This window comes from Xenopus tropicalis, chromosome 6, assembly GCF_000004195.4.
Source record: "Xenopus tropicalis strain Nigerian chromosome 6, UCB_Xtro_10.0, whole genome shotgun sequence".
Lineage (NCBI taxonomy): Eukaryota > Metazoa > Chordata > Amphibia > Anura > Pipidae > Xenopus > Xenopus tropicalis.
In genome coordinates, this window is record NC_030682.2 from 86834645 (window position 1) to 86906733 (window position 72089).

The following is a 72089-nucleotide window of genomic DNA, read 5'->3' on the forward strand; positions in this document are numbered from 1 at the left end:
ACAATTTGTGCATCTTATTATTACATAGGCTCTGGATATTTTGGTGATTCCAATTGTGGCTTTTAGTGACTTTTTCTTGCTAAACTGTATAATGACATTGGCGTGTTTCCAAGTGTTTTGTTAATGTGCTACTTCTGTAGCACATTAACCATTGTAAACAGTCTAGTGTATTTGCACAAACATTTAGCCATACCCACTTTCAAGATGCAAACCACATTCGCAGAGGTGTCAAGGGGCTCAGTGTAAAAACAATGATTATAGTTCAATCTTTTTGTCACTGTAATACCTGCATTTGACTGCACTGGATCATTTAAATGAGTACTTTACCTTTAATATGTTATAGAATATCCTATTTCTAGCCATTGATCTTCATTATTTATTTTGTATAGATTTTGAATGATTTGCCTTTCTCTTCTAAATCTTTCCAGCTTTCAAATGGAAGTCACTGACCCCGGCAGCCAGGAGGCTCAAGGAGGCTACAATTTTATTATAATTTTTTTTCTTTTAATCCCTTATTTTTTTTATTCGGGCCCCCTTCTATTCATATTGTAGTCTCTTATTCAAACCACTGCCTGGTTGCTAAGGAAAACAAGACCATAGCAACCAGGTAGCTGCTGCAATTACAAACTGCTGAACAAAAAACTCAACTGAAAAACCAGCGTTTATAAAAAATGAAAACAAATTGCAAATTGTTTCAGAATAGCACTCTCTATACATCATACTAAAAGTTAATTAAAAGGTGAACAACCCCATTAAAGGCCTATAGTGCTGAATTGTCTGCTGTAAGTAAAGACTTATTTTTCTCTTTATCCCATCTGTAGGGTGGGGCCCAATAGGCTACTTTTCCCTAAGGTAGTGCTCAAACTTAGGTGGGTCTAATTTGGTGGACCTGCAGCTTATTCACAACTTGAACTTAAAATACAGTATAAAGAACTCCATGACTGATGTTTATATAATTGAAAGGTATAAAAGAGGAAAACACCCCTGCTAAGTGTTTATCTTTGAATATCTTATTGATATTCTGTCTCTGTAATTTCCAGATATTGGGTATGTAATTCAGGTTTAAGTGTCAAAGGAATAGAGTAATAACTTAGTTGGGGCTTAGAGGGATTAGGAGTAACAGTTATTAAAATCATCTCCAAACCATTTATAGGTTGTAAGAAAAATATATTCTGTTAAATCAGGACATTTTGGCCAATTTTTTATATAACCCAGATGTGTTTCAACATGCCTAGATTAAAGGAACTTGGGAATTCCCCACAATAATGAGTGTATGTGCTCCTGTTGTGTAAGAATTTGAATTTTTATATTAGGGATGCACCAAATACAGGATTCTGTTTGGGATACATCTGAATCTTTTATATTCAGGATTTGGTTGAACCCCAAAATTGTAGATTTGGTGCACCCTGAGTGTAGATAATGATGCTAAACTGAAAGCAGAAGCAAAATCACATGGTGTGCAAGCTAAAACTCTGTACCTGGTCTTTGGACCTGAGGAGTGCCCAGGAACCTGAAGATTGCAATACTACAATTTAAACAGAGTATGCACATATTATGGATTTTAGCAACATTAAAGCAGTGTCGGACTGGGATGCCAGGGGCTCACCAGAAAACCTTAGACTGTGGGCCCACTATTTTTCATCCACTTCTCACTCAACCTCTATATTTTTCTATTTTTTTTTCTTTACGTTCTATAATCTATTCTTCTTTATATTTAGTCAATTTGTTCCCATAGAGAAATAGGAAATGACCATGAATTAGGCCAAATAGTTAGAAGAAGTAGGGCTCACTGACACCAGGGCCCACAGGGAGTTTTCCTGGTATCCTAGTGGGCCAGTCCAACACTGCATTGAAGGAAAAAGTGGCTTCAAACTAAAGGAGGATCCCATCTTCACTTGAGCCCAAAGGTCTCCAGTTAAAAGAATGTAGTAGAAGGGATAAGTAGTAATGAGTCAAGATGAGGAGGGTGTTAAGGAACTTGATTAATGATACAATAATTTTATCAAAAGTAAGCAGGGGGTTGAAGGGAACAATCCAATTGTATAATGCTGATGTTTCAAATTGTGTATACAAACATGAGATTCCTTGTTGCTACATTAAATTATGATTTTAAAGGAGACCTATAAAAATTATGAATGTACCAGTGAATTATACTCCTCTAGATATGGAAGGATTGTGCTTTAAAAAGATGTGTTTCAGACTGATTTATTGAGAAATTCCACCCAAACCCCACTAGTCCCGCCCATCTGTTCCACTTCCTGCTGGCTGAATTCTCTGGGACCATTAGGACACGCTCACCCCTCACTTCAAACACAGACAGAGAACTGATAGGATCTATAGGGAGCTCCAATAAAGGGGCCATTTTTACAGGTAGGATTGATTTTTAGCCCAAAGTGAAACCAGCACCATATATTATTCATAATTGCCTACATGATTAGGGGTTTTTCCATGTATCCAATATGTCAATAGTATCCAAATGTTTATAGGAGCACAAGTAATACAGAATGTATATACAATAAATGCAGTTCACTCAGTAGTTATAAAACAAATATTCACACATTCCATATGAAAATAAAACTATGTTTTACATATGAATGTTAGATTTATTTTCATTGTAGATCTGGAACAGATAGACATTTGTATGTTTTATTTTTGAGGAATAGGCTATCTCTTAATCTAAAGTTTTTCTTACAATTTCTAAGTTCTTCTATTTCAACATGATTTTCTTTCGTTTTCTCAAGGAAGTCTTGTTTGCCAATAAATTGGTTTCTGGCACTACATTTAGTATGATTACATTTCCTAGAATAAGGAACAAATCAAGTTTAGCTGGACTGAAATTTCCACATACTGCAAGACATCTTGACCTATATTGTTTCGTGAAACGTTCGCGAAAATTCGCTGCTCAGGAATTTTTTTGGTTGCATGTCAAATCGGGCGCGGTCGCGTCAAAAAAAGTGCGGGCAATAAAAATATAGATGTGGGCAACAAAAAAAATGTGGGTGACAAAAAAATTGTGCGATTTTATGGCGAAGCCAAACAGGACAGATTCCCTCATCACTACTTGTGAGCAGTGGGGCCAATTTGTTTGAATTGTGAGTTCACAACTTGATAAATATTCTTTTAAAACCACACAGGAATGAATAGAAAGCAGTCAGGTAAGCTTTAATTTCACATTTATAAATTTGCTCCATTGTGCTTAGTGTTAAGAAACAAAACTTGGGTTTATATTCCCACAGTCAGAATATAATATATATAAATATAAAATAGTGGCCATATAAAGACCTGAGGCCCAATTCTTATTCACGGGTCATAGAACTGTAAGGAGAAATCTGGCATCTTATACTACACTGTAGAGGGAACATTATTTCATGCAATGCAGATTCACAACAGCAAATTCTATCTTTCTATGAGCTTGAGAGAAAAAAAATGCAATAATAAGCAGAACAATTTTACTTATGTGTTTTCATTATTCACTTGGGGCAGATTTAAGAGTTCCTGAGCCTTCTTGCTCAAGCGTTCAGATGCAAAAATCACACAAGAGTTCCCAAACTCTTGCGTGGTTTCTTCATTTAAATAGCACACTTTGTGCAAATTGGGGTTTTATTTTGAGCACCTAAAACAAGTCAAGCTTTTTATTTTTTGTAGGGGTAAAGAAAAAAACCTGTTTGCATGGTTTTAGTATCTAAATGCTCGAGTTCGAAAGGCTTTAGCATTCTAGAAGGAGCACCAAAAAATGAGAGTAAAATTAATTAAAATATAATGTCCTGTTGCTCTGCACTGGTACAACTAGTGTTTGCTTTAGGAACACTATTATATTTTATATAAACAAGCTTCTGTGTAGCAACGAGGTCAGCCATTGCTAAGGAGAAAAGGCACAGGTTACATATTAGATAACAGATTAGTTATGTTTTATACAATGGGATTTTACACAGCTCTGTTATCTATTATGTATGCTGTGCTTGAATGGCTGCCCCCATGGCTACAGAGCATCCAATTTATATGTTTATAGAAGCAAACGCATCAGTTTTACCAGTTCAGGGCAACAGTATGTAGGGAAGTGCTAATTTACACTTTCCCCGAACACACAACCCTGTGACTTTAAATCTGGAGCAACCAAAAACATGGCTGCTGACTGTACTGCAAAGGGACAGTTCCTAGTCACAGCCTGGCCCAATCAGCAGGAGGGATTGGTTTCTGACCTTGTGACCCTGCTGAAAGTGGTTTGGAGCCAAAAAGATATGAAAGTGAGGCAGATCTTATTCAGGAAGAGAGGAGAAGGAAAGCATGGACTCTGCACAGTAATACTGGGAGCTGCCTAAGATTTCTCCATCTTTCCTGTGAGTGTTCCTGTGATCTGTACAAGTAGGGAGCTAGGGTTCCACCTGTAGAACAATCTATTCCATATAGGGAACCCCATAATCAGAGCATAGGGAATTAGTTAACCCTTCCCATTCAGCCATTTAGTGAATGGGATTACTGCAGCTGCCTGAGCTATTGTTAGGGTAGTAATCCCTGTAGGATAGTTAGGACTTCAGCCCTGTAGTGAGTGACCAGTGTGTACACTGGATCTGGATGTGGGATTACCCATCAGCCTCCGTGACAACCTGCAGTGAATCTCCATCAGGATCCCAAGAAGCCTTTCTCTAGCCCAGCATCTCAAGCTCAGTGAGGATTAAAGCTGCCAGACTGCTTCCCTGCCTCTGCTCTGCCCCACAGGATCTATTTCCCTTTTACTGCCACCAGGAGTTGGTGAGGTTTTACAGTTACACACCCCAGGGTGCTACAATCTGGTGTTGCAACACATAACTCTGCTACCACTAACTACCTTCATACAAGGAGTTAACCTGTGCAGACCCATAGGGGCACATTTACTAATCCACGAATCCGAATGGGAAAAATTCTGATTGGAAACGAACATTTGTGCGACTTTTTCGTAGTTTTTACGATTTTTTCATAGCCGTTACGACTTGAGCGAATTTTTGCAACTTTTTCGTAGCCGTTACGATTTGCTCGTATATTGTCGCGACTTTTTCGTATTGAGCGCTCGTAAATGGCGGCCAAAACTTTCAGACTTTGCATGATTTTGGAAGCCTCCCATAGGACTCAATGGCACTCTGCAGCTCCAACCTGGCCCAAGGAAAGTCACGATACTGAATCTTGAATGAATCCGAAACTTTCGTACTCGGCGCGACGGCTACGAAAAAGTCGCGACAATTCGTGCAAGTCGTAACGCTACGAAAAAGTCGTGCCAATTTACGAAAAATCGCAAAATACCGATCATTGCGAAAAAAATGCATTTGGACGCTTTTCGGACGTTCGTGGATTAGTAAATGTGCCCCATAGTGTGCACACTCAAGGTTCTTAAAGTGACAGGGGACATATCTTACACAAAGGGGAATATTGTCAAATATTATATGTGTTATGTTGAAAATGTTATTCACTGTTTTCATTTCATTGCATCTTGCATATATATTACAATTTATTTCATATCTATCAATTGTGTGGTTTATTTCCATTGCATTTGGTATATTAATCACTGCTTTTGCAGTTCCCAGGGAGTTGTTACCCACTGGTATATGGTTTAGCCCTGGGTGGAGGCACATAAACTTTCCAAACCCCGCAAATCTCCCACTTAGCGGAGGCTTGGGATTTTTCCTGTTTGCGCCCCAGTGTGGCCCTGGATATCAGTGCCAAGAAAGGGTTACAAGTACTTTATATTGTCATTCCTATAAAACACTTTCATTTTTAAATGTTACTGTTCATTTATATCTACCCCTATGTGTGAATGGAATCTTGTTCTTCAAATATCAGTTGTGTGGATACTGTGCAGCCATGAGGAGGCTGTTCATCTTGAGGTTGGTGTACCCCTTCCCACTAGCATACCCGGCAACTTATAGAATAGAAGAGTATATAACAGAGATTACATGTGGCGATCCCAGGTAATCACTCAAAAATGGCTCAGTCTGTAATAATGGGGATCGCTGTATGTAATGTGTTTTACATGTGGCAATTCAAATGGCGTTGAAGAGACAGGTATTATCAGGCACTTCATTGCCTGTGGGAGAAGTGATTTTTTTCTGCGATTATAGAGATTCACTTAAACCAATTGCCTCTTTATGTTGCTGTAAATCACAATTCTTTTCATGAACTCTATGTCCCTGCATAGTGGACATTAGATTCTAGTTACAAAAAAGTTACAGTCCAAAGTTTTTTTTTTCTGTTAGGACTGCTTACAGCATAATTGACATTCCTCACAGTGTTAGTTTCATTTTTTCCTTCCCGTTTTTTTTTACCATTCTGTTACTGCAGGGTCTTATATTATGGAAATGCAAGTATATTGGAACCTGAGATTAGATTTGTTATGGGAGTGGAATGAAGGAGCAGGTTAGTGTAGCCAATGTTACTGTTAGTCTAAAACTAAATATATGTTGTAATTTTTGAATGAAAATAGCTCAGAAAATCTGCTTGCAAATGCACAGAGCTTGTCCTGCAAAATAGGAGAGGTAGATTTAACATAATTTTACTTAAATGCTGCAGGCAACACACTTTGCAACTAGTGGGATGCTGAACTGCCAGACTTTACAGAATGATTGACTGTATAGTGAAGTTTAGAGGAACAATAACACCAAAACATTAATGTGTTTTAAAGTGATTCAAATATAATAAAGTGTTGCCCTGGACTGGTAAAAATGTGTGTTTGTTTTACAAACACTAGTATAATTTATATAAATAAGCTGTTGTGTAGCCATTCAATCAGTTATTTAATCAATCAGAAAAAGAAGAAAAGGCATAGGTTACTTAGCAGATAGCAGATAAGAGTTGTAGAAAATAATGGGTTTAGGGGTCAAATGCTATGTACTGCCTAATCTCTTCTCATCTGGTTTAGCTTTCTTGGGCTGTACAGTGCCACCTGACACTGCTACTTTGCATATTATAGGAGAAGGAAAGTCTAAATCACTGGGGATGCCAAATGTTAAGGCGGGAGTGGGCATGCGCATAGAGAGAATGAGCCAGCTTTTCGTTTCTAAGTTCGGTTTGCACTCTACTGAGCATGCACCTACCCGAACTGAAACTAAAAGAAGACGGAAGACTCAGAAGAAGATGGCGACATGCATCTTCTGCAGCTATACCCTGGGCCGGTGCAGTTTATAGCAAGCAGGGGCACCAGCCTAGGATATCAGGTAAGCAATCTTAATCAATGCGGGACCTAGCATTTGCCCCCCAGTGATTTCAAGATTTAAACTTTTCTTCTACTTCAGTAAGTCGCCGTACAGGAGACAACCTGGTTTTAACTACTTATCAACTCAGGCATCCATGGTGGAATACTGTGTAGTTTTGCCATATACCTGGACAGCCAGTTTGCATTGTTCAGTGTAGTCATGGTGAATGGATCTAAAATTAATCAAGGAGAAACTGCAACTCTTGTTACTTCCACATTGGCCTTCACTCAGTCCTCAGATAGAAAAGATCCACACATGATCCATCTGCAACTTTTAAAGCCATGTTTTTTTACTTTATTTCCTTGTTGCCCAACCTAAAGAAAAAGGCCTCACAACATTTCTCTAAGCAGTTTGGCCCTGATAACTATCTACTGTTATGCTGATAAGCTAGGCATTTAATATAATATGTGAAAAAATGACAGGTAAGTATAAAAGAAAGTTTTACATAAAAACATTAAGTACACAAGTTTAAAACCACACACCCCCTTAAGCAGGATTTTTTTTTATTTCTTTGCATAACATGATTGGAAATAGCTTTTTTTTATATCCAACAATAGGAGATATTTCACTTGACATGTTGTTTATTAAACTATGTTTTGCCTGTTGATTTATATAGAGTGACTAGACAGTGAGTAAGGTGCCAATTAGGAAGAGATTAGTGCTTGCAGCTATGCGTGTGTTCTGTTTCTATGACTCACGGCTCAGGCTGTTTGTGCAGCGTTTGATGGCAGAGCACCGTGTTATCCAAACACCTTTCACAATAAAAACTTAAGAAAGGCGTTACAGTTATAATAACTTTACATGGCAGCAAAACAGGGGATAAAATTTTAAAGCAAGAAAATTTAGATTCCTTGTGTCAGAGTTTCCGATTGTAGTGAGAAGCACATAGCTTGAAAAAAAACAATAATATCAGTACTGGTTCAATAAGTGTACCAACAAATACTAGAAAGGCATGCAGGGGAATGCATTCAGCTGTGTCACCTTCTGTACCATTTAAAGAGCGTCTTTCATAATTGTGCATATTTGTTAAATATACAGTACAATATATATTTTTTCTGGATACATTGTGGGTGCTAGTAACAATAATCGTATAAAAATGAATATAGCCTATCTCTAAACAATATTTATACGAAAATCTATGTTGCTTATTAACTTATTATGTATAGTTAATGTTTTTGTTACAAAAAAATGATGCAGAATAGAACAGTGAAATTGGAAACACTATAATTTCATACTTGATCCTTAGTTTTTAAAGGAGTTGTGGGAGAAGGATATGGCCTCTAATTAAATTGCCAGTAACAGTTAAACCCGCTGTACAGTTGAATTGTTCTTATCTATTAAGGTAAGACACAGGCAGTAACTGGGTAACATTTGCCACAATTATATAGTGCTCATTATCTCTCAGATGTGGAGGGCACTGGACCACCAACATAAATCATAGGACCCCAAACAACTTATTTAGCAGGGCCCCCAGGGGGCTCCAGTTAGTAGTCCATTCTTTTTTAGACCCCTGGTAGAGGGCCCTGCCAACCATCGAGAAGAAAGCCTACATGAAAAAAAGGTGTAAACTGAATTACTAGTTTTCCAGTTTACTCTTCATTCTGTCTATGGTACACTATGTACTATTAAAGGAATACTGTCATGGGAAAACATGTTTTTTCAAAATACATCAGTTAATAGAGCTTCTCTAGCAGAATCCTGCATTGAGATCTGTTTTTCAAAAACACAAGCAGATTTTTTTATATTTCATTTTGAAATTTCTCATGGGGTTAGCCATATACTAAATTTCCCAAGGTGCCACAACCATGTGACCTGTACTCTAATAAACGTCAGTCACTTTTTACTGCTGAGCTGCAAGTTGGAGTGATATCACTCCCCTCACTTTTCCCACCCCAACAGCCGATCAGTAAACTGTAATTTATAGATAAAAAGTATACCATAAAAATCATGACAGTATCCTTTTAACTTCTCTCTCAGTTTCTCAGCAGGCTATATTTAATTTGTAATATGATATTGATATACAAACTAGATATGGCCCCTGTGTTTATAGTGAGATACTAATCCCTTTCCATAGCATATCAATAAAAACCTATTCATGTGATCATAGGAATTACAGAATAAACCACAGAGACTGTTCTTTTCCAGTTTCTGTGAACAAAGCCACTCCTATTCAAATGTTTCATTAAGTACACTCTGGGCCTTACTGCAAAATAATAATAACAATAACAAACCGATGTAGCTCACTTGTCAGTGTTTATAACAGTTGGTACTACAGTATATACTTAGTATTTTGTTCTAAAATATATCTCATTGCACAAGTAGTACATATTTTTAAACCTGCCAATTTTCTGTAGCAAGGTACAGGTATGGGATCCCTTATGTGGAATCCTTGTCTCCAGACAGCTCTGCATTGCTAGAAGGCCAACTTCCATATAAACAAATAATTCAAATTTTTCAAAATGATTTCCCTTTCTGTAATAATAAAACACTACCTTTTTACCTGATGCATGAATCCTTACTGGTAGAAAACAGTCCTATTGGGTTTATTTAATGTTTTCGTTATTATTTTAGTGGCCTTAAAGGATAACTGTCATGGGACAGTAAAGCTTTTGCAAAAAAAAGTAATTTAAGAATTTTGCTAGAGAAGCTCTATTAACTCATAATAGAGCTTCTAGGGCGCCCAGCCGTCTTGGCCCGGTGCTGAATGGGAAGATAGCAAGACAGCAGCTCCCTGACACTTGTATTGCTAAAAGTGGTAGATATCAGAATAGCACTCAATATTTGTAAATCCAAGTCTGGCTTGGGACTCCTCCAGTTACATGAAGTAGGAGAAACAGCTTATCTGAAAGCAGTGCTGGCTTTTTCAGAAAGAGATGGCTTCCTGCACACCAAATGACAAATCCCTTTAAAGTATGGAATACCAAATGATGGGAAAAACAGGTTCCAAGCATTCTGGATAGTAGATATTATACCTGTACCAGTGTTTATCTTATCTCCAGACAAAGCCACCACAACCACCTTCTTTTTCTGTGTGGTTTCTGTTTGGTAGCTTACTTCGGTGACTCCCACCCTGACATTCAGAATAGAATTACTTGATCAACAAAATAAGCAGGTTCTTATCTATAAGTCTGTTTTTGTGTGCCTTGAAGTAATGACTCCTGCTACTCCCAGTGTATTTCTTTCCCAGAGAACAGTCTATGTAAACTCTGTGCTCTCTTTGTTTGGGGCTCTTTTTTTGTTAAGGCCTCCATACACAGGCCGATAGAAGCTGCCGATATCGGTCCCTTGGACCGACTCGGCAGCTTATCTGCCCGTGTAGGGGCAGAAATGAGCGGACTGGCCGACCGATATCTGGCCTGAAATTGGCCAGATATCGATCGGCCAGGTTAGAAAATCCAGTCGGATCGGGGACCGCATCGGCTCGTTGATGCGGTCCCCGAACCAACTGCCCCATGGGCGCAAATGTAATCCAATTATTTTTGGCGACATCGCCAAGCGAGCGGATCTGCCCGTGTATGGCCAGCTTTAGTTTAGGTTCCATGAAGCTTGTGTCAAATAAACTTCTCTCACTCCAAGTGGTCTCCAGTAACTGAATTTTCCAAACTGGGGTGTGATGGCTAAGTAGTCCTAGCAAAGAATCTTCCACAATTTAATAAAACTGTCACCCTAACATTAATTTAAAACAATTTAGATCAATGGTTCCAACCTGTAAGAACTGTGACCCGCTCCATGCAGGTTTTCCTAAGAGCCCTTGCACCACAGAATTGCTGTAGAAGGCAGCCCTTAAAAATGCAAGTTTCTCTAATTTCTAACTTCTTTGTAATGGCTAAGGATTGAAGAATGGCTAAATTATTCTAAATGTAACAATAGTTTTTCATCTAAAACATTTATTTAGCAAATAGATTTTCAGTAATTATTTTATTCTAAGAATGGTTAAAGCTTGTAATACATTTTCCCACATTAATGAACCACAATGGGTAAAGTTATGGAAATACAATTTTTTGCTTTGTCCTGTCCTGGCTATATAAGTTGTATATTGGCTGTGTGTGTGTTGCTTTCCTTTAATTGCATGTCCATCAGATGGGTGACTGCAAATGTCTCAGGGATGTCACTACAGCAGGGCACAGAGGCATACCTTTGAAAGTATAGTATATACCAGTATAAGGGTCAATTGCGCTATTAAGTGTAATTGGTAAATTTGGTAATATTCAAGATCACTTTAATTTTTTTAGGTTCATTTTACGAGATTTATCAATGCAAAAATCAAAAATTCAAATAAAAACATTTCCACTGAAATCCTGTTGAAATTCTACAGTCAATAAGGGTGTATCTAAAGCATTTAAACAAGTTAATGTTTACAGCCTCATTGAAATGAATGGGACAATGTAATTTTTTTTACCACAGCTAAACACAGACATGTTTAAACCATTTGCATTTCTCCTTAAATAAACAGGTATGGGATCTGTTATCCTGAATGCTCGGGTTCTTCCGGATAAGGGATCTTTTCGTAGTTTGGATCTCCATGCTTTAAGTTAATGACAAAATCATTTAAAACAGTATATAAACCCAACAGGATTGTTTTGCCTCCAGTAAAGATTGATTATACTTTAGTTGGGATCAAGTAAAAGGTGCTGTTTTAATATTACAGAGAAAAAGGAAATTATTTCTAAAAATTAGAATCATTTGTTTAAAATGGAGTCTATGGGAGATGGCCTGTCCTTTTCAAAAACTTGAATGAATAGGCCTCTGTAAATCTGGTGATGATACTGGGACTGAAAAAGTAGATTGGCCCAATCTTATATTTTCCATCTAGTTACACCACTGATGCTACAAATGCATTGCCCATTACAAGGCATCTATTTTAGACTGGCAAAAAAGAAGTAAAGATTTACTCATTTTGACAAATCAAAAGATTGAAGATATTTTCATATTTTCCTAATTTGGCCACCCATTCCAGATTAGGACAATCTGACTATTTAGATCTAAATTGTAGTTTGGTTCCATACATGGCCTGATCAGCATATGCAGGCGTCTGCCCACTTTCACTTGGAATAAATGATTGTAAAGTAATTCAATCTAAAATAATCCAATGCATATTTATAGGTTTGGTGGCCAGTTTGAGTATTAAATAAGCTCATAGTCTGTTAAATGTATTTTAAATAATAATATTAATAACTGATAACCATCTACCTCAGAAAAACATTAACTGAAAAGGGAGTAGAAATGTTATGGTAAATACACTTAAATATACCTAAAATTTAGGCTAAAAACAATAAAACAATAGCTGATTTCTTGTACTGAAATAATGTATTCATAACCAGGAAAATACAGGCTTGAAATCTTGGTACAGGTATAGGACCCATTATCCAGAATGCTCGGGACCAAGGGTATTCCGGATAAGGGGTCTTTCCGTAATTTGGATCTCAATACCTTAAGTCTACTAAAAAATCAAAAAAACATTAATTAACCCCAATAGGATTGTTTTGCATTCAATAAGGATTATTTATATCTTAGTTGGGATCAATTACAAGGAACGGTTTTATTTCTACATAGAAAAAGGAAATCCCTATTAAAATTCTGAATTATTTGCTTATAATGGAGTCTATGGGAGACAGGCTTTCCGTAATTCGGAGCTTTCTGGATAACAAGTTTCCGGATAAGGGGTCCGATACCTGTATACATAGCAAGCTATTAAAATGCTTATAATGGTTTACACTAAGTTGGTTTAATAATGGTTTACAAGATATCACTTCTAAAACTTACCTCAGAGGTTAGGGGTACCCTGATCCCTATGTTTGGACTCAGGATACTAACTATGCAATACTATTTTTCTCTGTACCACTTTGTACTTGTTATAAACTGTGCTTAGCAAACAATACTTCTTCCAAAAATTTTATAGACTTGGAAACTATACTTATATCAATGTTTTGTTTTTTATTATAAAATAATAAAAACTGACCTTAAAAAAAAAAAGAAAATGGTTTACTAAAGTGTTATGTATATATATATAATGCTATTGGACTGCCAAGGAATTTACTTTTAGCTATGAAGAGTTAAGAAATATTGGTCTGGTTCCAGTTTTTTGTACCTAAGCAGAAAACTGACTGACAGATAATTTACAAAGAATTGAGATTGATGTTTCATTTTCTGGTTGGACCAGTATTATTAATGCCATACCTCTGAGTGTCCTTGGGCCACAGTTTTTAATGTGTTTATTAATTATATTAAGGCAGACATTAAATGCAGAATCTCTAATATTTACTGATATATGCGATGCAAAATAATAGAATCAATAGAATAATTTAGACAGGTCGATGTTATAGGTGACAAACAGTGCTAGTGTACCAGTAAGGTTACAGATTTGGAAAGCAGAATAATAATATAATAGGGAAATGTAGAAGCAGCATTCACATAAAAAAATGATTTTATCAGAGAGCAATGGAACTGATGTGCATTGCAAACTGTAAAATTTTATCCAGAAACCTGTTTATTAGAAATGTTTGAATTTTGGGAATCAAATAACTCAGATTTCCTTTTTCTTTATTATAATAAAACAGTACCTTGTACATGATCCCGACAAAGATTCTTAATGGAGGCAAAACAATTTAGGTTTATTAGACTTACAATATGGAGATCCAAATTACAGAAAAAACCCTTATCTGGAAAACCCAGGCCCCAAGTATTCTAGATAACGGGTCCTATACCTGTATCTAACAGGTAATTGTGTGTTATTTGTAAAACCAGTATAAAAAAAAAATCAAAGTTACATTATAAATAAATATTAAACTTTCATTTTAAAGCAAGGACAGAGTTATTGGTATCACTGAGGTTTTTTTGTGCTCCTGGGGCAAACATGTCTAGTAATATATTTTGATTTTCAAAATCTAGAGTGACTACAAATAAGGGTGAAATAAGGGGTGAAAATAAGGTGAAATAAGGGTGAAAGTCTGAAATACAGCAGAATCTCCTTTATGTTCTATGCAGGGAGGAGATATACATATAGAGACACAAAGATCAGTGTTTTTCTGTCATCTCTGTAAGGGAAATGCTTGGATCTTTAGCTGTGCAGGGACAAAATAAACTGTCAGTTATCCTTTGATCTCTGGCTCCTGACTTACTTACACTGTCATCTAGATCTTGATCAAGGTTTCTTTTAGTACTGACATTTTACACTATTTTAGAAAAGCAGATGAAGTATTGTATATAAAATTATGCCTTCCTTATTTCATGCTTCACATTAACATTAAGTTAAATGCTTATTGTTGTGTCCTCACAATACAGGTATAGGACCCGTTATCCAGAATGCTCGGGACCAAGGGTATTCCGGATAAGGGGTCTTTCCGTAATTTGGATCTTCATACCTTAAGTCTACTAAAATAAAACATTAATTAAAAACAATAGGATTGTTTTGCATCCAACAAGGATTAATTATATCTTAGTTAGGATCAAATACAAGGTACTGTTTTATTTTTACAGAGAAAAAGGAATGCAATTTTAAAAATCCTAATTATTTGATTATAATGGAGTCTATGGGAGACAGGCTTTCCGTAATTCGGAGGTTTCTGGATAATGGGTTTCCGGATAAGGGGTCCGATACCTGTACTAAGATGAGCAAAACATTCAAATATAGGCACTCGAGGGCCTGTGCCTAGGGCTGCAACCTTAGGGGGGTGGCCCTCAGGTGGCTATATAATCGATAAATTTAAAAAAATTAAATAAAATAAAAGCCCCCCCCCAGCCACTGTCATACACTAACAAGGAAATCTGGCAGTGAAGCTGGGAGGGGGTGTGACATCATGCATAGCTGTGCACATCACGTCACTTCCACCATCTGGGGGCCGCAGTTAGGTCCAATGCTTAGGGCACCATACCTAAATACTGCGCTGGATGCAAATATTTGTCCTAAAAGACTATCCCTATATGTACTAAAAGGCACTAAGTTTGCCCAGGAGCAGTAACCCACAGCAATCAGTAAGATGTTTGCTTTTAAACAGGTGACCAGTAAATGCTACCTGCTGATTGGTTGCTGTGGGTTACTGCTGCTAGGCAAACTTGTGCCTTTTACTACATAACCCCATACAAATCTATTTAACCAGGACTACTATTTAACATTTACCATCTAACATAGTTCAGGTGAGCCTATCTGCTTCCTTTCAGGTACACCAAACTCCTTGGGATTTGTTAAAACAAAAATGTTAAGCTCCAATTAAAAATTTGAATGCAGTTAAATCTTACAAAGAACTAGTTGGACTACTATTCCCTGTTTACTTTGGGTTATTAAAGAAGGTGTAACTGAGAAACATTGAGACCATTCAGAAAGGTACATTTTTTATTGTTGTTACTGTGACCCAATCTGCAAAGTTTATGTAGGGACCCATAGGGTTAAATGGCCCCTATGGCTTAAAATCCCTACAGGTTCAGTTCCCTTAGTTGCTGGGCAGAAGGGAATGTATCTAAGTGAGTTCATTAACATATGTGTGCTATTGGTTAGCAGGTATGGTGACCACTTTCTGCCTCACTTTGGTATAGTGCTGGGAAAGGAGTGGCACATTCCCAGGGTTGCCAGGTTACCATTTTGTCTGCCAAATTGGGCTACTAATTTAAAGCCCAGGTGGGTTTCCAAAGTACAAGATTTGGGCTATTTTTTGGAGCCATGGGGGGTTTATAGTTTGGAAACTAGCCAAAGTTTTTTCCCCTAGTAGCCCTGATGTGCTTGTCCCACTGCATGTAGTTTGTATCTAACAATCAGCCTACAGCTAGAATTAATATAAAACTACAATACCCAGCATGCAATTGGACAGTATAGACAGAGGCTCCCATTTCTACTCTATTCTGGCTCAACCTGTCTGCTCTACAACCTGCTCCCTGCTTTATACGGTATGAGATTGTACCATTATTTTCTACTGTTTGTTTCTTTCCTTCAGGTATAATTCTCAGAATCTCCTGGGGCTGCTGAGAGTTGTAGTCCAATGTGCCCATGTGTATATCATTCTGAATCTATTTCTGTAGTGAGATACTTCCCAGCTGGACTGGACACAGAGAGCAGGGAAATATCAGTCATCCCAGTAACCGGGGAGGGGGCACAGGGCATGGGTAGTGATTATACGCTATAAAAAGGCATGTTATCCCATATATTCGTTTATTTTTTAGAATTTTTTTTCTGTGCACATATTGGGCTATTTTTGGGCTACTTTCGAAGTGTTTTTTTGCTAGTTTTGGGATCTTTTTAAAACGACTTTGGCCCAGGCCCAGTTGAAGTTGGGGAACAGGGCCCTGTGAATGAGGCATTAGATACCGGCATGTGTTGCTCCCTTTATAGTAAACTGACAGTTCTGAGTTTTGGAGGTATCTCTCCCAGGCCACATTGCCTGTAGTGTAGGGATCCAAGTGAATAGGGAATCAGGATAGAGAATTCCCTGAGGTGATCCAGTAAGGGGTGTGGCAGAGGTGAAGCAAGATTCCTGCCAAGTCTGTCCGCAGGGGAGTGTCTGTATCACACTCTGTATGTGGTGTTGCCTGTACCACAGGCCTCTGAGAAGCTGTATTGTGAGTAACCTCGTGGATGTTCAATAAACAGTTATTATTTTGTTGTTTGCGAGAACCTCTGGCGCTCTCTGGTTTTATTTTTCTTTGTAGCAGCAAGAGAGGTGTAGTTGCACAACACCCTCACCTTAATCTTCCACTTAGCGAAGGCCCATTCTAGGTGAAAGAATACAGTGTAACCCATGGTCTACTGGTACTAGTCCGGGAAGGCAGCTATTGAGCTGAAATACAGGTTACATTTATGTTAATCTTACTACACCCTGCCTTATAAGACTTAGAGATAAATACATATTTAGAGCCACTATTATATATTTTAGTGCTAGGCACAAAAACACAAACCTGCATGGTCAAAAGCATGATACATAAAGCGCATAGTGTAGCACCAAGAGTTCCTATTAATAGGAATGAAGGTGGAGCACATAGAGTCTTAAGTGACCCTAGTACTTTAAACCTGCTTTTAACCTGGAAGGATAAGCAAAAAAAATTTGTGCCTATGAAATTGTATGCAAAAAAAAATATAGCCATGCATTTTCACCCATTTTGTAGCTGGCGCTCTTACGAGCCATTGCAAATTTTCTTCACTTAGGGGCAGGTACAGTTATGCTGAATTTCTATGGAAAAAAACACTGCAAATATGTTATATAACAACAAAAGATGGCTGAGATAATCCACTCATTAATAAATCAATCTATTTAAAAGGAAAGCATTTTATAGCAATACATAATTAAAAAGACTGACTGGGCAGAACAATTTTTAAGAGCTAAAAATAATCATTATTATCTCCGGCACCTTTTTCGCAATCTATCGCTTTGTGTTATCCCCAAAATTACCACAGAGGATTGGTTGTTATGAGAGTCGAGTTTATAATGTATCCACCTAAGTGCCACGTTTCTTTTTATTTAACAAACAAACACCAAACAAAGTTTTTTTTTATTGTATAGCCTGTTTTAATGTTTTTCTTAAGAAGAATTCATTAGGAGTTATTAAAAAATATATCTGTCTGACATATTAAATGTGAGTGCTGGAATATCTGAATAAAATAACATTTGATAATGGCTTGCTTACCACTAATATAACTGTTGCATAATATATTACAAAGGGATATACTTATAATCCCACTTCAAGACAGACGCCGGAGCTGTTCAATACATATCACCCAGTACGTGAGCCTTCAAAGGAAACCTATAATAAGACCCTCCTATTTTGTCATTCATCTGCTTCCTCACTGTACATAACAGCTATCCCACTGAGATCAAGGACTGGGCTTTTCTTCTCAGAGAACATTTAAACAAATGTTATTTCATGAGTGCATTCTATTCCTGAAATTATCCACACAATATAGATGAAAGCAGCAAAACATAGCTTCCTTTTGTGGGCTTATGAAAGTATCAAATTGCAAGGCATTACTACAAGCACAAAAATGACTTGTCCAGGGACTAGGCAGAGGAGTCCAGAAAATTTTGGATGACTTTTGTGTTTTTAGTTGCAGCTTTAGAATAGGTAGAGGCAATGTCACAAAGCAAAGTGGCTCAGATGTCAGACACACTAACAAGGGAATGTGATAAATGCTGCAACAGGAAAAAATATGAACAATTATTTTTTCCCTTGTGCAAGCAATACTTCCCTTGCTTGTATTTAATAGTGAACACCAGTGTACAGTGTATGTAATAAACTAGAAAATATACCTTCAAGAATCCAAGCAAAATGCACTATTAATATTAGTGGAAGAAAGTAACATTTTTCTTGGTATATGCTGTATTTTTGCATTACATTCCTTATTGACAATAATATAATATAGCTGTTAATCTTATCTCCAGAAGTGTGCCTATTAGGACTAATTGATGACCTGTAGATCACTGTATTTCTACACCAAAAAAATGATCGCAATAAAATGGATTAGTCCCCACCCACCTGACATCCAGCAATGGATACAACTAGTCAATACCAGACTCCCCCTTATCAAATTAACATCTCTCGCCAGAGGTTGTCCCAACAAATTTGAGAATGTATGGGAACCCTGGATAGAAGCCCAGCCTGAGGCGAACCCCTCAGTATAGCTCAGGGACTTTAGAACTAATAGAATCCCTTAAAACCACAATAACCCAAGATTACCCAGGTTATGCTGACCGGAAATCCACCAACCTTCATTTATTGTTATGCTCTATTCTTGTGATCATAGCATAGTATGCTTTTCTGTACTGTTGTATGGATGTTCTGTTAAGAAAATAAAATAAAAACCTTTAAAAAAATATATATAATATAGCTGTTGTATGTTTAAAAAAAAAAAAAAATATATATATATATATATATATATATATATATACAGTATAGAGAGAGAGAGAGAGAGAGAGATTTTACATTACTTGAGCACAGATAACCCCCTTCATGATGGACTCCAGCTAACAAAACAGTTACAACAAATGATAACATAAACTTAAGTATCTTTAATTTAACATGGAGCAGGTTCAAGCTCCCTTTTTGGCCTGTTTAGCTCAAGAAATACGAAAACCATAGATTTTTCATGAAAATGTATTAAAACAATAGGTAAAAAGTATGTTTAGTGCAAGCTCTTTTCATTGAACTCATGATAAACAAAGGGAGTACACTGCCACTTTAACTGTTTTGGGGGGCTCATATAATGTTGGGAAAAAATTTAAATAATAAAGAAAAAATTTTTTTTTTTTTTTTCAAATCCAGGTATCTACTTCATTATCATTACTATTTTTTATAAAAGGATAAAATATCACTTTATCTGGGGTATATTTGTGATCCACTGTAAATAGCATGGGGACCCAAAGGTTAAGAATCTCTGGTATAGGGCATAAAATATTATCAAAAACATACACACACAGTAGTGTAGTAATACATAATATTGACAATGGCTACACCCACTTGTTTCTCTTTTCTCTTCTTCTTATCTAGATCAAAACAGATAGCAATTATTTTATTTCCTTATGGATATTGCTGCATTACCTAAGTGCAACATTAAACAAACAGACTTTTAATGTCTCCTCCTTAACCAATCTAGTTGATGCATCTATCCTTGCTAATAATGCAGCTATTATTTCAACATCATAGGCTCTTTCCAGGAGGTTTTGCTTTGACTCTGCCCTTTCCTTCATGCCCCACATTCTTTCTCTTAAAGTTTGCCACCCATACAATATAGTAAGTATTGAGCCCTGCCTCAGCTATTATCCTGCTGTCAAACTTATACACCTTGTTTAAACTTATTTAATCAGACCGTGACATAGTTCTACTTGTGAAACAAATTAAATGCAATTATTAAAGATGCCCCGCTTTGAAAGTGGCAAATCAGTAAGGTACAGCATATTTTTTCATTTTAACACAGGCAACATAATTCAACCAGATCCAGCATCTGTAAACCATAAGATAACATAGAGGCTTAAACTCCAAGCTACACAAATTCTATATAGTCCGGAGTATAATATATCACAGAAAAATAAAACACAAATACGAAATGTGGAATATTCCTTTTGATTGGCCATTTTATATGCACTTCATGCAGACCCAAGTACTTCAGTTTCCTCCCACACTCCAAAAACATACAAGAAATGTAATTGGCTTTTGATAACATTTGTCTTGGGGTGTGTGGCAACCCAGATTTCTGAGAAGATATTAGGGGCTCAGATTACAGTTTTAGCCTATGCTAAAAAGCCTTTGTGTCTCTGGCTGGTTGGTGTAATGATCATTATCATAAGCCACATGCATATTATTGTGTTTATAATACCATTAAAAAAGGTACAAGGCCTAGCAGATCCAGGGCCATGACATTACATCATTAGGAGTGTGACCATAAATAGCACTCTCCATACAAAAGACAACTACCTAAGTTTTTCATATTCTGTAAAGAGATATACCATCCACATGTGCCCTTCCCTGGAGGATCCTTCTTCAGATCTGCCCCTAAACTTTTATCATAACACCGTCTCTTCATGCTATTTATAATTTTGCCATAAAAGTATTTGCCCGATGCTTTAATATTACCTATCTGATTCCCGATGTTCCTCTAGGAGCAGGCCCGGATTTTGGGGAGGCTACAAAGGTCCGGGCCTAAGGCGGCACAAATTTAGGGATGGCATGCCGCCCAAGCTGCTCTCAAATTTTGCTCACAAACGGAGCAATGGGGACCTCTTCAATGGGGGTGGCCTTGGGGCACTCCAATGACAAATCCGGCTCTGTCTTTGAGGGGGCTGCCATATTTGTGCAGCAGGAGTCTGTTAGCATTAGAACATATAACTGAAAGGCTGAGAAGGGACAGTCATGTTGGCAAAACAATCAGGTTTAGGAACTTCAAGTAACAATTACTTATAAAATCAAACGTAGCAGCAAAAAACAAACAACATGAGCTATAGGTAAGTTTTAATATAAATAAATATTTTAAGAGTAGTTTGAGTCTGTAAAGTGTCAGTATCACTTTAAGGTGACACAATTTAGTTCACAGATGCTGCAATATGAATCATTTTGCTTGGGCATGAATATAGAACTTGGAATTCTGATTTGGTTTTGTGTATGATGAAATGAAAAATGTATGCATCCCTAGTCTTTAGCCACTTGTTAACAACATATTAATTAAATAGGTTTCTGAGGAACTGATTCACTATGTTATTTGTTTGCAGATTACCATTTAATTTCTCTAAGTGCGGCCCTTATAATAGAAAAAAACTAGAGTTCAGAAAAGGCCTATACACTACAGTGGGTAAAATATTTATTATGCATTTGTGGAGGGGTTCAGTAAAGTACATGAAAAAGTTTTGGCTGCAATGTACATTCCCTCGCTGAACAAACAAATTGATACCAATTGGTTCACCACAAAGCAGAGCTAGCTCAACCCAGCTCTGACTCTTTCCTCTCTTGGCCTGTTATTGCAGGGATCCCCAACCTTTCTTACTCGGGACAGCAACACAAGCATCATAAAAGGAGGTGCCAAATAAGGGCTAAGATTGGCTATTAGGTAGCCTCTATGCACCCTATCAGCTTACAGGAGGCTTTATTTGGTAGTAAATCTTGTTTTTATTCAACCAAAACTTGCCACCAAGACAGATTTTCAAAAATAACTACCTGGTTTGGGGGCACTGAGAGCATCATCCAAGGGGTTGGGGAGCAACATGTTGCTCACAAGCCACTGGTTGGGGATCCCTGTGTTATTGCACGACCCCCTTTCCTGTGTTTTTCTCCAGAATCATTAAAAAGTGGAATTGGCAAGCCTGTTTATGATACCACAAAAGTCATTTTACCTCCCTGTGAATCACAAAAAACAGATTGTGCTTCTCTAGACAAAGACTTACTACCTAAAAATGTTGCATGCACAGGTGAGTAGTAGGCTTATGTAACATTAATCTTATTTGACTAATATAATGTACTGTATTGGTCATTCAGAAACATTATACTTCCTTTAAACTCCAGTACAAAAAATTAGGATGTACATAGCAACAAGGAATAAGATGTTATGATCAATAATAAAGTATTATGCAATATATTATGTAAATACAAAATTATTGTGGAGGAGGAACTATTATTACTAAAAGTATTGTAAGATTAGTCACTGATTTGTACTCTTATATACGGCTTACTCTGCTTTGACATTATATACATTTTTAAGAAACAACATGTATACCTGGTACAGGGCATTGTGAAGTGTAATTAAATTAAAATAATTAGAATAAGTAAAAGGAATAGATTTTCATTTTATGCAATAAAATCAGAACAAAAAGAGAAAAATCAGATTCACAGGATAGACACAAATCCAAGAACTCTAGCCTGTATCTCAAAAATTGTCTTATTAAACCTGCTGGTATCAGGTGTATTTTTCCCAGCGGTGTAAGTTATTAGAAATTACTGGTAGCCCAGAAAATTCATTTGAAGGGCTTTCCAAAACCTCCCACATATAATGAAATAGATCAGTAAATCATCAAGCAAGAGATGTACAGCACCTTTGTTTTTTTATAACATAAAATATTTAATACTTTTCTTAGCCAATTAAAACTCAAAAAAACTTTCGGAATTCATTTTGTTTGTCTTTTAAAACTACTCTTTACTAACACTGTGGTAAAGTTTTGACATTTCTGTTAGCAGTAAGAGAAAAATTCTGAGATGTGTTTATATTTAAAGGACAATGAAAGGTTAATATAAATTAAAAGTAAGTCTAAAGGCATTCTTTTTAAGTACTTACTGCATATCTAAATTCCCAGATCCCTGCTTGCTTCTCTGAGATATGGTGCTGGCAGCCTACAGCAGTGTGAAGACTCCAGTGACATCACTGAAATCTCTCTCCCCTTCCTGTAGGTGCCAGCGGCAGCCTTCCTATTCTCTGAGCATGTGTGTAACTTGATCCTGTCTCCTGTTCTGAGCTACACATGCCCACCAGCCAATCAGAAGCGGATCTGCCAGAGGGGAGGGGGGGGAGGGAATGAAACACATGTGCAGTATGAAGCAAGGAGGGAAAGGAAGGGAGAATACCTTTTTAGAGATGGCTGCCTGTTCTAGAAAATGTGAAGTAAGTGTGACTGAGTAAATATTTGATTAGGTGAGCCAAAAGTGTGGCGTTTTTACTAAACAATAGGAGGACTATTGGGCAGTATGCTTTTTAAATTTTGACTTGCATTCTCCTTTAAAGGTTTTTGAGTTATATTCCTAACTTGAATGAACTCACATTTTAAAAAAACTTGAATGCTCGCTTATTTATTAATGTGGAAAACTCAGTCAAATAAAAATAGCTCAAATTTTCAAGTTTACAAACTCTAAAAAATACTCGGAAAAACTCTTGAATTGAAAATATGACTAGACTTTGCCTAGGACCACTCCAATTGACTTCATGAACTCACAAGCTTTTAGCTGCCTAATTTTTTTAATTCTAAATTTTTGTGTTTTTGCACTTAAAGGAGAAGGAAAGGCTAAGTTACTTGCGGGTGCCAAAATGTTAGGCACCCCCAAGTGACTTTAATCACTTACCTTGTAAAAGTCCAATATAATAGAAAAGAGTCCAATATAATTAAAGATGTCCATATTGATCAGTATATCCCTTGCTAGGGGTTACAGTTGAACAAAATCCAGGTAATTATAAATCCTAAAGAGATTTGTAGTTAAACAGGATAAAAAAAAATAATACATAAATCACGCAAAATCACAATGATGTAACTTAAGGGAGTTTATAGTTGCACAACAATGATGTTAAATAAGTAATAGTTGCTTAAAAACACTTAAACAAAATCAACTTTACTAAATACAGAAAAAATTTAATTTATCTTTCCCTGAAGTAGTCAACTTTTAGGTAAATCTAAAAAAAAGGATTAAACAGAGATTAGTAGACCACATAATACACATGTAATCATAAAAAAACTCCTGTAGCACCGGGTATATCTCAGACGCCAGGTGTGCTTTTACTTCAGATAAGTAAATTCACTAAGTATAATTGGTCATTTTTTAACAATGTACTAATAAAGCACATTATAAATGTTATTAACATTGGATCAAGAGAATGGCGCACCAACTGTAATATCTAACAAGCACCTGTGCACTGTGTTCTGCACTAAGTGCAGGATCAATAATTAAGAGTTTGGTGCAAATATCAGTGTCAGGTGATGCTATCTAATTTTAAGTCCAAATGATGTGCAATTTAAGTGCTATGCCTAGGGCCAAAAAGCACAGAGGCCAGCAGCAATATAGTAAAGGCTCCACCCATTAATTAAATAAACTGTATTAGCACAAATCTAATGAATATCTTGCTACGTATTTGGCTTACACCAGAAATTGAAGGTCACTGATGGATTAAAGATTGAATAAAATAATTTAGGGGACATAGGCAGGTTGTAAACGCAAGGCACAGTTCTTTATACATCCTACAGGTACAGGTATGGCTGCAATATCAGGTTTGGGAGGTACTTACATACACCCATATACCTTTGATAAAACTACTGTAAATTTAAACAACAACTTGATTTCCTTTACGTGCTAAAGCTGCGGGAGTCATCCCAGACAAAGAATGCATTTCCTCTTTCCTGTTGTTACCACATTTTATATTGTTCAAATAAAAAACAATCTGCCTCGCTGTGTTGGAGACTTATAGAAAACTTATAGATATCACAACTTTTAATTTCAGATTTTGTTGACTTAATATATCTAATATTTAGCTAGCATAGATGAAAAGTGCATGCAGAAATTACAACAACTGTACTTGCTTGTAGCATGAAACCCCCCCTAAACAACATCTATTGAATGGGTGTGGACACTGGCCTGTACAGCTCCCACCATCACACCATGTCTCCTTCAGGGGGGTATATTAGCCAACATGTGAGCCACATGTACTTAGTGGTAACTTTTTGAGAACAGCTTATAGAGTACTTCTCACAACACCTTTTGATGCTCAGTTAAACTGCCCCTGATGCATTCATATATATCTTTATCTCAGTTTAAATTCTGAGTTGTAAGAATTTTATATTACAAAATGTTTACTATGTATTTTCTTTAAAAGAACATAGTACACACCCTGTGTTTTTAGGTTTTTATCTCTTACAGGTTCCTATGAAAGCTGAAGATAATGGCTCAGTAGGATGGATAAATGCCATACAAGCTTATTTACTACTGCCCCGATGCAAGTGCAAAAATACTAAGGGGTGGTTAGTGCCAGTACACAGAGTGGAACATACAGCACTGTCAGGTACAAGGCAACCCTGTGCTATGGCAGGTGGTAAGTACATGTTTCTCCTGGGTTTTGTGTCTCCTGGCAACCCTAGCCTTTATGTTTGAATGAAGTGCAAGCTAGGTTGCTTCCAGGGGATGCCCAAATGATGCCCAATACCCATCCACTCTAAATCCAGCACTTCCAAACAAAGGCAGTACTGGATTTAGAGAAAGGCGTAAATCTTTTCATTCTTTTCTAGGAGCAGATGAGTGGGGCGAAGATCAGAATGCAAAAACAAAAAAAAAGCACCAATTTTTGCACATTACCCCAGGCTTTGTAAATGAGGCATTGTAATAATGGCGTTCACGTACTTAAGGGATTTATGTAAACATGTTTTCTAGGATTTATTATTTAAAGAGTGGACATGGACTTTTTGAAGTTTCTATTTTACATTTAAGGTCCAATATATCAATTATACAAAGTACATATATAATTATATTGGATATATGAAATTAGCTTTGACCTAGAATCAAAACCAAATCTATAAAGTACACTAGAAAAAAAATGTTTATGTATCAGTCTGTGCTACGTGTGCTTGGAAGAAAAGACCATTTTTAGTTTCGAGGCATAGGACAGATTGCACAACTGATTTCCTGAGAACAGCAGGATGATAATTATTCCATGTAATCGTTCTATAAAAATAATAAGCAGTTTAATGAATAATTACAATACCAAACGCAAATATAACTTAATAACAGGGACACCAAAACATTACCTGACATGTTCAGCAAACCCTACTGAAAAGGTTGGAATTATTTAATTGGGGACATTGTCAATATGCTGCTGGTTCTAAAGCCATGAAAAAACTTATAGTAATTCATTCACGGTTACACATCTTTAGTGCCATGTGTAAGGTGTCAGTAGAAAATGAATAATACCTCTCGGTAAGATGTTATGCAAGCAACTTTTTGGTTGAGATTAAGTTATAACTACAATAAACAACACAATTACATTTCAATTAGCTTTTATCATGCACTTTACTAAAGGTGTGTCCCATTCTGCTTCATAAGAGCTTCGGTTTGCTTAAAATAGTTGTTTAAGATTAAGCACAACTAAAAACATTGCTGTGGTGTATAAACACTGTAATAAAGTGTGCTGCTTGGCCTCCATCTCTTGGCAATCTTCTGGCGCTAAGAGAATATAAATCTGGAACCCAAAAAAAGAAGATGGTTAGATACAATGGGTTCCTATGCCTGTGGATCATGACGTTGTGTAACTTGCTCACAAATGCTGGTGTCCAAAGTAGTAACACAAAAAGAATATATGAAATGAGGAGGCTTATACATTGTAATACAAGGGTGATGCTACAACACTGCATATTCAGGGAATTGACAAAGTCCTGGCAAAAACTGGTGGGGGCAATCAACTTGAGGCATTATTAAAAATATAAGTCAAGTGGCTCTATCGTTTAAATACCAGACAATCAAAAGGGCTCAGTGTTAAATGGGATGTGAATTGTTTTGCTTAGTAAATAGAATTTTTGTAATGAGTATATGAAATGTAACCCAGGAATGAAGTCATTAGATAAAAAAAAGCTGCAGCTGTGAAAAGAGAGTGACAATGTTGATGTAAATATTTAAATATCAATTTTGAAGCTCATGAATTGAAAGCTATCAAAGTTGAAACATGAAACATTGCTTTAACTTATAAAATAGTCTTTGCGAGTCATCGAATAGATACAGTTGCGGTGTGGGCACAGCTGCAGCTTAGTATATAATAGAGTGGTTTTGTAATGCAAAATAAATTGGCTTATTTTATTTGTTTTTTTTTATATAAAGATGAAATTCATTTCTGTACTGATCAATTGATGATTTAATTGAATTCATTGTTATTTTGTAGTGGAGACCAATAAGATTTAAAAGAAGTGGGATTCACATAGTTGTAGGGAAAATTAAGGGTTAACGCTGGGAGAGGCAGAAACAAAGCTGTGATGTCAGATCCACCGGTATTTTAAAGTGTGCAATAACGTATATTATGATATGCCTTCAACTACATGTTGAAAGACATGGAACACGGCAGGATTCTGAAATAAAGCTTCTTTTTATCCACAGCCATTAGTGTTTAGAGTGCGCATCCATTCAAGAAAGTGTGTCTGTGACCACCGGGACCCCCTTGCTATGAGTCTGGGACGCTGCACTCCTCATCGTGGTGAGTAGTTATGCTGTAATGAATTATTATATAGATAAAGAGTGAGAAACTCTCTTATAAGGAAGATGTCCCTGATGTACCAGAAGCAGGTAACTCAGTGACTAAGCTTAGCTCATTCAATTGCCAATTCAAATTGTGGCTCTATAACTAATTTGATTAGATCTACTATATATCCTTAATTAAGTTCATTAAAGAACTATGCACAGTTATTCTATCCAAGTCAGCCAATTTCAATCCAGCATTTATGGTCTTTAGTAAATATGCTGATCCATATCAAGCGACTTGGTAGAATATGTATGGGTCACTAGTCTAGACCTAGCTTTTTATGTTATCATTCTGTACCAGGGGCTAATTCCTGCTTCTTTAGTTTCATTTTTGTCATCATAACTGATTTGATTTCAACAAATTGTATTCAATATTGGGTTTTGGGTTCTCAGACAGCAAGTGTCCAGCAATGGTGAAAAAAGTATGTTAGTATATTATTAAAAGCACTAAATAACTATTGTATATCTGATGACTGATCCATACATATTCAGGTAAGAATACAGAAGGCTTATTTGATTTTTTTATTGATTATATGCCTTTGGGACAAAACATGATAGCAGTGGGGAGAACTTTGCCAAAATGACCTTTAAATATTCCTACCAACAAAATCTTACAACCATTTTAAATACATACCTACACAGTATACTGTTCACTAATCCTTAGTAGAAGAGAAGTGAAATCATCTTAAATAGGTTACTTTCACTTCCAAATGATTTTCTATGGATCTGCTCATGGGAAAGTATAAATTAATTTATAAGAAGGCTATGCTTTTCTCATCATTGTTTTATACACCAAAACAAATGTGTATTATTTTGCATCAAAAGGCTAAAATGTGACAATACTAACCACAAAAATGTATTTTTTAATTGTGAAGAGAGATTAACTGAAAAACATGAATGAATTTTTAAACTCAAATACATGTGCTATTAGCAACAGCCTTTTGTGTGGTTCATTTTTCTGTGAGCTGAAGGCTAATATCAACATAAGATTTGGCTTATGTTTACTTAGCAGTTGAAGAGCCACACCCTGTTATTGAAGTCTGGATCAAAGTAATATGGGTTATGCATGAATAGATTTTTTTATACCATCTAAGGAGAAATTTATGTTTAAATAACTACATTTTTTCTGAACCTGTGTTATACAAGTTAATAGAGTAGGTGTACATTCACAAGTGCAGTGAGCAAAGTGCAGTTTTCAGTGCAATTGCCATGTTTTTTTCCACAATGCTGCATTTTACCTAGAATTCCAGTATTATTACGGTCGCAAGGGACAATGTGCTTAATTGTCTGATTCAGCAAAAGTGACACACCTATATGAACATCTTATCACAAATCAGATGCAATTGTGCAGAAGTCAACCTGGCATCATTTCCATTTTTTGACATGCAAGTGACACAAGAAGGGGTAAAAGGAACCCTTGAGATGTCTCCTAGTCAGGAGTTGGTATGAGCTCCAGGTTTCCCCTGAATTAATAGGTGCAGCAGCAATTCATTTTTAACTAGAGGCAGGAAGGAATGAGCGGCACTGATGTCAAACATACGGATCTACAAGAAGCATATTTTGATGCAAGTACCTGGTTTTATGAGCAACTGACTGTAGGGGGATTTCTGTGGACCAGCACTGCATTTGCGGATGTACAGTACATGAGCCCTTATGTTTTTAAAAACCCATGGGTTTTAATGTGCCCTTTATATTATATGCTCTACAGAAAAACATTTGGGGGCTGATTTACTAACCCACGAATCCGACCCGAATTGGAAAAGTTCCGACTTGAAAACGAATATTTTGCGACTTTTTCGTATGTTTTACGTGAAAAATGCGCAACTTTTCGCGTAAGTTTTAACGCTACGCAAAATGCGCAACTTTTTACGCAACTTTCGTAATGGATAGGAAAACTCGCGTTTTTACACAAAAATCGTATTGGATCCGAAAAATTCGTAAAGAATCCGAAAAAATCACAAAACATACGAAAAAATCGCAAAGTACCGATCATTACGAAAAAAACGCAATCGGACTCCATTCGACCCGTTCGTGGGTAAGTAAATCAGCCCGTTGGTATTTATTAATTACAAGATATGAGATCCCTTATCTGGAAACCTGTTATCTAAAAAGCTCTAAATTATTGCCATTTCCCATAGAGCCAAATATAAGCAAATAAATCAAATTGTTACAAAATTTTACATTTTTCCTTTTTCTTTGTAATAATACAGTAGTACCTTGTGCTTGGTGGTAACTAAGCTGCATGCATCCATATTAGTGGCAAAACAAACCTGTTTATTTAATTTTTAAATGGTTTTAACAGACCTAAAGAATGGAGATCCAAATTACAAAAACATTCCAAACCCCAGATCCCAAGCATTCTGGATACTAGATCCTTTACCTGTGTAAGCAGTTTTGTCAGAAGAACCATGCCAGAGTTTCATCCAACCAATTCCAAACTTCTTGTTCAAAATATAATTTATATTATATATGTATATTATACTTATATAGCAGCAACATAATCAACCACCCTTTTAAAAGATTACACATCATTCTCATGTTGAATAGTTACCTTTCTAAGAAGCAGTACATTACATAATTAAGTAATAACAGTACATTAAGTGATACTTAATAGTATGTCGGTATTACTAAAACAGTGACCACGATATGTCTATAGTTTTAATTCTTTAAGGACATGATATAGAGCACCTACTTGCTGAGTAATGCTCATCTGGTTCTGTCTTCAATATAATTAAAAATACCTAATATTTTTTTACAATACTCACACTAGGCTCATAACTTAGTGATGCTAACCAGTTGAACAACTGTGTCCCCTCTAGCCCAGCAGACATAACTGTTTCTCTGCAATCAGGCAGCACTGGTCAGAAAGTGTAAGTAGCTCTGAGCTAGGGATGGCAGTTCTATTTAAATAATTTTGTGGATTTTTGGATTTGTGGATTTTCTTTACTAATAAAATACATGATTGCAATTCAGTTGAAGGGGAAAGCAACCAATGGAATGATCACAACAAAGATAACATTTCAGACAGTGTAATGAGAGATTTTGGAACTGGGTTCATAAAGTCTAAAGCTGGCCTTAAATGGAAAATACATTCATCTGGCCAATTCAGCCAACCATATAGGCTTGATGCAGGCCTTTTCCAAACTTTCCAACTAACATCTAACTGAGCTTTGGTCAGATATCAAAAGTAGGCACAGCAGTTTTGGTCCAATACACAAACCAATAAATTGCCAAACCAGTCAGGAATGGCCAAAGCAGGAGCTAACATTAGCCCATGTATGGCCACTTGCTTACTTTATTTACTTATTTGTATAGAACACTGGCATAGCTTGTAAGGTCAAATAGTTTTCTTGCTCCAAATACTGATAATTAGAAACACTGATAATTTCTCTGACAAGTACTGGTCTCCAGTATTCCATGAATCCCGTTCTACCAGCAACCACCTGTAGCATACCTATGCTCACAACAGATTAGCCCAGAAACTGGAATAGTTTAGGTAACAGCAATAGTCAAAAAAATATATTCATAAAAGCATAAAAGGAGTCCAACTTCAATTATAATATTACATTCTCTTTTTGTTTTAGAGGTGTTCACGCTAAGAAGTGTCATATAGATCCCCAGGATCGACCAGTGTTTAATCATACAGTAAACTCGATTGTCCAGCTTTTTATATGAGGTTTAAATGTAAATTTAATCAGCTATAATGCAGAAGTTTATCACATGCTGCATACAGGTTAGTTCAGTTTAGGAAAATTAGTACAATGTTGTAACGTATACCTAATAATTAAGCAAATGATTTCCAGTGTAAAAACAGGATCAGGCCCAAACTGGTAATCTCCCTGTTTTGGCAGATGCCAGAGGGATTTGTGTACTTGTGTACCTGTCATAATAATTCGGTTCAGAAACCCTAGACTGAACTTGCGTTCTTAAATGCCCCACCTAAACTTTAGTCTGTCTATTACAGAGCTACTGGCTGTGAAACAGAATCAGCTCCCTTCTACCAGTCGTGATGAGACAGGCCAATCCTATAGGGCCACTGTATGTATAGAGCTGTATACATGTGCAATGAGAGTGTCAGTGCTAAAGGACATGTGCTCTCCATATGCTTAAGTGGCTCTATCCGTGACTCTGCTATGAATTGTCAATTGTATTATAGTGATTTTCCCAATATTTGTCAAAATTATGTATTTGAATAAAATGGCTGATTCAGACCTGATTATAGATAATGTATCCATTACTGCTGAAAAGCAGTCTATAGCAACAAATCAATTTGTTCACAATAGCTTCCTAGAAAAGAATCTTGGGCTACTCATGCAGTAGATCTCTGCTATCCAATCAATGGTCCATGAACCAAATGATAAGGTTGTGTGGGATTCTAGGGTCATTGGCCTACAGGGGTCCCCAACCTTTTAAACCCATGAGCCACATTCAAATGGAAAAACTCTTGCAACACAAGCATGATTGGTTATTTGGTAGCCCCTAAGTGGACTGGCAGCCTACAGAAGGCTCTTTTGGCATTAAACTTAGTTTTTATGAAACTTAAACTTGCCACCAAGCCACAAATTCAAAAGTAAGCACCTGCTTTGGGGCCACTGGGAGCAACATTTCAAGCCACTGGTTGGGGATCACTGGCCTACAAGATGTTTAGCAAGGAGTAGCTGAAATAAGAGGTTGCTCAGAGATACCAACTTTAGTGTAAACGCTCCAGGGAAATTAAAATGTGAGTGAATAACATTTATATAAGATCTGTAATAAAGGAAGCACACTGAATGGGAAAGGATCCTCCCCTAGTGTAACACTGGAACAATAAATATAACCTCAGATTGAGTAACCAATTTTAAAGTGGGTGTGGATTGTGAAATCCCAGCACGCTCACTTTTTTATTCCTTCTGTGGAGAAAATATACAGAGAGAAATCAATGTGCTCTTACTTACTAGAATGTGTACCTCACCTGACATAGCCCTGCACAGAAATGTAAAATCTACCACCTTAGTATACTTTCAAATGCTAATATTTCAAAATAAAAAATACCTTGTGTTGTTCAGGAGTGAAAAATACTGAGCTGATTTTGAAGTCAAGTTTCTCCTTCACGTCTCTATTATTATTTGTGATTGCTTATTGTGGACTCAACAATATTTGTTGTATTACTTTTTGTTTTCATGTGGTTATTAGTGATTAAGTTTATCCAGTGTTGCAGTTTTTATCACATTGCTGAGAATCACCTATTCTGTTTTTTTATCTTACCCATGGGTGTGGGGAGTTTTGTTAAAAGTTTGGGTGGTTTGGAGACTTAAAGACCATGTGTAATCAATTCTGAAGGGATATTATTATATATATACTGTATGTGTAGCAATCAGTTGGATATCTTGGTCAAGGTTGAGCTGGTTTAAATTGATAACAGTCCAGTTGTTTATTGTGTTATATAGAAATATACATTCTCAGTCTAATTTATAATTTTTGATTTTGATTTTGCTGTGGCAATGGTGTGTTTTAATCAATATTTTAAAGATTACTACTTATTTTTGGGTGGACATAGACATTTGTATTGCATGAACTTGATAGCATTAAGGTTAAGATACTCCTGCCTCTCCAATACAACCACTACTCCTTAAGGGAATTTAAGCATCACTTAAGACTCTTATCTGGTACTGGCCTTAGTAATTACTTGGTAGAATATTTGCAAATCCAACAAAAAAGAAAATAATAATGAGCAGCATCTCTCCTAGATGGAAGAACAGGCAAGGTAATAAATATTCCAGATATGTGAACTTTTATTTTTGTAACTTATGCTATTCTATTCAGGTACTTTCTTTTTATTCTACCATCCAAGAGAGAGAGAGAGGGCTTAACAATGCATATTACTATCACAGAACATGTAGTTCTTGTATGTCATATGGGGAACTTTACCTAAAAATTTCCTTTCAGTATCTTAAATATGCACCCACCTGTTTCAAAAACTTTCCCCTTTTTCCTTAAATATCTTAAAAGAAATGAAAAGAGTCAAAGATGTAATCCTGCACCACTTAATTGCACTAAATTGCCTATTTCTTTTTAATACACAGCAAAAAAAGCATATGTATAATACAATACATGTCAATGAGATCAATAAGATAAACAATTGCTGGATAAGATGCTGATATTACTTTGTCTCCATGTGTAATCTAAGCAGCACAATATAAGTGCACATATCTTGTATATTTTGTGGCTTTTTATAATCCCATGTTCCATTGATTTAGAAAATCAATTTGATCATATAATATCATTGTCAATTAAATTTCCATATTGGACCCTGAAAAAGACTCTCAATAGATGTTTGAATAAATAGACATTGTGCCAGTAAACGTCATAATCTCTGCCATCCCACTGTTGCCTGAACGGTCTCTGTGACATCACAATGCAAGCTGCCTGCTTCACCCACCAACTGCCAAGCACCATCACAGATCACTCCTGAAGGTGAAGGTGGTAGCAGGAGTTATCTCGCGATGGATAACATTTTTTCTATTCTATATATGAACTTAAATTCTAATGAAACAGCAAATTCTTTTCCAACTGCAAGTATTGACAATGTGTCAGTGGTTGATCCATTATTGGAGATATTGGACCCAAATCCTGATATTCAGGCCTTATTTAATGAATTCAACCAGAGATTCTTTTGGGGAGAGATACCGCAAGTTAAAGTAAAATGGAGCAAGAGAATGACTGCGTATGTATTAAACATTTCATCTTGTTGGAGAACCATACACACTAGACAGACTGCATCACTCATCACAATTCAGATTTCCTAGTTGCTAGCAGAGGATAGTGGGAACTATAGGCATACAGTAAATGGATGGCTAAGCATTGCCTATTACTGCCAAACAAGTATCCTGTAGATCAGAGGTCCCCAACCTTTTTTTTTTTTTTTATCTGTGAGCAACATTTAAATATAAAAAACATTTGCAGAGCAACACAAGCATGACAATTTTTTTACAGGGTGACCAATAAGGGCTTTGATTGGTTTTTTGGTAGCCCCATGTTGACTGGCAGCCCACAGGAGGCTCTGTTTGGCAGAACACATGGTTTTATGCCTCCAAAACTTGTTAGTTAGAAATTCAAAAATAAGCACCTGCTTTGAGGCCACTGGGGGCGAAGGGGTTGTTGAGCAACATGTTGTTCCTGAGCCACTGGTTTGGGATCACTGTTATAGATGCATGCAATCTAAGCTGCATAGGATCTGTTGTTATTTTTGTTGTATTGCTTTTCTATTCAGCGAGTCTGTCTACTAGTCTAGTTGCTAAGCACAGAAACACTGGCAACCATAATTTAGAGCAGTAGTTAATGCAGATAAGCAATCTTCTATTTTTGTTACTTTGTTGTTGTTCTTATAAGGAATTCTCCTTGTTATTGTTCAAGTTGTACTAACCAAGCCATTTCTTGGTTGGAGGTGGCAGTTTGAATTCAAATGTAGGGAGCTGCAGAATAGAAAGTTCACTAATACAAATATAAGATGACAAAATCCTTTGACTAACTGGGCCAAGCCAATTTAACTGATGCTTATGTTATTTGATTGATTAATTTGTGTCTTTTTTTTAATTCACCTACTAAGTACATACAATTAAGGTAAATATTTTATTCTACAGTTCTCTCGGACTTACCTACTATGATCCTTCCAATGGTGAATGTAGAATCATGCTGAGCAAGCCTCTCCTGGACTTACTGTCAAGAAAAGACATAGTGGAAGTAAGAGTTTTGGCTTTTATGTCTCCACCTAACTCTGCTAGACATGGGGGTGAATTGGTTAATACACGTTAAAACTTAACTATAATATTTAACATTTTATTGCTGTCAAATTTTTACTTGTATATTCTGTATAATACTGGGCCTTTAATAAAATTTAATTGAATTATTTTCTACTTTACAGACTCTCCTACATGAAATGATTCATGCCTATTTCTATGTCAATAATCTACAAGATGATGATGATCATGGAACCAGGTTCCGCCTTTATGCGCACTACATTGACAATATGAGTGGAACAAAAATTAAAGTAAGTGCTTCTGTTCTACTAAATCCCCAGAGTATTCTGAGCCAAAGTTTACCTTAAAATTAACTTTTGCCTGATATGAACAGTGATATTCTGAGGCAATTTGTGTTTCATATTTTATTGTTTAATATTTTTATGACATATTTCTATTCAGACCTTTTGCCAGTTGCGTAACAACAAGGCACATCTGCAAAGCCTTCCTGGTCCCTTTCCCCCACTGTCCACTGATTTCAAAGTAAACTGCCCCTTTACATTATTTTTTTAAGAGAATCACCCATAAACTGGCAATTTGATTTGGCTTTTTATATCATTGTATAGATAACCCATGACTTTCATGATGAAATGGAATCACTGAAACGCCACTGGTGGTTATGTGATGGACCCTGTGGGATGCTAAAAAAGCAAGCAATAAACAGGACACCTGATACTAAGGCACACAAGCGTAAATGTGGTGGAAATTTTGTGAAGATTGCAGAACCAGATGATGCACCTGCAAAAAAAAGAAGAAAAGTATAGCTCAAATTATCAACAAAAGAGTGGCGGCAAAGTAACTAAACATTGGTTTAAACTTGCCTTTGAGAAAACCACTTTTACATTTTGAGGAGATGTCTCATTCTTCCTGTTGTGAAGAAACACTAATGGAGGCATGAAACAGCAGCACCCAACCTCCCAGCTGTCCCTGTTTAGAAGATACATTACGGACTCAGGGACTTAATTCAGCAAACTGTGATTGGCTTTCTAAAAAAAAGTCACAGACCCTTTGGGATATGCTGTTGAAGAGATTCAAGAAAAGTCAACCCTTTTGACTTGCTCTTGAATTGGCCCATACACAGGCCAATAAGCTTCCGATTGATATATTGTAATTGTAATCTTGTTTGTTAATAAAATAAAAAGGTATGAAACCAATCATATTAAAGGTGTCAGTGTCATATTTTAAGATATGTTAAACTAACAATAGATGAACCCTTAATAGTAAATGAACCCTTCTAAGGGTTAAAATATTATACATTTATAAAAATCAGGGTAGTTATAGAGGGAACCTTTTATAATATAGGCATGGTTAATAAAAGTTATCATACTGCAGATTTCAATTACAGATTTTATTAAACCCACATTAATTCAATTAATTCAAATAGGTGGCTTGAATGTAAAACTGGAATGACTATGTATGTATTAAATATTTAATCTTATATATGGTGTGGGACCATAGACACTGGACACACTGCATCACTCCTAATTCAGCTTTCCTAGTTACTAGCAGAGGATGCTGGGAACTATAGGCATACAGCAAATGGATAGCTAAGCACTGCCTACTACTGCCATACAAGTATCTTGTAGATCAGAGGTCCCCAACCTTCATTATCTGTGAGCAACATTTAAATATAAAAAAACAGTTGGAGAGTAACAGAAGCATGAAAAAGGGCTCCAATTGGTTATTTAGAGCCCAATGTTGACTGGCAGACTACAGGAGGCTCTGTGAAGTAGTACACGTGGTCAGAAATTCAAAAATAAGCACCTGCTTTGAGGCCCCTGGGAACAACATGTTGCTCCTGAGCCACTGGTAGGGGAATATATATATATATATATATATATATATAGGGCATATACAAAGAAGTAAAGCCAAAAATTAATTTTGAAAAAAAAACAAAAAACATTAGTAAGAACTGTGAGTACTTAAATCAGTTCTATGCCAGACATATTGGTATCTTATAACTCTAAATTTCTCCCTTTATTTGGAAGACAGACCTCTTGCTCAATGGCTGGGTTTCAGAAGCAAATTATCAGCACCATTCTAGCCAAGATATCAAACCACATAAGCAATTTAGTATACTACACACTCACTGGCTGTATATGGTTTGATAGTATTAAATAGTAATAATTGTACAGGTATGGGATCCCTTATCCGGAAACCCATCATCCAGAAAGCTCCGAATTACGGAAAACCCGGCTCCCATAGACTCCATTTTAATAAAATAATTCAGAATTTTAAAACTGATTTTATTTTTCTCTGTAGTAATAAAACAGTACCTTGGACTTGATCCCAACTAAGATATAATTAATCCTTATTGGGTACAAAAGAAGCCCATTGGGTTTAATTAATGGTTTATTGATTTTTTAGTAGACTTAAAGTATGGAGATCCAAATTACGGAAAGACCCCTTATCCAGAATACCATTGGTCCCGAGCATTCTTGATAACGGGTCCTATACCTGTTCAAATATAATCATTGTATAAAAAGGTACAAAACCAAAGTATGTCAAGATATAGCTGCTTCAGAGGACCAGGGTCTGGCACACCTGGATACAATAGAAAACTCTGATGCTATTAAAGATAAACAGCTCTTAAACCCATTAATTTCTGAATGTGACTACTGAAGATTCCCTTGCTTAAGTCATTTTCTGAACCCCTAATAATGTTCATTACTTTATTTTTGCACTGATAACAGCAGTTTTACAGTATCATTTTTGTGACAACCTGATAATTTGGAACATAGTGTATTTAGTAAACACAGATACTAAGATCAGCCTAAAATATTAAATAGATTCTTAAAGGTGTTAATATGATATTATTCCTTTAAAACCGTCACACTATATTTCCATTATCAGGTCTTGTTCAGTGCTCCTTGCAATAAACTATGAGTTTTTGGAGGATGCCTAAATGAAGGGCACAGATACAGAGGGTAAAGATTTTATTCAAACATATAGCTCATAAAACAATTTTGTCCACCTAAAAATGCATGGTATTCAATTATGAGATCTGTTATGAAAGGTTGCATGTTTATTCTTTATATTTATAATATACATGTGTAGACTGGTGCACACCGGGAACCATTTAAAATGTAGCTTTTATTAACATTAATACATTACAGACCAGATATATATACTGTATATACAGGTATAGGATCCATTATCTGATAACCCGTTATCCAGAAAGATGGAAGGCCATCTCCCATAGACTCCATGATAAGCAAACAATTCTAAATTTAAATTTTTTCTAAATTTCCCTTTTTTCTGTAATAATAAAACAGAGTCTTGTATTTGATCCCAACTAAGATACAATTAATCCTTATTGGATGTAGAACACTCCTGTTGGGTTAATTTAAATTTTAAATGTTTTTTTTTTGTAGACGTAAGGTATGGAGATCCAAATTACAGAAAGATCCCTTATCTGGAAAACCCCAGGTCCCAAGCATTCTCAAGGATATGTATATATATATATATTGATACACATAAAAATAAATAAAGGATATAGAATATAGCAATGGTTTTGGACCCAACTGCCCTTTGAAAAGAATTGTGGCTTTTGGTCTGTTACAAAATAAGTTTCCATGCATAATTATGAATGGTGGTTCCTTGCAATATGCCCCTCAGAAAGTGCCAGATTATATCTTGAACCTTTTGGCACAAGCTGGCATTATATTGTGGGTTACCAATTAATATAGCTGAGAGATGTGTGGATTGCCCTCTCATTTCACTTATAAATATTTATATGTTGCTCTAATAATTTTAATTAAGAATGTCCTTATAAAACCACATATCCTCACCATATTATTTGCGATGCTAATTGTACCTTAGAGAACCTGGGTGACAACTTTCTGAGAAGGTAATTTACACACGCCTGCTCTAAATTTAGATATGATAAAATAAATCTCCTACAAAAAATCTATAACAAAAAAGTATATTGTCCCACAAATGTGCACCCCCTTCTTGGACATTCCCTAACACTTTTTAGAGCTATTATGTATACACTATAGTAGTTTTATGAGCAAATTAGTTAGGGGTTGTTCACCTTTAAATTAATATTTAATATGATATAGACATTGATGTTCTGAGGCAGTTTGCAAAGGTTTTTTAATTTTTTTATGGTTTTTCAGTTATTTAGTTTTTTGTTCAGCAGCTCTCCAGTTTGAAATTTCAGCAGCTATCTGGTTGCTAGGGTCTTGTTTACCTTAGCAGTCAGGCAGTGGGTTAAATAAAAAACTGGAATATGAATAGAAGAGGGTCTGAATAGTACGATAAATAATAGAAAGTAACAATATTAATACATTTGTATGCGCAAAGAGCAATAGTTTTTGGCTGTCGGAGTCGGTGACCCCCATTTGAAAGCTGGAAAAATGTAGAAGTGGAAGGCAAATAGTTTGAAAGCTATTAAAAAAAATAATGAATACCAGTTGCAAAGTTGCTAGGAATAGGACATTCTATAACATACTAAAAGTTAACGCAAAGGTGAACCACCCCTTTAAGAAATCTTTAATGTTTTGGATGATAAAAATAGGACATATGATTCAAGAACTTTTCAGTGGGAGATTGTTACATTTTTTTGGAAGCCGTTTCAAACCAGCTCAGTTTAACTTGCCCTTTTGTTCCAAATCAAAACAAAACAATTTTATAAAATCTAGAAGAAATACTGTTGTGAATATAAACTATATAACTAATATAGAGCAGGCAAAATGCTATAACATTAAACCCTGGGAAAAGAGTGGAGGATAAAGTTATAAAGATGCTTATACTAACATTTTAAAATTTTAATGTCTAAGGGGCTGATTTACTAAGACACGAATTCCGACCGAATTGGAAAAATTCCGATTGGAAAACGAACATTTTGCGACTTTTTCGTATTTTTTGCGATTTTTTCGGCGCCTTTACGACTTTTCGGAAATTATTGCGACTTTTTCGTTACCAATACGATTTGCGCGAAAAAACCGCAAAATCGCAAAATACCGGTCATTACGAAAAAAACGCAATCGGACGCATTTGGCCCGTTCGTGGGTTAGTAAATGTGCCCCTAAGGGTTAAGTCGTTTTGTTGTTTTGAGAAAGTGAAACAGATATTTCAGTGAAATACCTTCTGTACAATCATCTGCCATGTTGGTTGTTTTTCAGAATCCAGAACTGAATTTTTCAACCAAACCTCAAGTAGTTTCCTTACCTTTTTTATGGCGGATTGCTAATGTGGTGCCGTTATTTAAAAAGGGATCCCGTTCTCAGCCTGAAAACTATAGGCCTGTTAGTCTGAAATCAGTAGTAGGAAAACTTTTGGAAGGGGTAATAAGGGATAGGGTACTTGAATACATTGCAGTTCACAATACTATTAGTTTGTGCCAGCATGGTTTTATGCGTAACAGATCTTGCCAGACTAATTTAGTCGCCTTTTATGAGGAGGTGAGCAGGAACCTCGATGCTGGAATGGCAGTTGATGTCATCTACTTGGACTTTGCTAAAGCGTTTGATACAGTACCTCACAGAAGGTTAATGATCAAATTAAGGAATATTGGCCTAGAACATAATATTTGTAATTGGATAGAGAACTGGCTGAAGGATAGATTACAAAGAGTGGTTGTAAATGGAACATTTTCTAATTGGACCAGTGTGGTTAGTGGAGTACCGCAGGGGTCAGTCCTTGGGCCTTTGCTTTTTAACTTGTTTATTAATGACCTGGAGGTGGGCATAGACAGTACTGTTTCTATTTTTGCTGATGACACAAAATTGTGCAAAACTATAAGTTCCATGCAGGATGCTGCCGCTTTGCAGAGCGATTTGACAAAATTAGATAACTGGGCAGCAAACTGGAAAATGAGGTTCAATGTTGATAAGTGCAAAGTTATGCACTTTGGTAGAAATAATATAAATGCAAACTATCTACTGAATGGTAGTGTGTTGGGGGTATCCTTAATGGAGAAGGATCTAGGGGTTTTTGTTGATAACAAGTTGTCTAATGCCAGGCAGTGTCATTCTGTGGCTACTAAAGCAAATAAAGTGCTGTCTTGTATAAAAAAGGGCATTGACTCAAGGGATGAGAACATAATTTTGCCCCTTTATAGGTCCCTGGTAAGGCCTCACCTTGAGTATGCAGTGCAGTTTTGGGCTCCAGTTCTTAAGAGGGATATTAATGAGCTGGAGAAAGTGCAGAGACGTGCAACTAAACTGGTAAAGGGGATGGAAGAGTTAAACTATGAGGTGAGACTGTCGAGGTTGAGGTTGTTTTCTCTGGAAAAGAGGCGCTTGCGAGGGGACATGATTACTCTGTACAAGTACATTAGAGGGGATTATAGGCAGATGGGGGATGTTCTTTTTTCCCATAAAAACAATCAACGCACCAGAGGTCACCCCTTTAGATTAGAGGAACGGAGCTTCCAATTGAAGCAGCGTAGGTGGTTTTTCACGGTGAGGGCAGTTAGGTTGTGGAATGCCCTTCCTAGTGATGTGGTAATGGCAGATTCTGTTAATGCCTTTAAGAGGGGCCTGGATGAGTTCTTGATCAATCAGAATATCCAAGGCTATTGTGATACTAATATCTACAGTTAGTACTAGTGGTTGTATTTATAGTTTATGTATGTGAGTGTATAGATTGGTAGGTGTGGGTTAGGTGTGCTGGGTTTACTTGGATGGGTTGAACTTGATGGACACTGGTCTTTTTTCAACCCTATGTAACTAACTATGTAACTATATAGGTAATTATAAAAAATATATAGATAAACTTATACAGATATCTGGTAACCAGTTATCCAGAAAGTTCTTATTAAATTATAACAGGTATAGGTTGTCCCGATATTTCTATTAAGTCTTCATTTATTCTGACAAGTCTTGTAAAGTATCTAGCAAATAGTAAGAGATGTATGGGTGCATATAGTATATCTATAACAATGTCTGCATGTAAAGCCTGGGGCTGGGCTGTTTCTACAGTGGGGAGTTTTTATTTACAGTGTTAACCTGAAACAGGATTTCTATCAGTGCTCATCCTAAAAGATTGTTTTGCTGCACAGACATGTCATAGTAATGCTGTAAATAGTTTGAACGTGTGCTTATGTAACATGCAGAAGTAAAAACACTGTATTAATATTATATAATGCATTTGGTTCAGTAACACTAGAAAAATGTCACAATGTAATCTACTTATATGAGCACAAAGCTAAACGAGGATTTTGAAAACAGTCTCCACCCACACTGCTTGAGTTGTGGGTTTGTTTGTTTTTTTGTTAAAACTGGTCCATGGCTGGGATTCTCCAGTATTTTTTTCTTTTAGTTATCGGGCACACAGCATACCCCAAATGGAAGAACTTGCACTGAGACATGCAGGTCTAATGCCAGCAATGTATAAAAAGGCGCACAGACTGAAGACATAATTTATCCTGGATCTGTAAAGATTGATTTATTCTAACTGCACTAAAGCAGCAAAAGCAAATGCCTGCTTAGTTTCAGTAGTCTAATAGACAGATGTTCATATTCATACAAAGTACCCCATGTATTATTTGTAAGGCAGCAGACAAGGCCGTCACACCATGTGCTTGTCTGGTGTTATTTAAAAGATAATCTGGTGATGGTTGGTTAAAGACAACTTTGCTGCCTATTGTGCAATGCAGTATCATTTAAACTGAAATTGAAAGATGCAGTCAATTTTTGTACAGCAAAATACAAATAGTAGTGTAGCTACAAGAATGACATAATTAATCATGCAACGATATATTTGTGCAGGGCGTGTTTATCTGTGTATTAAAGTGATCCTTATGTTTAATGTCTTAAACAATAATTAACACAACATGCGGAAATACCATTGGCTAATCTAAGTATAATCAATACTGTATATAAGTATTCTTCATAACAGAGAGGGAGCAGAATGATCTGGGAATAAACACAGATTTTGATGGTTACTGGTTTTTGGGATGGGGCTAGGGTATTGATAGGTGAGATGAGTGGCCATTTTCAACCTTGGAGGCGTACAAGTACAAAAGGGGGTGTAGGGGGCCACCCTTTACAAATACAACGATGACCAACACATTGGGCTCTGTCAGATAAAAAGTATGGTACTTAGTGATGAGTGTAACATCAGGAGGAGCAATTAGCCCCCAAAGGGAGGAAACCTATGTGCTTCCCCCACCCACCCTTCATTAGTGATGAGTGAATCTGTCCCATTTGGTTTTGCCAAAAAAATTGTGAAACTGCTGAAAAATTCTCGAAATGTGACCGTGACTTTTTCCTCACTCTGCAAATTTTTGTGGTAGTGTCGCAACAAAATTTGACAAAGGCAAAATGCGGAATTTCACAGCATGGCAAGAATATTTGCTCCTCACTACCCTTCACTAATCCAGCACTGATTATTACAGTCACTGCTGTATTAGTGAAGGGAACCACAGGTTTTTGTGCTCTGAAATAGAGCACAGAGGTTTGTTATCTGTGCAGACCCAAATGTAGTGTGAAAAAAAAAAATCTGCAACTTTTTTGGGTTTACGGTTACAAAAAGCCCAACCCGAAAAGGTTGTGGTTTAGTAAATGCCCCCTTAGGTGTTTGGAACTTAAAGTGATACTGACAAGAAAAAAACATTTTTTAAAATATGAATGTACATGAAAAGTTACCTATAGGTCATGTTTAGCATTTTTCGCTGATAGGGCTGCTTTTGTAAGTAATTGTTACTTGAAGTTCCTAAACCTGACTGTTTTGCCAATCTGATCTGTCTCTTCTCAACCTCTCAGTTATAGCTTCTATAAGGGTGAAGACACACAGAGCTACTAGTAGAAGCTACTTGTCATGGCTACTAAAATAGACAATGCTGATCATTTACTGATAATTGTCTCTACATGTGTTTTAGCAGGGGCAATTCTCAGTATTGTCTATGGCAGGGGATTTTTTGGTGTTTAGTAGCCGTCAAAAAGTAGCTGCTACTAAGTAGCTCTGTGTGTCTTCATCCTAATGCTAACAGACTACTGCTGAACAAATATGGCAGCCCCCTTATTTAGGAACAATGGGGATCAGATGGTAATGTAAAAGCATAAGGTAAATACTTTTATGGCAAAATTCTAAAACTCATAATAAACGCTTGATAAAAGGTCTTATGTGACCTGAAACATTGCTGCTGTTGTTGTTTGCTCCAGAAAACTTTGCAATAAAGGCATTTTAATCTACAAAGACAAGAGGTGCTGTTCCTGTTCTTCTGTACCAGGATATGCCGATGGAAAGTGGCCATTGGGGAACCTGCACTACTTCTAACTTAATCACAAGGCTTGGTGCTGACGACTACTCTCCAAAAAAAAAAATTCTAAAACTCATGCAAAGACAGTGTAATGGTATATTAACAAACAATTTAATTTCAGGTGTCAGTATCTCTTTAAGGAAGGTCCCAAGCAAGTCACCAAGTTACAAATTGCAGTAGTGTGAGTAGATTTTAATCAGGGTTGGATTTTTACTTTAGGATTGATTGTAAGAGTAAACGCCTGGGCTCCTGAATTGTGTAATGTGTGGTAGGTCAGCATCTGGGCATGATAGATAGATAGATGACTCCTTTCTAATTTTAAACAAATGCTTTATTAAGTAAAAGCCCTAACGATCTATTGTTTCAGTCAGAATTATACACAGTATATCTAGACAGAATGTTTTTTTAATATTTACTGCTGCTGAGGTTTAGACTGTGTAGAAACCTACTGCACGCCTTCAGGTTTCAGGGCAGGGCAGCAAAAGCAATAAACAATGAAAGCTTATATTTAATGCCAAGGTTTCTTGATAACACCCAAGTTTTCAAGAATGAACTCCATAAAACTGTTTTCTAAATTACGCCTCTGCTTTCTGGGCCTGCTCTACTCCCTGCGCACTCCTCTTCTCATTGTAAGACTAGTGCACACCTTCCAAGAATGTCATTTTACTTTACGCAATGTGCTGCAGATTAAAGTATGGGTAATATAATAATTGCTTTCCATGCAGGCTTACCACTTGCACAACTATTTGCTGGAATGTTTGGGTAAAACCCCAATCGACCTTTATAAAAGCATTCCTGAAGAATTACATCATTTCATTTAATTAGTCTTATTAATGCTTGCCTTGAATACACAATAATGAATACACTGATGTACCTTTGAATAAAAGCTTTATGAAATAAGAAAAAACAAACTACAATGTTTTTAGAAGAAAATATTACTCCAGCAATTAATTTGTTAGGCTTCTTGAGAATAACCAGTCACACACTTTTTTCACCACTTGCACATTGCCACTTTTATACCCATTTAACCACAATAACTATCTCAAACACATTTAATAAGCTTAATGTACAAATATTAGAGAGTATACTTTGTCAGACTAGGGGGTTATGTAATTTAAGGCAGTATTTTGCCCAGGAACAGTAAACTATAGCAACCCATCAACAGGTAGCATTTACTGGTCACCTGTTGTGCTCGCCCACAGCACCGCCCCTCTCCCTATGCGTTACCCTACTCGAGCGACCATGTGCACGCTCGTTCTAAGGTGCGCAGCGAGCGGGGGAGCGAGTCGAGTGAGCAAGAATAAGGGCGACAACCATGCTATTGGCATAAAGAAGTGTTCTGTGGGAGGACAAGGGCACAGAATAGGGGAGTAGAAGAGGCATGTACCTAGCGCCCCCCAGCATTGTGCCCAAGGCACATGCCTCTTCTGCCTACCCCTAGTTCCGGGGCCCTGCCTCTTGTACAGTGTTAGCACACTGTGTTTCTGGGGCAAACAGCAGAGACCTGCAGTGATACATGTAAGGCAAATCACAGTGTGGAAAGTACAAAAAATATCCCGACCAATTGCAGCTTTCTGCGTGTTAAATCATTGCAGTGAAGTTTATCCAGGACCGGTAACCCATAGCATCAATAAGATGTTAACTTTAAACAGGCAATCAGTAAATGCTACCCACTGATCGGTTGCTATAGGTGATAATAACTGTAGCAAACTTTGCACCTTTAATTACATAACCCTAAAAGTGTGAATACTTAATATGTAACAACAAATAGCGAAACTGGGATTTACAGGAAATGATACATGACCTACTAAAACCAGAGAAAGATCTGCAACAGGGATACAGTCACTAAATACATTAATCTATTTTATTGGATAAAAACAACTGACAATTAAAAACATACAGTATGTATTTTAATTACATTGAAACGACATAACTGCTGATAATAATCATACATAGCACAACATTTTTCCTATAATTCTCTTGATGAGGGTTACCTGTGAAAAAAAGGGGAATTCATAAGTCATACCCTGTATTGTAATTATTCTAAACTGTATCTGATTTAGAGGAAGAGCTTCATTTTACTGATCTCTTTATGCTTGGCTGAGCACCATCTTCTGCATCCTCAGTGACTACAGGAAATAAAGATCATGGGTCACCAGATTAGAGGGCCAGTTACACGATAATTAAAGTCATCTTATTCCATGCCACTTAACAGGGTAACAAGCACATATGCAAGAAGTTGCATTAACAGGTATAAAATATAGGCTAAACCTAAATATTCAGTGGCCTGACTGGGATATCAATCTAAACAGAAGACATTTATGCTGAATAATAGGGTTAATGTATTCAAATAATACAACCCGGCATTAACTAGTCACTTGTCACAAGTCCACAAGTGGCTCTTAAACTGGTTTGGTTACTTTAAAATTTATATTAATGCAACTACAATGTAGGTATGAGAGCTGTTACCTGGAAACATTATGGAGAAATGAAATTTTTTAAGCAAACAATTAATGATCTTGAGGTGGGCATTGCAAGTACTATGTTTATTTTTGCTGATAATACAAAATTATAAGTTCAAGCAGGATTTTGCAGTTTTGTAGAGAGAGTTAACTAAACATGAGAACTGACAAGCAAATTGGTAAATTATGTTCAGTACTGATAAATGCAAGGTTATGGACTAGAAAAATATAATATATAAAAATGATTGTATATATAAAATATAAATATTAGTTATCCACTTAATAGTGGTGTTTTGGGCAGCCTCTTTAACCAAGAAGCATTTGGGGACTTTTGTGGATAACAAGCTGTGAAACTCAACACAGTGGCAAATAAAAGACTGTCTTGCATAATAAGGGCATTAACTTGAGGGATGAAAATATAAATCTGTCTCTTTATACAGTAGATCCCTAGTAAAGCCTCACCTTGGGTATGCAATGCGGTTTTGGGCTGCAGTCCTTCAGAATGATATTAATAGGCTAAAGAGATTGCAGTGACTTGCAACTAAACTGGTTAGAACAATGGTACAATTAGAATATGCAGAAAGACAGTCATGGTTTGGGTTGTTTTCAGGTGCTTTTCTGTGGTTTATGCCGCCCTATCGGATGTCAACCCCCTTGCACCTGATGCATACCTTTCTGAGCGTTGCAGAGGTTCAGTTGGGCCACATCACTAGAGCAGAGAACACAACTGCACTAGCAGAGCTGAAATTCAGATTTAAAAATTGGAATTTTGGCTTTTATTTTCAATTTTTAACTCACCTTATGGCAGCAGCACACCTGGTTGTTTGCTCAGGAAAAAAGGTGCTTCTGAAGGGGCATGATTACTCTAGAGGGGGTTATGGACAGATAGCAGAATAGCTTTTTCAAATAGAACAAAACAAAGAACCAGAGGCCATCCATTTGGACTAGAGGAACAGGACTTTCAGCTGAAGCAGTGTAGGTGGTTCTTCAAGGTGAGGGCAGTGAGGTTGTTGAACGCCCTACCGAGTGATGATGTGATGGCAGATTCTAATAATGCCTTAAAGAGCTTGGAAGACATCTTGGATGAGCATAATATCCAAGGCTATTTTGATCATAAGATCTTCAATTGTATTATGTACAGTAAGTGTATTGGTAGGTCTGTATGTGTATATATGTGTATCTATATGCACTGGAGTCATTTGGAGGGGTTGAACAAATAAATGCACTAAATATTTTTTATTCTTTAATTGATTTTTATTTATAATTAAAAAAAAAAAACAGTACCTTGTACTTGAACATACATATAAAACAAACATATAGGGTTTTTTTAGGTTCATATTTCCTTCTACAAGAAATACTGGCTTCCTATAATCTTTTTTATTTTGTTGCTGGGAATCGTTGCTACATTTCTCTAAGTAGTGCAGTTTTAAAGACTGGGTGGTGACTTGCTTGAACACATTAATCACTTTTTATATTTATATAACACTGTTTGCCTTGTAGCAACAAATCACAATGCAGTGGGTGAATCCGACATATATCAAACGAACACAGCACTGCAAATAATTATTCACAAAATGCAGACAGTGTATAATGGTGTTTATGTTAGATGTCATGCTGTTTTTGAGTGTCTTAAAGAGATAATTTTTAAGGCATCTGAGGGGTATATTTGAAAAAAAAAAAAAAAAGATCTACTCCATAGATATACAGTTTATGAAGAAACCAGCAGTCTTTCCCTCTAAAATGACCCCTAAATTGAAAACTTGCTCATAATCTTCCCCAAAAAACAAACACAAGATTAGGTCTGGCAATATGTTGGCTCCTGCAATTACCAAAATTTACAGTTGCATAGTTAAGTTGGGTTTAAAAAAAAGATCAGATTCAACCCCTTTAAGCGAACCCCAGTGCACATATACAGTATATATAGATATATATTGCCCCGCAAAGTCTGCACTCTCATAAACAGTCCACACTCGCAAATCATGAACGGGTGCTGCACCTAGTTGTATCATATATCCATTCCCAGTGATTGTGCACACACTGGTATCCTTCAATCAGGTTTATTAACGGTTTACTTCATGATTAATAACATCAACGTTTCGGTCCTGGTTTAGGACCTTATTCAAGATGTCAAACCCCAAACTCTGTATACACAATTCTGCTTTATAAAGGAAAAACAATCCCACCCACCTATTACGTATCAATACCCTGATCTCACAACCCCGAGTCACATGTCTCATTAAGGGATCATGGGAATAGAGAATCATACTTGCACATTCAATAATATATACATTTTTACAAAAAATCATTAAGAATTCATTATAAGTGTGATGTTTAATTATGTTTAATGAATTATAATTTTTTTCTTATTTTTTTATTTTAGTTATAGTTGTTGCAGCAATTTTATGTTTCTGTGCAATAAGAAAAAATATCAGGAGGACTAGAGAGCATTCTCAACAAAATATAAAACATAATTAATCAATATTGTAAAACCATAAATATTACATGTACATGGTTAATAAAACATCTATATGATGATATATTATTATCAAATATATTTTGCATTGAATCATTGCCTATTAGAATTGTCATGCTGTATTTCCCAGTTTTCCCATGTTACACAATGTTGTGGAGTGGAGCAGATAGCTTAGCTTAAAATCAAGCTCCATTGCTATGCTGTGATTTAGCACAGGGACAATAAATTCTTCATTGTTTCTGTCAAACCTTCATAAACATATGAATAAAGAAGCTGGACCCGAACTGACCTTACTAAAATTTAGCTGGACTAAGGGTGGGGTAGTGGATGAGGGATATGTGCATCCCTAGGGTAAAGAGGTGTGTTTCAAATTCAATACAGGCATGGGACCTGTTATCCAGAATGCTCAGGACCTGAGTTTTCCATAAAAGGGAAATTAGAAGCAAAGAAACTGGTAGCTATTACATAGAAATTGCTGATTTTACATTCTGAATTTTGCTGCAGTAAAAATAAAATAAATATTTATCATCACAATTTAATGCTATTTTGCATGTAAAACATTGTAAAATAATGAACACAGAGATAATTATACATGGGTTTCTTAGCATTTTATGATAAATGAAAAACCACTTCATGGACATGAGATATTGTTTAAAGTTCAATCTGTCATAACAGATTCACAAATAGAAATCATTGCAATCGTTTTTCATGAAAATCTACAAACAAATACAATTTAAAAATAAAACTAAGGGTGCACTTGGTAACAAGTCATATCGGAAACAATTACGGAAGCATCCCAGTTATATCAGTCAGACAGCATGTGTTCTGTATTGATCATTCCTGTTCCATTCTTTGCTTTACATACTCAGACATCCTCAAATCAAATACAAATGTCCCTGTAATTACTTTCCATCTACTGTATTGATCAGAACAGCAACATTTTGTTTGCAGACTGATGGATAAGGCAAATGTTTACCCCAGTTATCCAGTTAAATACAAGTACTTGGCTGTGTTGTAAAAATTAATTAAATTGCAAAATAAAATATTTGCTCTTTTGGTGTCATCACAGTTTTAATCCTTCATTTTAATAAGTATGGAATTTAATACTGAGATCTTACTGGTAGGGATCAAAGGAAAACCATATCTCTTTTTAGATGGAAACAGCTTGAAATGAGCAATGCATTTGTTCCTGTTTTCCATTTGTAATTAATTCCATTGATTGAGGACACATTAACAGATGTCTATTTATGATGTATTTATTGCAGTGTAACAAGGGGCTCTACAGACACTGAACTTTTCTGTTGTACTTTCCAACCATGCATGCACGGGGGGAACACAAGTCTGAACTGATCATATTTAAGTGAGTCCTTTACTTTAGGAGAAATGTCAATGCTCGGAACTGTAGAGGTAAATACAGTAATGGACATAAATATTGCAAAAATTCAAACAGATAATGATTGGGTCTCTCACCATAGGGTTCATTCACTAAGGTGCGTTAAAACGAGCACTATTTTTAGCATGCATTAAAAAATTTATTGCATCTTATTTTTTGCGTTTTAATGCATGATTCACTAAAAGGATACTTGCGTTAATTTAGACGTGATGCTGTTTGCGTTATCTAAGTCACAAAGCCTTTCTTCGTGCAGTATTTGATGCAACGCGCACTAATTAACGCATTGCACACAAACTATCTCCGCGTGCGAAAAAAAACGCACGCCATATTAGCCATACACGCCATTACTTTCGGAAAACTACTATTCTGAAAATGACCATTTCCCTGCAAACTGGAGGCTCCATCACTCTAGGGCCAACACATACTTGAATAAATAACACTGCAAAGTCCATATTGTGTTGCCAAAAGCTCATGAACTGTACTTTTCTATAATTACCGCCTACCCAAAGTAGGTGTTAATTTTCGCATAGACTAATGCGATATTTAGTGCGTCTAAGTGTTTGTCGCCCCTGGGTCACAATCACTTCAGGGGTCTCAGACAAGAGCAGACTAAGGGGCAGATTTATCTTTAACTAGTTAAAGTTACAGTTTGCCTAGGACAACTTCTACATTGACTTCTACATAACCTTGACAGCTTTTAGATGGCAGTTTCTGAAGTTTTGTACTAGTGTTTTTGTGGTTTTTATGCTTAATAAAAAAAAATGAGTTTTAGAACAGAATAAATGAATGGCAAAAAAAAGAAAAGAAATAAAAACTTTTGTAATTGCCCCCCAGCTGTTGTCCTCAGTACCTCCTCTCCAGTAGCCCAATGACCCGTAGGGAAACGTAGGGAAGCAGGGGCATGACGGAGCCATAGGGCAGACATAGCCACTCCCAGTTGTAGGTGATTGGTGGTTTTGTATGGAAGGTATAAATAGTGGAAACTGTTCCCGCTCCTCATACATTTTAGGCAGCATAGTAAAACGACCACCCTCCCTCCCTATAGAGGTGGAGACAACGAGTGGTGTTGGCGGGGTGATTGAGTTGGGGGAAAACAATGGTTGGGTTAGGAAGGGAGTTGGATAGTTGATTGGGGCTGGCATGCCTGGAACCTCAGGGGTAAGTAAGTGGATCAGGAGGTGAGTTTTGTTGGGCAGGGGGTTCCGGGCTGGAAGGGCAGCTTGCAGTGCCGTTGCGCTGCGCAGTTATTGGCTTGTTACGGTTTATGGTTATTCAAAGTTGGTTGTTTGTTATACAAACATTTGTATTGTGTTCATGAGATGTTTTGTATCTTATTTGTTCTTTATGATATGTTTTAAATTAAAACTTTGATTGTTATTAATAAATGTTCTGCGGCCATTTTATCCCAGGAATTGGTGTCAGTGTGTTTATTGGGAATGGTAAGTAAAAGAGGCAAAGGGGTTAGGGTTGGGAGAAAGGCGGGTCAAGATTCGACGTTGCTCATGTCATGGGAATCCTGCATCTCTCCTGCCTCCTCTGCCAACTTTCCAGCCTGCCTGTCCCAAGTTAGTGTCGCACACAAACTTACACTTAAACATAAATATACTTCTATGGGTGATCAAGAGGATTTGCACATTCACTGCACATACACATACAAGTGTACACATACATATAAAGATAAAACATGTCTCTGATATATATTTCTATATAATAGAAATGTGAAAGTTTTTGGTATTTATGGGGGAATGTAATAAAAGCCGTACATGGAAAAAAATGCTTAAATGCAGAAATAGGAATAAAAATGTGCATTTCACAGTATAATATATGCATTTGTGAATGTTAAGGTATGCCAAAAGGTGGCATAATCTTTCGGAGAAAATACATACACTGCGCACTGTCACAAACAATAACATTCACAAACAATAACATTCACAAACTTTCTTCCACTGTCACAAAACCCATATTAAATTCCCACAGAGGCAAATTTGTTTGAACAGAGGCAGAAATGTTATTACATTCCCCCCCTTAAAGTCCTATATCTTGTTGCAAAGTTAGAAAAAACTGATTTTGAAAGCTCAGGCTTCCAAAGTTAGCCAAGTTATAGGTGTAACACTAATTAGCAGTAATAGTAAGCAATCATAAAATTTAGAAAAGATGAGTGGAAGTCCAGGTGCTCAAGTCCCATATAGGGGTGGTGACAGTAAAATTTGCAGTGCGTCGCTTCCTTTGACATGGGTGTTGCTTTCTATGACGTATGCGTCAGATTTTAATGCGCACGTCAACTGAATGATGCACGCTTAAAGAAAAACTATGCATGCGACAAAAGCCGATGTGTGCATCATGGACATGTGGCAAATCCCTAGTCCCAGACCCTCAGCAGAAGGGAGCAGATGTGCCTCTTAAAGACACAAGTTTGGTACTAAAACTGGAACCTCCAAAAAAGTCCCAAAACTTAAAGAGTAAAAAAGTTGAATTATTCCATGATCAGTGACTCTGTGACAGAAAGTTACAAATGCAAATGAAAGGAGATATTCTGCTGGCACTTAAGACATCTGCTCACCCCAACCTTTAGGGCAGGGGTACACGGGGAGATTAGTCGCCCTCGACAAATCTCCCTTGTCGCGGGCGACTAATCTCCCCGATATGACATCCCACCGGCGAGAATGTAAATCGCCACTGGGATGGCATACACAGCGCCACGATCGCTGCAGTTTCCTCTCGAGGCAACTTTGGCGATTTCGGCAAATCACCGGTGGGATGGCATATGCAGTGGTGATTTGCCGAAATCGCCAAAGTTGCCTCGAGAGGAAACTTCAGCGATTTACATTCTCGCTGGTGGGATGTCATATCAGGGAGATTAGTCCCCGCAACAAGGGAGATTTGTCGCGGGCGACTAATCTCCCTTTGTGCCACTGCCCTTATAGATTACATTTTTGCCTAACTAAATTGAAAACATTTTTTATTTTGTGCAGTCTATTTTACCCAGTTTCATTTTTACACTGAACTGCTCCTTTAAAGAGCTGTAACACTTAGAGGGTTAAATCATCTCTCTTCCTTCCTTTATATAAGTTGTGTGTGCTGAGGGCTTATAATGTTTCCTGACAAGCTTTGTTTTTTGAAATATATGTGACATTTAGATAAATGTAATTTTTTTGAGGTTGTGTTGTATTGATCTTTAAATTCATGCTACCTTTTGTGCCAGTTTTTCAACCCTCAACAGGGGCTTATGTGATTTAAATAATGTGATTTATGGTATCTGAAAATTCTACATTCCTGTTCATTTACATCGCCTTTACTTTTCAATCCTTTTTTGGCTACTTTCTTGAGCAATAATGAACCAGCCCAATAACACAGTTACTTCTGCCTTTGATTAAACAGCCTTCCTCTGCCTGTATGGAACAAGATCTATTTATCTATTGATAATCAGGGACTGGGCCAGTGGGACAAAACTCTATCATCTATCTATCTATCATCTATCTATCGATTATCAATCTGCCTGCAATGCCCCATTCCAACTCAGTCTATCTATCTATCACAGGGGTCTCAAACTCGCGGCCCGCGGGCCATTTGCGGCCCTCGGTACAGTATTTTGTGGCCCGCACCAACGCCTTCTCAAAAGCAATGAATGGATCGCGATTTTTATTGCGATTCAAGGGATAATGCAAGGCACGGCGGGCGGGAGCTGCTGATTGCGGAAATGACGTTATGCCATCATAACAGTTATTATGGGAAGACGTTCTGTGTGCACAATTAGCTGGAGCTAATTGTGCACACAGAACGTCTTCCCATAATAACTGTTATGATGGCATAACGTCATTTCCGCAATCAGCAGCTCCCGCCCGCCGTGCCTTGCATTATCCCTTGAAAGCCAATTTTTTGTGAAATCCCTTATGCGGCCCAGCCTCATCCTGACTTTGCCTCTTGCGGCCCCCAGGTAAATTGAGTTTGAGCCCCCTGATCTATCATCTATGTATTTATATATTGATCATCTATCTTTCTGTCTATCTATTCTGTCTATCGATCTGTCAGTCAATCTATCTATCACAGCGCTGCGGAATATGTTGGCGCTTTATAAATAAATGTTAATAATAAATGTTAATAATAAATGTTTATAATAATCTATCTATCTATCTATTGATCATCTATCTGTCTGTCTGATCATTTATTTATCATCTATCTGTCTGTCAGTCTATCTATATATCATTTATGTATTGATCATCTATCTGTCTGTCTGATCATCTATCTATCTATCTATCTATCAAACATATTAAATGTAATTATACATTCTTCAAAGTTAAGTTTATCTCAGAACATTCTTTTTATTTTTGCAGTTTTGAATTTACTTTTAACTCTATTTTATCATTCACTTATGACTTATGCAGTTTCTGCGCAGATTCAACTCACCAAAGGACTTGAGAATATAACAAGTTTTATGGCAGCTGCTGTTCTCAAAAAATCTTACATTTTTATGGCCTCGATAAAAGACTCATGTTGATAACATTTAAACATTAATATTTTAAATGTATTTTGTAGAATCCCTAAGTAGCTTTGCTTTCAAGAGTGCTCTTTTTTATGTAAAGAAAAAATTACAAGAGCAGCACTATATTCATCCAAGGAAATTCAGGTATTGTTAAGGGCAGGGAGCAAAGTGCAAAAACATTGCATATTGCACTTCTTTGCACTCTGCCTTAAACATAGCAAATGACCCCTCTAAAATATAGTTTTGTATTATATAAGATATAAGATAATTATTAGTATTAGAAAACTACAGGGGTCATTTCCATGGACTCTGGGTAGAAGTGCAATGGCGTACAGCATTTATACCGAGAGCACTTTTGCCCAAGGTCGGGGTGCTGCTCTCTGTACAAGGTGCAGGTGTTCCCTAACATGCATGTCTCACCCTGACTGTCTTTAAGCAGTACTGTACTATATAAACAGTTTATCTTCACAAGATTTCGGAAGAGTTGCTTTTTAAAGGGCCAAGGTGTTATATATAAGGGTATATCCTATGGCTGTCATGCAATAAGCAGGCCTTTTGTCTTATATTGTCAAAAATAGACTTTGAAATTCTTCCGACTCTGTAACCAAAAGGAGGAAGTCAAGGGTAATACCAAGATTATTTTATTGAAAGATCCTCCTTAAACAAAAATGACACAACGCTTAGGTAACTTTAAGCGTGCTACAGTCTTTATTAAGAAGACAATTCTTCTTCTTCTAATGGATATGTGCTCTATGGAATCATGCACAAGCATAGCGTACAGGAGAAACCACCCCATACCTAGCATGTGTTTATTATTAGGTTCCTGCATTTCTAGTTCTCTGCAGTACTTTTATTAGTTACAGTAGGTGTGTGAATGAGTAAAAATAGCTGGGAAATAACACAGAAATAGACACCTTCATTGTTTTGTGGCTGTTTGTGCTGCTGCATATTATTATTACTAGCACAAAAAGAAGACGATACAGTTAGTTTAGTTAACACACCATCACATTTTTCACATGTTCAGATACATTTACATTTATTTTATAATTGTATATTTTTAGAGTTCAGTAGACACATATAATTTGTGGTCACTGCTACATTTTGCTCAGTACAGTCTTCCAAAATACCCAGAACTCCCTTCCAATTATTTGTCTAAAACATTTGTTTGCTACAGGTTTGTGCAACTATTTTCAAGCTTTGAATTGTTAAATTATTGTACTGAACTCCAGTGCACTAAATCCTATTGTACAGATATTTTTGGGGTATTGGGATCCGGGTGTGACCCTTTTTGTTCTTTGCAGAATATCAGTCATATATGCCCCTCATTATCCAACTCTTCTATATTTTATATTTTAAGAAAATGTTCAACTGTTTTCAACGGACTTTATTACAAATTTTAGTTAAAAACTAGAACCTTTCACAGATGAATTTTAAAAATTAATTCATTAAAATAAACATTTATTAAAAAAGATTTATATTTATTAATATATTAATTTACATTATTTTTTTTCCTAAAAAAAAGATTTATATTTATTAATATATTAATTTACATTATTTTTTTTCCTAAAGTGTGGACCTCTCACTTTTATATTATTGTGAATTTTTACACATCATTGTTTTTCAAGCCTGATCTATTGCAACTTGATAAAGACATTTGTAGAAAGGGTTAGGAAGGGTTGATTAGGAAGGGTTAATTAGATCATTTAACTGGGCAAGAGAACTGGACTCTTATTTTAGAGGTATTTACAATTATTATTTTATTAAAATCTTTCTTATAGGGTAGGATATCCCTTATCTGGAAACCCGTTATCCAAAAACACTCCATTATGGGAATTATGGGAAACCCATCTCCTTTTTAAGCAAATAATTCTATTTTTTAAAAGTGATTTCCTTTTTCTTTGTACTAATAAAACAGGTCCTTGTTTGTGATGGTATCTAAGCACAAATCCGCGCTGGTTGCAAAACAGTCTTATTGAGTTTAATATCCAAAAATATAGAAAGAACCCTTTGAAAAACCACAGGCCCCAAGCATTCCAAATAATACATTCCATATCTATAGTGCGAAAATTGATTGGTTGATAATGATAAGCAAATCTGTCCCATTTGCTTTGCCAAAAAATGCACAAAACTGCAAAAAAATTTGTCAGACGAGGAAAATTCCAAAAAACTTTTTTATGTGCACAATTTTTTTTTACATGACGCAACTTTTTTTCACATGGCTGCACCTTTTTCTGCAAATTTTTATTAGCAGCGAATTTGCAGCAGTTTCGCAAATAAAAATTACCAATGGCAAAATGCAGAATTTCTCAGCGAATACATGCCTGGCGGAAAAACTTGCTCATAACTATTGGTTGACATGGATAACCTCCTTTGTAAAAAACTTGTCTGGTGTTGGTAACTGAACCTGACAGGTTGTCCATCATTATCACCAGTCTCTTCCCCAGTGAAACTTCAGTCTAATGGGTCTAATTAGTCTTAGCCCCTATCAGTCTAATGGGGTAATATAATAAAAGGCACTAAAATTGCCCAGGAGCAGTAACCTATAGCAAACATTTAGCAGGTAGCATTTACTGGTCACCTGTTTAAAAACAAACTTAAAATCTTATTGGTTGCTATGGGTTACTGCTCCTGGGCAAACTTAGTGCCTTTTATTACATATGGGGGTTAGGTTCCTATCACATAGACATTATGATGAGCTTTATCAGGACTCAGCCTGCTTGCATGGTTTTGGTGTGTGGGGGGAATCAGCGTAGAGAACGTACAAACATACAACTTGAAAAAAGTTCCCTGTCATAATAAAGTAGCAGTGCATGTAAAACAGATCTTTGCAAGACAGAACAGATCACTGAATGTGTTTGAAAAAGAGTGTGATACCCATAGATTAATCAATAGGGAGCATTTGACCCATGCCTAAGGTAAACACATCACATGTATTCACTGATACCCTTGTATAATGAAAGCCATGCATAGATTCCCATGCATGAGAGCATCAGTATTTCAGACTAAATTACCGCAATGGGCACGTTTAAGAGTCTCCTAAATGAATTTATTACATTTTCTTTTTTTAAGATAGAAAGACTGGGAGATTTGGGTTTAATCCAGTCAAGTAACCAATAACAACAAATTAGTAGCTTTAATTATTAGCTATACTGTGCAATAAATAAAGTATGAAACAAATTACTAAAGATATAAATTGTGAATACTGGAAACACACTAGAGGATTATTATAATCTGTATTAGCACAAAAAAATATAGAAAACACCTTACAGCTATTTAGCCTTTCTGCCTCTTTTAACATCATAAATAGGTTCAAAACAATCCACTTAATTCACTCCCCCTCAGTTTACATGCATTTCTAATGTATAAAAGATAGCTTTATACATACAATAGAGCACATATCGGAACAAGCTGGGTGTATGAAGGAAATATTGTTGCAAATGAATAGCTAAATTGTATATATTTTTATAAGAAAGATTAAATGGTCTAGCATTTTTTCGTGTAAAAGAAAGAAAAATATGGGCCATTGTTGTGAATGCACCTGCCATGGTTTATGCCTCAGAAAAACAAGTTTATTTTAAATGTAATCCATGTAAGTAACCACATAACTCTGAAAGATATTTAACATTAGGTAGAGGATTAGGGAACTGAAAACACTTGAAATGCCAGTTTAGAATGACTGAGAAATAATGTGGTAAAGTGCACTTACAAATGTCTTTATCACAAAGCAGTGCTTTATACTGTCGATATGGGATACATGCAAACTGTCAGTTAATCCACATAGAATTCCCTGAATCAAAAATTTTCCTTAAAATCAAGAAAAACTAGTGCAACAATTTTCCTTTCAGGTGATCACCAAGTCCTGGAATACTGTTCAATATCCTATACCTAGACTAAAGGCAATGTCTCCTTCAAAATTCTACTTTAACATAATCTTTTCAAAAATGAAATTGAGAGTGCTGGTTCTATCAAGAAAATGAACTGCAGCAGATTAACCAGCATTGTACAAAGATAAGTGTTTAGTTATATGCTGGCAGTATTTTCTTTAATGGCACTCTAGTGTCTATGCAGCTTCAGGTGGGTGGTGCATGAGTTCCTATTTAAGCAAAAAAAAATTCCCAAGTGAAGTGGCTATGTGTCCAGGGTACCTAGGGTAGCAGCAGATAAAAATTCTGACACTGGTTGTGTGTGCTATAGAAAGGAGGAGGTGCACTTTTTGCCCAATTTGTGTTGACCATCATTTTCAGCTGCTGCCAACTTTGCTTACATTCCAACTACAGACTGGTTTACCCTTATTGGGGCTCCCATTAAAAAAATGTTGGAATAGTTCTGCTACCCAGTTTGCTACTGGCCAGGGTGTGCAAACCCTTGGTAAAGGTTATTACTAGAGATTCATTTAGAGCATAAACCACCTGTTCCACAAAGAAGGTTTTGCACCTAACACAGTACTGTTAGGTGCAGAGTACTCAGAATGAAATGACTGTAGGACTTGTATACTTGAAGATATTAAAGCACTTGTGAAATAACTGCCAGGGATAATTATTAGCTGGGGGGGAATGTGGATAATAAAGGGGCAGTGGTGTTGAATTGGGGTACTGCATGTCCACCAGAGAAATTAATATGAATATTAAGGGCCCACTAGCCACTTTGGGACCCTGAAAGTTTTTCTTCTCACTAAGGAATACTCTGGTATCTCAATGTTTGAGAGACTTGTTGTTCAAAGTTTACTGCTGAATACAGTGAAGCGGGCACTCTCTTTCAAAAGAATTTGCCTGCTAGACTACACAAAGCCAGTTCATCAAGGTTTATGGGAAATAGTGATAAAACAACAACCAATGTGGCAACTAATGCTATGTGGGCAGCTGCCTTTACATGTGTGTTCAGTGTAATCAGTTTGCAAGTACAAGCTGTGTGAGGGCACAGAGCAATGAATGTACTGCAGAAGACAGCACAGATAGAGAGACAGTCAGTGTGCACTAAATAGTGCAAGTGTCTTTATCCCTGTATTGTTTATAATTTAGATTATACAATTGATTCTGTTTATCTGTGGCAATAAATTTGGTACCTATCTTCTCCATGACTCCTACACAAAGGGGCATATTTATTATCCTGTGTAAAAAACGGAGAGAAAATTCGCCACACATCACCAGGCTTCACCATGTAAAAAATGGCATAAGTGTTATTTTGGACGTGTTTTTTCTTCCGTCGGAACTTACGTAAAATTAAGGCGTCAAATCTGGCGTTCAGACAGCGAAAAAAATGCCGTTCGGATGGCAATCTTCTTCATTTATTTTACGCAGCTTATTACGCCTTTTTTTCTGAGAATTTGTTACACAGCATAATAAATATGCTCCTTAGTCTTTCCTTTGTTTCACAAAATGGGTTTCTTTCATGATTTAGCATTCTCAGGCACCTACTATAAAACACTGAACAACCACAATCCACAGAGGTTGTTACACTCCATAAGAATTTCAGTTTAAAAAGAAACCAGGAATACTGTTGGGAATAAATAGAAACATAAATAGAACATGGAAAAAGTAATAGAGAGCAGGGCCATAACTAGGAGTTGACAGAAGAGTCACATGCCTAGGGCGCAAAAGCTGGGGGCACCAGGCACGTTCCATTGCAGCCATGCAATCTTTCTATCCTCTCTGTAGCTCTTGCTCCTCCCCTGGTCCCCAATTTCTGTAGAGAGGAAATTGGAGAGAGGGGAGGAGCGAGAGGGAGGGTGCAGGGGGTGTGGTGATCTGGGTCACGCTGTGGGGTGGAGCTGGAGGCAGGGTGATGGGGTGGGTGGTAATCTGGGTGGGTGGTAATCTGGGTCCTGCCTTGGGCACTGGAAAAGCTTGGCCTGGCACTGGTAAGAAGTTAATTATGTGTCTTTGTGCTTCAGAAACAGGGAAGGACATATCCAGATCAGGACCTACCTATCTTTCCTGGCATCCCAGCAGGCCAGTCTGAACTTTCCTTGCTGTACTCCACAATATACAAGGTTCCCAATTAGTTTCAGCGGATGCAATAGGATACTTTGGGTCCACTATGTAGTAGGAGTGAACTAGCAGCTTCAAGAAAAGTAATAGGGGTATATTTATCATGCTGTGTAAAATGTGGAGTGAAACATTACCGGTGATGTTGCCCAGAGCAGCAATTAGATTTCAACAGAAATTCAAAGCAAAGCATCTGATTGGCTGCTATGAGCAACATCACCGGTGATGTTTTACTCCACTTTTTACACAGCATTATAAATATACCCCATAGTGTTCTGCTGTAAGTTTGTAGGGAGATTTTTCCCCCCAAAAAACAACTTAGAACACGTGTCAAAACAGGTGCAGTCTTCATAACTGTAAGTTTAGGTATGTTTCATAGATGATTGAAATGTACTCATATCTATCCATTGGTTCCTCATAAAAATACAACTAACATAACTGAACAAACACCATTTATTTATAATCATTTAAGATTGAGACTCAAACACCACATTGTGTCTGAATGTGTTGCATGATATAGCTGAAACAGTGAGGGCAAAACAAACTTAGAGAAAAGCCTTATGTAAACAACCTGCTGAGAAGAGCTACTGAATGATTTTGATGCTCATTGTTTGAAGGTAGACAGTTGCGTTCCTTTAAACTGGTTGATTTATGGTCTGAATTCATAAACTGACAGCTGTTCCAGGACTTGAGCAAGCAGAAAACACAATCATAAAATTCAAGTGTCAACATGTTTTCATAAGCCTTTCTGAATAAAAAATGCATTTAAGATTAATTTGGACCCACCCAAAGATACAACAGTCAACAGTCAGCCCATCACATCACATACTTAATGCAAGTTGATCTGCTTGGTTTCAAGAGTTAAGTACCATCAAATTCAGAATCAGCGTCTCTTGCTTATATTTCTGTTTTATTGTCACGGCAATATGCATGTGTGCAGTGATCTTCCGTACTGTAAAGCTTACTGTAATAAATCTCCTGTGTAGGCATTTAGCCACTATATATTATTATATAATTATGTAAACAAATATAGCTTTAGAGTATTTCAGTATTTAAATAAAAAATACTTTAAACCTAACTAACAAATAAACACAGGATGTGATATAACATGGCAAATAAAAGCTGTGATGAACAGATGCCTACTAGTTAATTAGAAGAACATTTACATAACAAATGATGAAGGCTTTGGTAATGTGTCGGGCATGCCTTGTTTTGGAACAGACTGAACATAATGTGTATGATGAATACAGTAAACAAGCTGTACACATTTAATTCCCCTAGCATATACTCATCCCATTAGTCAAGTAGTGTAAGTAAGCCTATTAATATAGGCTTTAATATTAAAATGATAATGTAAAAATTATGTCATTTTTGCAGTATATATTTAAGTAAGCTGGTTATTTTGCATAATGAACCTGCTTTCTACATTTATACAAATTACTGGGTATTAATATTTACAGCAGCAAAAACCAATGGTTGCAACAACATAAGTAAACCTCTGCAACTATTGGACGGGCCAGGAGTGTAGGGATCCATTGGCACCCTGTTAAAATGCTGACATACCTTATGTTTTGGAGGAAGACCTAAAATTATTGTGATGTAAACCCCACTTGTAACCTTTTCCTGGTGAAGAGATTCACTTCTTTGCACAAAGTTTATTGCTTGAGTTTGAAAAATGAAAGGGCTTGTTTGTGACCCCTGGAGGCACAAGTGCAGGAGCAGTGAGGGGGCAAGAGCATGCTCCTTAGAAATACCTCCCAACTGTCCCGCTTTTAGTGGGACAGTCCCGATATTCATAGAACTGCCCGCTGTCCCGGATTCATTGTTAGATGTCCTGCTTCTCAGCATTGCCATTTAATTGATTGCTGTGCCTGCTCTGCTCCAGGGAAAAAGGCCCGCCCCCTTAACTCTTGAAACTCCCCTGCTACCTCAAGCTCACAGGTTTACCTTGATGTTTAATTGTCCTGGGAGGAGCATTTGTGACAGGCAACTATCAGCATTGGCGCACATTCCTCTCCTTGCTCCTGCCCACTGGGTCAGATATCTCTCACTCCTGGGAATCTCTGGCAGAGCACAGCATGCAGGAGAATAGAAGACAGGGGTATCGCTGATCTGTTCATAAAATATAGCAGACATTTAAAAGGGGCCCTTATACGTTTGGGAACCTTAGGCTGACCTTGTTACTATGGCTGGAAATTCTAGGGGTACATTAATATTGTTTTGCTTTCAACTGATTAAGAATGGAAGGAAATAACATCAATTTATGTACCACTGGAATTGGCCCTGTTTATAACTTTGGAAAATGCACAGAACTGTTGGCATGTCTGAAGTTGATATGGCCTTTATCAGTTTAATTTATTAATTTTACTGGCATGTCTGGGGTTAATATGCTCTTTATCAATTTAATGAAGTCATACTGGCACCTTTGAAGTTAATATGTCCTTTATTCTTTTTATTTAGTGATTATACTGTGTGGTCACAAAGCAGTCACATATTTTTGTCCCTCTTTCTCTTAATGAAATGTTGGGAGGTATGCCTTAGAGCTCATTTAGCAAAGGCTAGTTGCTCGCAGAGATGGGGATGCACCTACCTCCCCCCAACTCATTTGAATCAAGCGCTGGCTAACGAATGCATCGCTCAATTTAAAGCTCAGTCCGCAGGCTTTGTGTCAGAGCTCAGTGCCTATTTGCACTATGCCCCACAGAATAGGGGGATTTTAACTGTAATAATTTAAACAACTGACAGTGACTAAATTGGGCGCAATTATTAATGAAACAAAAACTTGAACATTTTTAGTTTTTTCTTTGTTATCACCAGCTAATCATTATAATTCTGCATGATATTATAGGGCCACATTTATCTTGTGGGTTATCGTATGAAAAATCCATTATAGTCTCTGGAAAAGTATTGAATTAAATTAGAAATTTCATCTGCAAAATAAGAGTTGTGATGCAGCTTTGAAGACCACAGACATCCACTGTCTTGGTACATGAAATTGAATGGCTAAACATACCTAAAATACTACAAAATAAGACCCTGTATGCAAAGGAGAAACAACATTATTATATTATTATAACTTTTATGCAGAGAAATTTAAAGTTAATAAAAATATTTTGCCTAACAATAAGGCCATGGAAGTCACTAATTGTTTGGCACTATTGAAACTGATTAGTGTAACTACCCACAGACAAATGGTTTTCCCAATTGTGAGCATTGCCCACCTCTGGCAGATGCATGGGGTCTAGGTTTATACTTAAAAATGGAATAAAGATATTTGGAATATTTATAGAGCTTCTTTGTAGTTTGTATGCATGAATTAATCCTGTCTTCTGTGATCTATAAACTCTTTATGCTTAGGTCATTACAAACAGTTAACCTCACAGAAGGTTAATGATCAAATTGAGGAATATTGGCCTAGAACATAATATTTGTAATTGGATAGAGAACTGGCTGAAGGATAGATTACAAAGAGTGGTGGTAAATGGAACATGCACTTTGGCAGAAATAATATAAACGCAAGCTATCTACTGAATGGTTGTTTGTTGGCGGTATCCTTAATGGAGAAGGATCTAGGGCAGGGGTGCCCAAGAGGTAGATCGCGGCCTACCAGTAGATCGCTTTAAAGTTTTTGGTAGACCACAAGGATGCCATCCCACCCACTTCTTTTTTCCCCCAATGACAGAGCTTTTGACTGCAGCCATACTGCTGAGTGTTGACACTTGTATAATGTTATGTAGGCATTAAATGTGAATTTGACACTGCATTTATATATATTGTTAAGAGGAGCCTGGATGAGTTCTTGAACAAGCATAGTATCCAAGGCTATTGTGATACTAATATCTACAGTTAGTATTAGTAGTTTTATATATAGTTTATGTATGTGTTGGTATAGAGCTGTAAGTATAAGTTGTGTGTGCTGGGTTTACTTGGATGGGTTGAACTTGATGGACTCTGGTCTTTTTTCAACCCTATGTAACTATATTTATAATATAATGTGTAATGTATTATATGTCCAGTTATTGCCAACATTTAAGCCCTTATTTACATCACCTTAGACCTGGTGTAACCTATTAAAGTCAAAGAAACTTTCTGGTTTTAAAACTGGAGTAAAAAGTGGTAGCAGTTGCACTGTTTTTAAAATTAGTTTCTTCAAAAATTCTATTTACAGGATTTCCAATTTATCTACACATTTCCATAAAATTAATTCACACCTTTATACGCATAATGTTAAGCGTTGTTCTGTGGAGTTTATTGGCCTATTTTAATGCCAAGTTGTATACATCTTTACAAATATGTACACCTTAACCCATGCTTCCTTTGTTATAAACCATTTTTATGGTTATAAACCATTTTAACCCAGAAAGCACCTCCTCATATCATTTCCTAGTCAATAATGGCACAGATGGGAATATATGTATGTATGACTGTGTGATAAATTACCTCATTCAAAATAAAATTCGAGGGTTTTCTAAAATATTTTGCACAATATTTCAGAAATATTTTGTCACATATCTGTTCTGCTGCTACTTAGCGTCATCTACATGGACAGAGTGGTGATTAATAATGCATACCTCTTGGTGGGCTTGGCTGGATTTTGGAAGTAAAATGAATACCTGAAAAAAAGAGAAATTTTGAAAATTTGCTGGATATTTAATTCACAACATCTGTCACAGACACAGACCATGTCATTTAGGTTTGGTGACATAGTGTACACTATTATACAAATATAGTGATGAGCGAATTTTGTCACCAGGCATGAATTCACAGCAAAATTCTGCATTTCGTCATCAGCAAATTTTTCTGCGAAACTGTGGCAAAAATTCGCCGCCAAAAAATTCGCCAAAAAAGTTGCCAAGACAAAAATGTGGGCAAGACAATTGACTTTAATGCATTTGGAGTAAGAGAAAAAACAGCATGTAAAGTTTGTTGTGTGTAAAAAAAAAATGTTTCCCATTGACTTCAATGCATTTAACAAATTTTTCGGTAAGATCCTGACAGTTTGTGATAAATAATATAGAAAGGTATATATTCCCTTTTAAAATTGGTTACATGGTGTGTTTCCACAGAAACAGCATCAATGAATATTGCTTCAATATATCTGTAATAAGGCTTGCTCAGGAACCAGAGCTTGGGAACATAAAGGCGAGTGTCACTCCAGGCCAAAAGCTATTAAAGGCCATGTGTTTACATAAATAAGATATTATTGGAAATCGTTTCAACTCACATTTACGTCATCAAGACATACGCAGCATATTTCTGTGTATTTATGCTTTCTTGTGGTGTAGAAGAAAAATGCTTACAGAAGCATCTTTGAAATGCCTAAATATGAATATATTTGAAAAATAAGGTGTGTTTTGTATGGTAAGAAATCATTGTTTTCTTGTTTAATGGAGAGACTGTGCAAACCAGCATGCTGTTTATTCCAAATAGTTATCCAGCGACACATCTTTAATTCATATAGATCTATTTATTCAACCAGCTCCTGACAGATATGACTATAATGGCATTTATTTTTCACCTCAATGAGGTCACAACATTCTTGAGCATTGTGAATGGGACCCATGAGGCTGCACTTCTATTATCAAGTCAAATTACATGATGTTACATAACAATAAAGCTCTAACCACCAGCTTCAATGATTAAAACTCACATGTATGTGACTTTCTCAAAATAATCAAGAAACAAACATGCACAACAAACCCAACAAATGTAATGTTTGATTAAATGTGTCTGCTATTCTTTGTCACTCTCAGGGCCATGAAAAGACATGCCATTGTCACATTCATCTGTGTAATAGACAGATTAACAGAAAGGTATAAAATGATTGAAAAACCATAGGTTGTGAAAATGCAGCTGTTAAAATTCCCACTGAACACTCACGGGAAATGTAATATAAGAACAATCAGTCACTTAGTCGAGGCAACTGTAGAGGCAATTAGATGGCTGTGAAAATCTTGGGTGAACCAATGGACCAATGAACCAATGGACTGATCTGGTCAATAAATTAGACTATCACCAGTAGACTATCTATTTATGCTTTTGCTACACAGCCTGCTTCTGCAATGAATATGTCTTAACAGGATGAGAGTCAATATAAGTGTGTGCATATGTGTAAATGCCCTAGTGTGCATGCATATTTAGTACACTGCACTGTTGACAACAAATGCTGTCTGGGTTTAACAGACTGTAAAGAATTGTTCTGTTCCATGGAAGGAGAAATTAAATGTAGTTATATGGACTACAATGAAATCCTGCACAAGGTGCAGAGCACTTAGAGCCAAATGACCTAAATAACATGGGTTCTGGAGAATTTTGCATCCACTACAACTCATTACTTGTGGCTTCTGAGTGACATGTAAGGAAGAGGAGAGCATGTCCTGTCCATATTTCATTTTGTATGGATGCAGAAGGAGCAAGTAGTGTAATATACAGTAACAGTTACAATTGTTTCTGTTTCAATCCAGAGGAATAACTCCTTGGTCAAGTGCATTGTGGGCAAAAACATGGAGATTTGAGCCTGTTTTTGGCACTTTGCATCTTGCTCCCATTGATTAATGAGTCCTATTGTCTCCGTTTGCCACTGCAAGCAAAACAGATAAGGAATGTTTGAACAGTGATGTCCATATAATACAGAAGGCATTAGCTTACTATTACTTAAGCCATTCCTCAAATCACAAAGAAAGAGTTAGCATTTTTGCATGGTCCTTAGAAAACAAAAACCATGAAAATCATAAATTCCTTCTGCTGACGTTGGGTTTATTTGTATAGATTAATCTAATCCCATGTTTAATGTAAACAAACATTTTTTGACAAGTATTTTTTTTTTATTATTATTCAGGTCCTCGTGTATTAATACATTCCATTTATTCACAGAGCAGTTTTTAGCCACATAATATCCTTTATGTACACAGGTGTCCCAAACACTAGCTCAGAGTATAAGTGGGTCTAACTACACTAGAGGTGTACAGAAAAAGAAACCTGCTGCATTGGTTATTTTTCCCCATGTACTTTTTAACCAGATTTTGCATCTGTGCTTCACATTGAGTTCCATTTCCCCACATTTTAGCTTTAATTTACCCTAATTCAGAAAAAAATCTAATTTGTTCTACTGAAATGCATATGCAGGAGATGTATTATTCATATTACACAAGTTTAGTCATAAATGCTTCATTGTTGCCTTCCTACTTGCTACCCTTAACTAAATTGCTTGTTGCAAACATGACATAGTCAAACAAATAACGACCCAAATGCAGGATAATAAATAAACAATAATACCTTTTAACACACACACTCATGACTGTGTAGGAGCCAGAGAAAACATATGGCTTGTTTAGGACAGATTGGGTGGACCAAGGGTCACCTTTAATTTCATGCACATTGTAAGTCACCACAGGTACCAGACCACCAAACTTACAGTTACACCCCTAGTGCAAAGTGCTCGTAAGTGCAACTCTCTTTGCATTTATAAAATGGAGTGTGTATTTGGTGATGCTTATGCTGATGGCACATTGGCAACACATGGTACATCTCTACTATGTGCGTCAGTGGACAATTTAACATTATATTTACCGTCTGTTTATGGTAGGCTTTAAGAACATGGCTCCCTGCCCTTCCCTGTCAGTGCTGTGGTCATGCAGACTTTTTTTTCTTTTTAAGCAATTTAATTACAATAAATGACTAAAAATGCTCGGGTTCAAAGGAAAACTATACCCCCAAACAATGCAGGTCTCTATAAAAATATATTGCATAAACAAGCTCATATGTAAACTCCTGCTTCATCTAAATCAGGGATCCACGATCTACATTCAAATGAAAAAAGTGTAAGGGACCAACGCAGGTACAGGTATAGGACCCGTTATCCAGAATGCTCGGGACCAAGGGTATTCTGGATAAGGGATCTTTCTGTAATTTGGATCTCCAAATAAAACATTAATTAAACCCAATAGGATTGTTCTGCCCCCAATAAGGATTTATATCTTAGTTGGGATCAAGCACAGGTACTGTTTTATTACTAAAGAGAAAAAGGAAATCAGTTTTAAAATTCTGAATTATTTGATTGAAATGGAGTCTACGGGAGACGGACTTTCCATAATTCGGAATAACGGGTTTCTGGATAAGGGATCCCATACCTGTATAAAAAATGTACCTGGGGGTGCCAAATATTACATTACATTACATTAACATTTATTTATAAAGCGCCAACATATTCCGCAGCGCTGTACAATAAGTGGGTTACATACATTGGACATACAGAGTAACATATAAAGCAATCAATAACCGATACAAGAGGTGAAGAGGGCCCTGCCCAAAAGAGCTTACAATCTACAAGAAATATGAGTTAGGATTGGCTATTTGGTAGCCCCTATGTAGACTGGCAGCCTATAGGAGGCTCTGTTTGACAGTACGCTGGGTTTTTATGCAACCAAAACTTGCCTCCAAGCCAGAAATTTACAAATAAGCACCTGTTTTGAGGCCACTGGGAGCAACATCCAAGGGGTTAATGATCACTGATTTTTTTTTCATAAAAATATACTTCTTTTTAGTAGTATTTGCTATTGGGTACTTAAAATATGATATTTTAATAATTAAGGACCGCCTCCTGGGATCACAGGATTCACAGTGCACACAAACAAAGGACACATGTATGGACAGAGTTCTGTCTTTTGCTTACACACTACTTCATGTCATGTGATCTCTGAGGGAGCGCACAGCCCATCTCTAAATGGTGGATCAAGGGAAAGGATGTAAACGGGCAATATTTACTGATATATATATACAGTACATTCCAGTTTGGCGAGATTCTTTAATAGGTCACTTAACATAATATAAACTATGTGTTGTTAAAGTATTAATTCTGGGGGCATTTAAGCCTTTTGCAAATAATAGGATTCACATCACATCTCTTTGGTGAGTTACATACATGATATATTAGCATGTATTTAAGGACATACATGGCATGTTTAGCTTAAAACTTATGTTACACTACTGGCTGTTTGGAAATGTCCTGCTTAGTCTTTTCCTTGGGTTGAGCAGCTCTAACAGCTTAAGGCATGCTCACCCTTTGCTTGAATGAATCCACACTGAAAGTTATTGAAAATGTGCAGGTAAATAATATGGTATGGTTTATGTTGTACCATATAAAATGAATACCTTACGATAGATAGTTTTGCCCCAAATCTACCTTAATTGACTCTCAATCTGAGCTTTTTTTCCTGAGGGACCCCAACTGGCTTTTCGGCTAAGCTCCCCTCTGCCACTGCTCCAGGCCCCAAAAGCGGCCAGCCCCACAGATCGGAAACCCCTACCCTACAATTAATGTAGTGCACTATTTGAAAACATATACCTGTTTCTTGATTATCATGTTCATTAGGGTTAATAATTCCTTGAAAGTCCATTTTTAGAAAATAGTTTTCAATTTTTAAAATGGTGGTAGGAGCACCATAAGTACAGGCCCCTGCTGCTCCTCACTCACCTGCAATCCCCCCTCTCAATCCACTTAATCCACACCCCCATCAATAGTGCTCCCCCCCCCTGTTGCCAAATGCGTCTCCTGCCTACCCCTATTTTCAGCTCTGCTCTGGAGCAAGGGTGTTGTTTACCTAACTCCTGTCCAGGTAGTAAATATAGGGCTCTCTTTGCATGTTTCGCTTCTTGGTGTTCAGTTGTTGCAGCTAATTCACATGCAAGTGAAGGGCATGTACGTACATATCTTAGCCGTGTCCTGACACAGTAGCAAGTTACACCTATTTGTGTACAATATATAAATTACTGCAAACATTTTCACCTGTGGACGCAACATTTTACACCTGATAGTGCTGGGCACAATGATTCTAAAATCCTGGGAAAGAATGTTGCAATTCTAGTTAACAGGTTACAGGATCATTAATTCATCCAGGTTTTTAGACTTCACACTTCTTCAGTAAATTTGCCCTTCCCTGTCAATCAAAGATTGCCCATTGTGCCATATCAGTTCAAATTCAAGGGGCATTCCCTTTTCAACAGATTCTTGGCCATGCCCTCAATCAAATGACCTTTTAATCTTTTACCAGTTACTGGTGATTGCAACCTCCATACATTGGTGTTTAGAAGGTACTTAGGATAATTATTGCTATAAGGTAGTGCTTATGTCAGTCAACTTGTCATAGATTTTTGTCCTGAAATTGACCCTCTTCCATATCCCAACATATCCCAAGACAATACTTTTAATATGTTTATGACACCTGATTTGTGTGTGGGGGTGGGGTTAAAAGGCAATATTTTTGTTTGTGCATTTACCCAGAGGGACACAAAATGTCTGCTTGTAACTTGAATTAATTTTATATTAATATCAGATAAATTGTGATGGCTACTATGAGCTATACAGGTAAGTTAACTGGTTCCTTATAAAACTGATCATAAAAAGCTTTGTGGAATATGTTATAATAAGGGATAAATATGTTAACATAATTAAAGTCGGAGACAATAGGGCTCAAAGGTACATACCTGAAAATGTACTCTTTGCACTTCCCCATTGATGCTCTCCATGCCACTCAGTCCTTTTTGCCCTCCATTTCAAATTAGGTGCTACTGCACAATTTGATACAGGGGAACCAAGGAGCTACTGCCACTCCTGACCAGGTGGTAGCTCCAGGGTTCCCACAGCACCCTGCGTCAACAGG

At 36.7% G+C, this 72089-nt stretch overlaps 1 protein-coding gene across 3 annotated transcripts; it reads left to right on the forward strand.

The window, feature by feature from the left end:
* The first annotated feature begins 15879 nt into the window (after window positions 1-15879).
* LOC100498470 (sprT-like domain-containing protein Spartan) lies at window positions 15880-36587 on the forward strand. Of its 3 annotated transcripts, none has more exons than XM_031904531.1 (5): window positions 15880-16097; window positions 27513-27609; window positions 35273-35372; window positions 35554-35679; window positions 35995-36587. In XM_031904531.1, the coding sequence occupies exons 3-5, from the start codon at window positions 35322-35324 to the stop codon at window positions 36190-36192; spliced, it is 375 nt and encodes a 124-aa protein (XP_031760391.1). In that variant the 5' UTR covers window positions 15880-16097; window positions 27513-27609; window positions 35273-35321; the 3' UTR covers window positions 36193-36587. The 3 variants fall into 3 exon arrangements, with proteins under 3 accessions (XP_031760391.1, XP_031760390.1, XP_031760392.1); XM_031904530.1 differs by lacking the exon at window positions 15880-16097 and adding an exon at window positions 24288-25467; XM_031904532.1 differs by lacking the exon at window positions 15880-16097 and having other exon boundaries at window positions 25477-27609.
* The last annotated feature ends 35502 nt before the right edge of the window (window positions 36588-72089 follow it).

What these genes read in the sequence shown, in the direction of transcription:
- LOC100498470 (XM_031904531.1), top strand. Translation starts at nt 35,322, where the DNA reads ATGCTGAGCAAGCCTCTCCTGGACTTACTGTCAAGAAAAGACATAGTG. An exon ending in CAAGAAAAGACATAGTGGAA is followed by an intron (nt 35,373 to 35,553) that starts GTAAGAGTTTTG and finishes TCTACTTTACAG; the next exon opens with ACTCTCCTACATGAAATGAT. An exon ending in TGAGTGGAACAAAAATTAAA is followed by an intron (nt 35,680 to 35,994) that starts GTAAGTGCTTCT and finishes ATCATTGTATAG; the next exon opens with ATAACCCATGACTTTCATGA.